Here is a 72,089-nt window from a genome sequence, read left to right on the forward strand (position 1 = left end):
CTTCGGAAAGGTTCGCCAAGATGTACGCTTGGGCCTTCTCGTTTGTCCGTGTCTAATGCTTGTATGCTTCTCGAACATTTCGAGTAGCATCAAGAGCTGGAATGGGAGGACAGTCCTCCATAAGGAAAAAAAAGAGGTCATTGATGATAAGTATTGTGTTGGTCCTATTTTTCTATGAAGTGTACTTTTCGCCCGTTATTTTGTCAGCGACGAGTAGATTTAAGGTAGCATAAGTCATATTGATAAAATATTGCTGAAACCATAGACATTATTTATTATTAGTTTATTTGTATTAAACCAATAAGACAACCAATCAGTTTTTAGCAAAATAGTCTAATGTACCCTAAGTGACATCTATTTTGTAATGATGTTTCAGTGAGGTAGGACAAAAGTCACCGTAGGGTGATCAAGTGCCCATTCACTGAAATGAGACATTTTCAATCAATAGACAAAACAACACATTTTACTGTAACTATCAATCACCACTGTTCGATCCAGAATTTGTTAAACTTGCTTAACAACTATTGTAAGTGTAACCCTTCATTTTAGGTCATAGGGTTCCGCCCCAATGAGCCAACTATAGGGGAAAAACCGATTGATACATGAAACTAAAGGAACCCTATCCATTGCTGGAGTTTGAATAAAGCGTCATGCAAAAATAGCATCATTTAGAGGGACACCCACTGTGCCATGAGGCCATGTATAAAATTTTACTTCAAACTAATGAGAGAGATCGAGGGATGTGTTGTCACATGTCCCGCTCCCACTTACTAAAACCATTCTCTCCATTCACCTCGATATTGATCTATACAAATGCCACCCATTGGGGGCACCTATGGTGCCTCGAGGTCGAGTATAGATCTCACGGTGTGAACTTTAAGAATAAATGTGAAGAGGATGAAATGAAGTAACATCTACCCCATTTTCCTCCCACTGAGCGTTTTACCTAGGGTAATTAACTTCAGAGAATTTGGCTATTGATTTTATCTAAGTGATTATTTAATTTGCCAAAAAACAACACTTGCCTTTGGATGGTTTAAACAATTTTGATTAAGGTCCATTAAACTCTTTAACAAACTTTAATCGAACTTGTATGCATGTAATAGATCTATTTAATTCACCTTTTCGGGTAAGTTCCCAGGTAGGGGTATTATGCTTCCGTCAACTTAAATACCCCAATCTAGACAAAACTAACCTTAGACAAAAGGTCCCTTATAGATACATTTGTTACAATATTTAATTTTTTAATTAAGATCAATTTAATCCTATCAAATTGATTAAAATATTAAACTTAAATTTATAATCTCATTAGAAAAGTGATCTTAGGTCTATGTGAATCATGTTTTAAAATAATTTTAAAATATGATTATAACCTAAGGTTTGCATGCAACTCTAAATTATTGATTTTAATTTCTAATTTCATTTTATTATCATAGTCATAAACAAAAGAAATAAATTAAAACCATACATTGCATGCTTTGACATACTTTAGTAAATTATAACTTTTATAAATTATCTAAGGTAGTGTCATGCTTCATGCAATTTCATTTCATTACTATTATATATACATTTATATAATAAAGTAATGAAACATACTATAGCATACATCATACATTCATTGAACCATATATTATAACAATTATAAGATAAATAATGCATGAATATTCTATTAATGCATGCATGCATATATTATAACATTTATATTATATGATGCATGTGCATGCTATATTAATTAAATCATGCATATACATACATTATAACACTTATAATACAAATGATGAATGAAATTAAATGCATAACCTATTGTAGGATTTTATATTATATGACATACAATATGACATATATATAAGATTAACCATACATCACATGTATAATAATAAAAACAATTAACGGACAAGGATTGGACTTCTAAAAAACATAAATAAAAGGCTAACTATTATTTAAAAAAAAAAAGAAAAAAGAAAAATAAAGCCATCCAGTTCGACATAGGTGAACCAAGCCTTGAACCGCTCGAACCAGACCAAGAACCAATCCAGATGAACCTAAACAACTCGAACCAGAGAACCCACAAACCGAACTAGATCGATAGACCACGAACCAAGTGTGAACCAGAGCAGAACCGAGTGAAATCTCCGTTTCAGAGCGTCGTGACATCGTGCCCAGCATCGCAAAGCTACGAAAATTGTTCTCGATCCTCGCATCGCAGCGTCGCGATGCTAGGGCACAGCGTCGGGACACATTTGTACAGTCGCCATTGTACAGTTTCAAACTGCTTCGAAACTTCATCATTTTTCCATCTTTAATTCTCCAGTAACAAGTCAGAAACAACCACGGACGACTCAACATGTGAATTTAGAAACTCTAAAAAAAAATTATGCCCCAAAAGATGGGCCTTTACGAAACCAAATTCACAATAGAAAGCCATAAACTATACATTACAATCATGAAATTATCCATTAATGCAAACTATTAACATAAACATTCATTATATGAACAGAATGCATAAAAAAAATCCCACTAGTGTACTGTAAAAAAAATCTAAAAATTAAGAAAAAAAATTGGGATCAAACCTAAAGGCTCTGATACCAATTATAGGATCACTTTGAAGGGTTCTTGAGCAGAAGCAATGGATCTTCCCAATCTTCCCCTATTTTACAGAACATAAATTTTTATAGAGATAAAAAGAACATATGCATTTAAATCAGAAATACAACATACATAATATAGAAATTGCTGAAAATTAAAATTGATTAGAAAGCTCTTACCTTTTGAAGAACGTTTCTTCAATTGGAAAAAACCCTCGATCTCCAAATTGGACAACACCATGATGGATATCTCGATATTCTCAGGTGAGAACCCAGAAGTTTGTGGGGTTCTGACTATTTTGGTGAGGGAAGGGAGATTGAGAGGAGAGGAGAGGATAAAAAAAGATTGTTTTGAAAAAAAAAGGATGGAAGGGAGTTATTTCAGAAAATAATTAAATTAATAAAATAATTTATTTATGTATAAATAATATAATATATATTAATATGATAACTATCTTATTATATAATATACATTAAACTATATGTTATATCAAACATAACATATAACCTATAGTTTTAATATTATCATATCCAATATCACCTATAGTTTCTTTTCTCTCACTACATTTAATATAAATCACATTCCCGCTCACATGTCTCCATATGAATGATTAGGATCAAATCATTTGTAGCACTTTACAATAGTTGTAACATCTACAAAGCGGGTTATACTCGTAGTGTCACCAGGATAAGGTATCCAGCCTTATCCATCTACTATAAACCATTTAGGTTATCATTTAAACATGATCTACCCGTATGTCTCTGCATACAAATTTAAGCTAAAAGATGACATGAGATGTTAGTTTATTGGTTTGTGGTTAATGCAACTAATTTTGAAATAAAACATCACATATTTTATTACATAAATAAAACGTTTTTATATTAGAATTACAAACTATAGGACCCTACGAGATTTAGAGCATCAATCCTAATAAATAGAAGTGAGAGATTGGTTAAGAATGGACTTCTAAGTGAGTTATAACAAAATTCTTTACCTGTATGTGAGTTATGTCTTGAAGACAAAATGATTAAGAGATCTGTTATCGAAAAAGGTCACAGAGCTAAAGAGCCCTTAGAACTTGTACATTCAGACTTTTGTGGTCTTATGAATGTTAAGGCAAGAGAAGGGTTTGAATATTTCATCACCTTCACTAATGATTATTTAAGATATGGGTATGTTAATTTAATGCAACATAAGTCAGGAGCACATAAAAAGTTCAAGGAGTACAAAGCTGAAGTTGAAAATGCATTAAGTAAAACGATTAAAACATTCCGATTTGATTGAGGTGAAGAGTATATGAATTTGAATTTTTAAAACGATTTGATAGAACATGGAATTGTATCCCAATTCTCAGTACTTGGTACACAACAATATTATATGTCAGAAAGGAGAAATCAAACCCTGTTGGATATGGTTCAATCTATGATGAGTTACCCTTTCTTACTTGACTCGTTTTGCGGTTATGTAGTATGGACTGCAACCTATATTTTGAACCGTATTCTATCCAAAAGTATTACTGGAACACCTTTAGAGTTATGGAATGATCATAAAGGTAGTTCTCGCCATTTCAGGGTCTAGGCTTGCCAGACGCATGTGTTTGAGGCTAATCCTAAGAAGTTGGAACTTTGTTCGAAATTGTACATATTTGTAAGTTACCTCAAAGGAACAAGAGGTAGCTACTTCTACGATCCTAAAGTTAATAAAGTGCTTGTGTCGATAAATGCTACATTTTTATAAGGAAACCACATTAGAGAGCATAAACCTCGTAATAGGATAGTGTTAACTGAAATTTCCATTGAAAGTATTGAACCTTCAACAAGAGTTGTTGAAGAGCCAAGTACATCGACAAGAGTTGTTGATGTTTTTTCATCTAATAGTGCACATCCACCTCAATCATTGAGGGAGCCTCGATGTAGTGGAAGAGTTGCAAACTTGCCTATATGTTATATGGGTTTAATAGAAACCTTAGCTATCATATATGATGCTCACGTTGAGGATCCATTGTCTTACAAGAAAGGAATGAAGGATGTTGACAGAGATGAATGGATCAAAACTATGGATCTCGAAATAGAGTCTATGTACTTTATTTCGATTTGGGGTCTTATAGATTAATCTAACGGGGTTATAGGTTGTAAATGGATTTACAAGGGGAAACAAGATGGTGATGGGAAGGTGCAAACCTTCAAGGCTAGGCTTGTGGTAAAGAGTTATACCTAAGTTAAGGGAGTCGACTATGAGGAGACCTTCTCACTTGTTACCATGTTGAAGTCTATCTGGATACTCCTATCCATTGCCTCATATTATGACAATGAGATTTGAGACATAGACGTTAGGACTGCTTTTCTAAGTGGCAATCTTGAGAAGACTATCTATATGTAGTAACCTGATGGATTCATAACCAAGTCAAGAACAAAAGGTTTGCAAGCTTAATCAATTTATTTATGGATTGAAACAAGGTTTTTGATCTTAGAATATAAGATTCGATATTGTGATTAAGTCTTATAGTTTTGATCAAAATGTTGATAATCCTTGTGTTTACAAAAAAAATCATCAACAGTTTGGTAGCTTTTCTAGTATTGTACGTAGATGATATCATACTCGTTGGGAATGATGTAGGTCTATTGACTGAAATTAAACATTGGCTGAAAACCTAATTCCAAACGAAAGAGTTGGGAGAGGTGTAGTTTGTTTTGGGTATTCAGATCTTTAGGGATCGAAAGAACAAAACGTTGGCCTTGTATTAAACGTCTTACATTGACAAGATGCTTGTCAAATATTCGATACAAAACTCCAAGAGAGGTTTGTTACCTTTCATACATGGATTTTCTTTATCTAAGGAATAATGTCCTAAGACACCTCAAGAACTTGAGAAGATGAGATGAATCCCCTACGCATCAGTTTTTGATAGCTTGTTGTATGCAATGTTATGTACTAGACTTAACATCTGCTGATATCAGTAAAATTAAGGATTAGATCACTGGGCTACCGTTAATACAATCCTAAAGTATCTTTGGAGAACAAGGGACTACATGCTCGTATATGGGTCTAAAGATTTGATCCTTACAGGATACACAACCTCTAATTTTCAGATCGATAAGGATTATAGGAAATCCACTTCAGGATCAATGGTTACTCTTAACGGAGGGTCTGTAGTCTGAAGAAGTACCAAGAAAGGATGCATTGCTGACTTCACTATGGAGGTAGAGTATGTAATAGCTTATGAAGCTGCCAAGGAGGCTGTCTGGCTCAAGAAAATTCTTGAGTGAGCTGAAAGTAGTTCCAGACATGTCGAGGCCCATCACCCTTTATTGTGATAATAGTGGTACTGTGGCTATTTCCAGGGAACCCAAAAGTCACAAGCGCAGGAAGCACATAGAGGGGAAGTATCACATAATACGAGATATTATGCATCAAAGGGGCATGATTGTCATACATATAGCTTCGACGCACAACATTGCTGATCTATTTACAAAGTGCCTCACAGCTAAGGTGTTTAAGGGTCACTTGCAAAGTATGGGTCTACGAAACATGGCACATTTAGTCTAAGGAAAGCGAGAGATTTTGTATTGGGCGTATATGATATGCCCTAGTTTCTTCTTTTATGTGTACTTTTGTAATAGTTTGACTTTTATGATGTACACCTCACTAGCTTTAAGACAAGTGGGGGATTGTTGGACTTGATGCTCTAAATCCCATGGATCATGTAGTTTGTAATTGTAATGTATAAACACTTTATTTATTTAATAAAATAAATAGTAATTTATTTGACATTTAGTAGCATGAACTCACAAAACCAATAAACTAAGATCCATGGTTGCCTTCTGTAACTTAAATATGTATGTGGAGATATACAGGTGGATAATGTTTAAGAGACAACCTAAACGGTCTGTAATAAATGGATAAGGTTGGGTACCTTATCTTGTGACGATATAAATATGGCCCACTTTGTAGATGTTACGATTGTTGTAAAGTGGTACAAATGATTTGATCCTGATCATTCATGTGGAGACATGTGAGCGAGGATGTTATATAAAAAGCAATTGTATAAGACCAGACCATGAATAACTAGTCTCACTGTATGACATCGTTGATAGAAGAGACTTACATTTCACCGAGATGACCATAGGTGACTTGACCTAAATCCCAAGTGAGTTGTGAACTCTTGCCTATAAAGGTGACCCTTTGATATGTATGGATGAGAGTGGCCAGTATTGTCAACTCAATATGCTCACCATTTTAGAGATTCATCTGATTGGGGAGCTAGAAAAACAACTACACAAGGAGAAATTTACTTCTTCTCTATAGTTAGAGAAAGTAGAGAAATTGCTCCCTCGAGAGCTGGTCCTAAGGCTTAAACAATGTGGTGCCACACTCTCTCCTGGGACGAGAGGGGTTGGATCATAGTTGGACTATGACTTATTGCTTATTAGAGGGATCAATGGTACTTCAGGAGTTAGATGTAACTACAGGGGAAAAACGGTAATTTTGGCCCAGCTGTACTTACGAGCAATTTGTGAAGGTCAACGCATCGTTGATTAATTATATTCAATGGACACATGAATATATCTATAGTTTGAAGATTGCAACTGCCGGTCTTTAGTGGAGTGACCTGTAGTTAATGGAAGTTGGGTAAATAGAGTTTAATTAATTGTTCAAGTATCATTGGAGCTTCAATCTATAAGTCCATAAGGTCCCCTCGGTAGCTCAACTAGGATTATTGAGAATTAAATTAATTTTGGGTTAATTTGAATTATTCAAACTAATCGAGGACATTAATTATATATGATATAATTAATTAATTATATGTGATATAATATCATGTATTTGATGCATTATAATATATAAAGTTTATTATGAGGGGAATAATCATATGAATTTGATTCATATAAAAACTATTGGTTAAATTTAAAATGAATTTGATTTATATCAAATACTAGGTTTAATGAGAAAATATCGAACTATAGGTTATATTATATTTTATATAATATAAACTATAGATTATATGTTATATTAGATATAACATATAGTATAATATATATTATATAGTAAGTTAGTTATTATATAAATTNTTGTTAACAAATTCTGGACCGAACAATGGTGACTGTTAGAGTCAGTTACAAGGAGTTGTTTCTGTCTAATGGTTGAGAATGTCTCATCCCAGTGAAGGGATACTTTATCACGCCAATGGTGACTTTTATCCTGCCTCGCTGGGGCATCATTGCAAAATAGATGTCACTTAGGGTACAATAGAACTATTTTGCTAAAACCTAAAATTGGTCTTAAAAGTGGTAATGCAAGTAGACTTATTAAGTTTGTACTACAAATGGTCTGATCCTGACCATTGATGTATTAGACATGCGAGCGGGATGCTTTATATAAAGGAGTTTGTATAATACCAGACCATAAAATATTTAGTCTTGTTATACAACGCCGTTCATAACAGAGATTTTCATTTCATTAGGATGACCATAGGTAATATGACCTTAATCATTAGTGAGTTGTGAACTCCTGCCTATGAAGGCGGTCCTTTGATTTGTATGGGTGCGAGTGGCCAGATTGCCGACTCAAATCTACCACTTTGGGGATTAGTCGGATTGGGGAGCTGGCAACTCAGCTACATAAGACGAAATTCACTCCTTCCCCAAAGCTGGGGTAAGTAGAGAAATTGCTCCCATAAGGGCTCATTTTGGGGCTTGAACAATGTAATGCTACACCTTCTCTTAGGCCAAAAGGGGTTGGATCATAGTTTGACTATGACTTATTGTTCATTAGAGGGATTAATGGTACTTAAGAAGATAGATTAACTACAAGGGAAAACGATAAATTTTGCCCAACTGTACTTACAAGCAATTTGTGAAGGGCCACACACCGTTGATTGGTTATATCCAATGGACACATAAATATATCTGTAGTGCGAATGTCTTTAGTGGAATGACCGACAATTAATGGAAGTAGGGCAATTTCTTTAAAAGTTTAATTAATTATCCATGTACAATTAGAGCTTCAATCTATAGGTCCAAAAGGTCCCCATCGGTAGCTCAACTGGAATTATTAAGAATTAAATTAATTTTGGGTTAATTTGAATTGTTCAAATTAATTGATAGAATTAATTATATATGATATAATTAATTAATTTTATGTGATACAGTATAATGTATTTGATGCATTATAATATATAAAGTTTATTTTGAGAGGAATAAATATTTGAATATGATTCAAATATTAACTATATAAATTTGATTCATATAAAACTATAGGTTAAATTTAATATGAATTTGATTTATATTAAATACTATAGGATTACTGAGAGAATATCGAACTGTAGGTTATATTATATTTGATATAATATAAATTATAGATTATATGTTATATCAGATATAACATATAGTATAATATATATTATATAGTAAGTTAATTATTATAAAAAATATATATTAATTAAATTTAAAAAATTATTAGTTTTTAATTTAATTTTAAATTTGAATTAAAGGGATGAAGTTATGAAAATAACTTCCCTATGCTTTTTTCTCTAAAAAATGTGGGATAAGGGGGTATATTGTAGAGGATCGTCTTCTTCATTCGATTTTTGACAGAAGAGTTCTATCCCAAGATTTTTTCTCTATGCGTTTTTTTTTTTTTTACATCTTTTAAAAAATCTCTCTTCCTCCCTTCCAAAATTGAAAAAAAAGCCCACACCTCTTGCTGATTCTCACCCTTTAGAGAATACAGAGGTTACACTGTTGGTGGTATCCAACTGGTCATTTGTGCGTTCATGGAAGAGATTTTGTTCGTGATTGTTCGAGCAGTAGATCAGAGAGGAAGCGAGAAGATTTTGTGACTTCAAGGGTATGTAATGCAAATCCTAAATTCGTCTCTTTTCTACAATTAAAGCATGTTGTAATTGATTACGAGTATTGTTTTTGTCATCTGAATTAATATGTTTCTATAAAATAATTAAATTGGGATCCAGTCTCGCTTTCGCACGGTTTTCACAAACCTTCAATTAGGGCATCAACCTCAACACATATATTCCTAACCTTCTTTGAGAACCCATCTTAATACATTGTGGTCGAGCAATTGGAATATATATTGCACATCCATAAATTTCTCATATGGGAAATATTTTGCTCATAACCATAAGCTAATTATAATGGCGAGTACTTATGATAAGCTACTGGCCTAATACATACAAGTGACACAGCATGCAAAATAGCATGACTCCAGACAGATGTAGGAAGCTTAGCTCTCATAAGCAATGGTCAAGCAGTTAATTGTAAACTTATAAATAATTTTACTAAACCATTTTGTGTATGAACATGAGCTACAAGATGTTCAACACTTATCCCAATTCACATATAATAATTATCAAAAACTTAGGATGTAAATACACCTGCATTATGAAAACGAATGGTCTTAAGTGTATAATCAGGAAAACGAATGGTCTTAAGTGTATAATTATGAAAACGAATGGTCTTAAGTGTATAATCAGGAAATTGTGCTATTAACTTAATTATTTGAGCAAGTAATCTTGCAAATGTAAGATTTCGACTGTTGGGGTTGATGCCCTAAATCTTATAGGATCTTATAGTTTGTAAACACCTATATGAACAAACGCTTGTGATGTAATAATATGAGATGTTTTCTTCACTGTTGTCTTTTATTTGAATTAACCCCAAACCAATAAACTAAGATCCTTGGTTATCGTTGTAACTTAAGCATGTATGTGGAGACATATAAGTGGATCATGCCTTAAAGTGATAACTTAAATGGTCTGTAGTATATGGATAAAGGAGGGAAACCTTATCCTAGTGATACTACGAATATGACCCGCTTTGTAGATGTTACAAATGTTGTAAAGTGCTACAGATGGTCTGATCCTGATAATTCATGTGGAGACATGCGAACAGGGGTGTCCTATACAAAGGAGTTTGTATAAGACCAGACCACGAAATGTTTAGTCTCGTTATATCTTAGGACGCCTTGTTTACAATAAAGTTGACCTGACAGAGACTTTTCATTTCACTAAGGATGTTGACCATAGATAACTTATGAACTTTTTTTCCTTCTTGAGTGAGTTGGGTATCTGCCCTATTGAGGGTGGTCCTTTGATTTACATGGGCCTGCTATTGGCGATTGCTAAGGGACCCTCTCAACGCTACCACGTTGAGGAGTTTCCGTATAATTAGGCGAGTTTGTGTGTTTAACTCAGCTATAACAAGATGGACATTCACTCCTTCCCCCGAAATAGGGGGGTAAGTAGATTAGGAGGATTGCTCCAATTAACGGGCTGAGAATTCTAGGGCTTGGATACGATGTGTGCTCACTGAGGGTTGTTAAACTCATAGTAGGTCAACTGTGATGTAGATATATTGTTCATTGATAGAGGAATCAGGGTTACTTAAGGATTTAATATGTAACTACGGGGGTAAAACGGTAATGACCACAGGTTTTGTACTTAGCTAGGCGATCTGTGAAAAGGGTTATCGTACATGTTGATTGGTTATTCTAATGGATGCAGAATATATCTATGTGGGAGAAATAGTGGCAGCTGTTGATATTTATGGAGTATCTGGTAGGTTTAACGGATGGGTGGAGTTTCGTTGATTTTTAAAGGAGTTATATGTCGCTATCACATTACGCGTGTGGAGTTTTAAGCTAGTACAAGTTCAAGGTCCTTTTGGGTTTTGCCTCAATGGATTCAAGTTGAGATCAGTTTTTAGGTTACGCTCTTGAAGTGTTCATACCTTTAATAAGCAGCGGAATTTGATTATATAATTGATATAATTAAATTGGTTCAATTATATGTGATATAATTGATATGATGTATGAGGTACATTAATTGGAGGAATTGATATAAATATGATTTATATTAAATAAAGGAGAAAAGAACTATGGTTTAAATATTACATATGATGTGATATTAAAACTATAAGTTATAAATATAATATGATGAGTTAATTATTATATTTATTTATAATTAAAACAATTATGTGATAATTGATGTTGGTTATTTTCTCCATTAGCCGTGAAGGTGGGAGGTTATTTTCAGTTTTGGATAACTAAAAGATAAAATGAAAAGTGTTTTCATTTTGTTGAGAGATCGGTTCAAGAGTTGCATTACTAATCGTTTTGCTCACGAGAGACTACATGATAGCTTTCAAGCGAGAGACTAAACGATCGTGTAAAGCGACTTTTACTAAACGATCGTGTAAGCGATCAAGCGATAGAGCGTAATTACTAAACGATCGTGTAAATGATCCAGCGTGTTTTGCTAAACGATTGTGTACTAGTGAGATTTACTAAACAATCAAGCACTCTCAGTCTATACGATAGATAAAACCTTCTCCCACTTGCTTGATCGTGTACTACGATCGTTTCCTTCCTTCATCCCTCTACCAAATTCACGCAAAACCCATACCTTCTTGATTCTCACTCCAAGAATACCAAGGTTGCCGAGTGGTGGTGTTGACGGGTGCTTGTTCAAGGAGAAGACTGTTCATGATTACTAGACGATTGGCTAGGCAATCTAAATGATAGCGAGAGGTTGCTATCCATTTTATCATGAGAGCGAGAGATTCACAGAAGAAGTGTTCTTCAAAGGTATGTCTCTCATACTCTCTTGTATTTGATTACTAAAGCATCTTGTAATTTGTTCTAAGATGCATAACCGTTATGTATGTTTGTGAATGCATTTAATTCTTTCACAATGGACTTGGAAAGATCTTGCTTTCGCTCCATGGTTCTCTTGAATAAGAGTTCCTTCATCGACTTGATAGTAAGTACACGTGTGACTATCTACTGGATGTATCTATTAATATCATAAAATATCTAAATGGTCCATTTGATGGGTTAATAGATCCACATATACCACCATGAATTCGTTCTAGAAATGTAGGTGATTCAGTCCCCATTTTAATTGGTGATGGTCTAATTATTAATTTGCTTTGAGAGCAAGCATCACATGATAATTCATTAAATTGAAGAATCTTCTGGTTTTACAATGGATGTCCATGTGAATTCTTAATAATTATTCTCATCATTATAGATTCTAGATTACCCAATTGGTCGTGACAATTTGAAAATATGTCTAGATTGATGAACTTCAGGTTCATTGTTGTTTATATTTTAATTATTCGTGTATGAGTATAATATAATTCAAATGATAAAGTAAGCAACTTTTCTAGTATACATTTTTCATATTAGACAATAAGTATAATATAAAGATATTCTATCTTAGTTTTTCTATTAGTCTCAAGATGATAATATTTGCTTTTCCAAACCATTCTATTAAATTTGTAGAACATGATATCGTATGGACTTTTGCAATATTGTCAATTTGAAAAAAAATATTTTTTACTTGTAAATATTGTGTGTGTTGTTGCACAGTCTACCAGACATAGATCTTGTTTGCTCATTTTTTAATCACCCAATATATGAAAATGATCAATGTTTCTTCATTAAAAGAAAATAATTACAATAAGAAAAAAACACTTGAAATATACAAAAGTTAACATAACTAAGAATAAAAGTATGAAGATAGGAAAAAAAAAAAAACAGATAGCATTAATACTAAATATTCTCAAAATCAAAAGAAGCACTTGCTACGCCATCACTATTGCTAATTTTCTGTTCAGGAGAATTCAAAGAAGTCCACCACATCCAAATTTATCATATGGGATGAGTAAAATATATCAATATCCCGGTATGCAAAATTTACTTCCACATTTTCTCATTTTTCCTTTAGGGGAAGCTTTATATAAATCAACTAAGTGTATTAATGAAAGACAAATATGTGACTTTGTACGATAAATACGTGATCAATGCCCAGTCATACCACATCGGTAGCATTTTTATTTATCACCTTTTGGATTCTTATCTTGTAAAGTCTTTCTTTTATGATCATCATTTCAAGTAGTTTTTTTTTAAAAAAAATTGGATGATTAAAACGACCACCATGAAAATAATAGTTATTTCTTCCTCTGTCGCAATCACGACTCCAACCCAACCTCGACCACGATTATTAAAATTCACATCATTCACATGAAGGAATGGTGTTATTCCAGTTGGTTGAGATTCGCGTTTTTCATTAATAACTCATTGTTTTGTTTGGTCACGAGAAGACATGAAATTTGTTCAAAATACTATTTAAAATTTTTCTCTCGATATTGCTATTGTAGGAGCATATTCGTGACTTGAAATGTAGAAAATATCTTCTCTAACATATCAACATAAGTAATTTTCTCTCCGCATAATAATAATTTTGAACTGACTTTAAATAATGTGAAATTGTAATCACTTACTGATTTAAAATCTTGTAGCTCATGTGTATTCATTCATAACGAGGTTTAGGAAGAATAACTGTTTTTTTTTATGATCATACCTCTCTTTCAAATTTTTTCATAAGATGCAGAGTTTTTTTTTATTGTAAGATACTTCATTTTCAATCTCACGTGGAGATGATGACGAAAGAAAATCATAGCTTTTGCTTTGTTCTGATTGAATGTCGTATTTATTTCTTTAATTGTTTTTCCAAGGTTCATAACATTCAGGTGGATTTCGGCATCAAGCACCCATGACAAATAAATATTGTCGTTATTGTCAAGGGTTGCGAATTCTAATTTCGTAAAGTTTGTCATGGTAACACTATCACAAAACGTTGTATTTATATTAGAAATTTAATATATTCAAAATAACATTTAATTTATTAATTATTATAAATAGGAGAAAAACAACATATCTTTAAAACCTACCTTTAAGACCTAACTTCAACGGGGAATCGATAGAAGCTCGTGCTGATAATGTGTTGTAAAATTAAGTAGAAAACGAGACCCAATGGGAACAGGGATATCGAAAAATATAATATACTATAAATATTTAAATATATAAAATAAATAACTAAAATTAGAAAATAAAAAATAGGATATGAAAAGAATAAATTGGCCCCAAATTATTTGGATTTCTCACCAATATACCCCTTTTACAAAATCCACAAAATGTCACTATTTATAGTCAATTTGGCAAGAGAAAGATGAATTACATGAACATTAATATTGTACAATCTGAAAATATATGGACAACACATGGAATAATGGACAAATGCTACTTGGTTCTTTGATTCTAAGGATAGGTATTTACTTTACATATTTATAATAAGTTTTTAATTTACATTGGCACTCTTAAAATTTCAGAAACTATACAATATCAAAAGTTTTGAATCTAAACTTGCAGCTTGAGATTTTGGTTTTTAAAAAATTTCTCATTCATCCGCTCTAATTATAAACTAGGATTATATGTTAATTAATGACCCGTTTGAATTGATTTAAGAAAAAAGTAATTAAAAAAAAAAAATTTTATTTAAACATTTTTGATAAAAATTGATTAAAATACATTTGAAAAACTATTTTTAGTGATTGCTAAATACTCCAATTTATCCTAAAATGACTTATTTTTTAAATCAAACACTTGAAAATGTATTCCAAACACACCTTAATCATAAATTGAGTAGTTTAAATTTTGTGTATATAACCAGAAATTTTCAACTTTTGACACTCTAAAATGTTTGATATCTCTTATTCAACCATAAATCTAGGCATAGAAACATAAATTAAAAACGTTTATTAAATACAAAATTATAAATAATATATTTGGAACAACTTTCTATATACTTAAAAAAAAATTTGCAAGCATTTAAAAAATCACTTCAAATAAGTCGAAAGTGTCAAAGAGGACCACTATATCAAATATATATATATATTTCATAAAATTATAAGTCTCATATCATAATTATCCATTTTTTATTAAAAAGAAACCTAATAAAAGAACTCTGACTCGAGGGGCAACTGAAACTAAGGTTGATCAAGGCGGAAAATCTCCAATTTCACTGGGATAGGGTCAAATCGGGGACCTCTTTAAGGTCCCCGACCCCGACCACGCCCTGATTAGATTTATATATATATATATATTAGGTATTTAACACTTTATATTTAACCTAGTTTTTAATTTAGCTCTATATAAACCCAACTAAAGTGTCTAAGCGCAAACCAAAGAGACTTTTAGAATTTGTGTGTGTGTGTGTTTTTTTAAAAGGTCTCCATGGGAAAACAGGGAACGGAGCCCCGTGGGGGCCTGTTTCCCCAACAGGGCCTGCCTTCAAATGACGGGGACGGGATCAGGGATGGGGGTAAATTCCCCCATCTGGGACAGGGGTGGGGAAGCCCTCCCTCCCTCAGCCCATTGTCAACACTAACTGAAACAAAAAGTTACTTATAATAATATAACCTATCCAACTAGGAAAATTAGCAACTCAACTTCTCCTTAACCTCTGACATTGAGGTTAATAGTATATATTTGATGCCAGTTGAGCTTTGCTTTTTTTTTTTTTTTTTTTTTTTTGCTAACATAATGTATAAATTGACCATAAAAGCTGAATGTTTAAAGGCTAAATTATACAAAATTCATTGGACTTTGTAATTTGTATAAAAAATATCCTTGAATTTTCAAAAGTTTCAAAATTATACTTAACTTTAAAAAAAGGTTTAAAATACCGTTACTTTTGAATAAAAACTATTAATTTTTTGTTTAAAAAATACTCTTAAACTTTAATAAGTTTAAAAAATACCCTTAAACTAAAAGGAAAGTTCGAAAATACCCTTATTGTTTATATATAAATAGAAACCGTTAGTACCCGTTGCATAAATACCTCTAAACTTTCAAAAGTTATATTAGTACCCTTGCTTAAAGATTACAAATAAAAATAAAAATAAAAATTAAAAATTAAAAATTAAAAATCCTCTTAGCGTTGATCTACCTTTATAGTTAGATTCGTTAGGTTATTCATTAGTAGTTGAACGTACGTTAATAGCAAAATATTTTCTTTTTGTATTTGACTATTTATAGTCTTTTGGAAAGTTTTAAAGGGGAGATTTTTACTTGTGGAGCTTTGTGAGATTTTATGATTTAATTTAAAGTTATGGTTTATATTTTATTGTGAAAAATTTGGTGTAAGAATTAAACATATGAAAGCAAAATAAGAGTATCGGTATGAAAAAAGATGATATCCATTTAATTTGTTTTAAACTTGGTTCTTTTCGAACTCAATAAAGCTTCAAACAAAGTAATCACTATACTAACAATAGGATATGCACTTTTTTTTTTTTTTGGGCAAGGTTAAATGCATGTTTAGGAGTTACTTTAAAATTATTAAAATCATTTTTTCATATTCAAAATCACTACATAACACATTTTAGTCATTAAAAAATATAAATTAGTTAATTCTTACTTTTGATTGCAAATTTCATATAATCTATATTGATTTTTTGAATGATTAAAAACAAGTTTTAGAGTTATTTTAAAAACACAAAAGTAATCTTAACTATTTTAAAATCACTTAGAGGTTGTTTAGATTGAGGTTTTCTTAATGCTCAGGAATTAAGGATGTCTGGAAATTATATGTCTAGGAATAAAATTACTGGAAATCAAGGATAACTATGTTTGGTTGTGCATGGGAAAACAATGTCTAAGAATAGTATGTGGAAATTAAAAAAACAATTGAGATTGTGAAAACAAGTCCATGAGGGTTTATGCCCAAAGTGGACAATATCATACCATTGTGGAGATAGTTTGAGGGTCTTGTTCCTATCAAGCATTTGTTGAAATGCCTTATCTGTTTGTTGGTGCTTCGAACAACCAAGTAGGGTTTAGAGTAGTGCGCTATATAAACTCTCTAACCCTAGAGGCATCGTTATGATGTAATTTTCTGAAAACATTCTTTCTAACAATACTATTCTCCTTCTACTCGTGGACATAGCTAACATAGTTAGTGAACCACGTATATCTGTGTGTCGATCTTCTCGTTCCTCTTTTTTGTGTTCTTTAATTGTTGATTTCGTAACAATACGATCGCTTAAATTATCTACACGATCGCTGAGTAATAAAACGTTATACGATCGCCTACCCAATGCTATATGATCGCCTACCAAATGCTATACGATCGCTTACCAAATGCTACACGATTGCTGAGCTCGGTTACACGATTGCTGAGTAACAAAATGCTATACGATCGCCTACCCAATGTTATACATCGTTTACCAAATGCTACACGATCGCTGAGCTCGGCTACACGATCGCTGAGCTCTGCTAGATGATCGTTGAGCTCTGCTAGACGATCGCTGAGTAACAAAATGTTATACGATCGCCTACCCAATGCTATACGATCGCCTACCAAATGCTACACGATCGCTTATTAAATGCTACACGATCGCTGAGTAACAAAATGATATACGATTTCACGGCTGGAAGGAAGGAAAATCGTGGTAGGAAGCGGAAGAAGAAATGAAAACCCACACTTCTCAATGGGTATGCAATTCCTTCATTTGTGTGGGAAAAAGATACCTAGGAATTGCCTTTTTCAAGATAAACAAACAAATCCCACCAACCAAACATGGGCTTCGTAAACTCATTCCCATTCCCATCCTCTTTTCCCTCCAACCAAACGGCCGGCATCCCGCAAAAATATTAATGAAACTTTTAAAAGTTCAATGATATTTGAAACGAGTACTGACAACTTGTGTTCATATACTGACAATAAGAGTATATTTGAAACTTTTTTTAAAGTTCAAAGATATTTTTGAAACCAAATACTTTTCCATCCCAAACTAACGACAATGATATTTTTAAATTGTTATTGAAAGTTTAAGGGTGTTTTCGAAACTTTTGAAAATTTAGAAGTATTTTTAATACAAATAAAAAATTTAGGAATATTTGTATAATTTATAATTTAAATAGATAAAATAATTATTAATTTAGAGGTTTAATTAATACAAAATTCAAAGTTTTAAGAATATAATAATAAGTGACTCGGCCGGCAGCGAGACAAGGAGATACAAAGGGCCAGTGGTACTGAGATGAAGCGGTCGGCAGAGCCAACAACTCACAATGTGCCTCATTTCACAACACTCAAAAATCTCATCCACCAACCATTCATCTTTGTCTTCATTTTCAGTCCCATCATCCCTTAAAATCAAACCAAATTAAAACAAATCCAACCCTCCTCCCCTAAAAAGGAACCCTAGAAACTACTTGCCCTTTCCTCGTGCACGAAAAACCGTGTAACAACGTAAATGATAAGTGCAGTTCAAGATGTATATAAGTTTTTTTCCCCTACAATATTACGGTCTACCACCATACGTTATTGGTTAGGAAATAAGCATTTAAGAATATTGTAAAACTCGTGAAATTAAAAAAAAAAAAAAAAAGTTTAAATGTTTGGTTCTTACTTTGAAATTTATTCAACTTTAATACTATTCATTTAAATGTCTAACTTTAATCACTATATTTTCAATACATCTTGAATTTAATTCTTCTACGTTATTATTATTATTATTTTTATCGAAATTGATAAATAATAATAATAATAATAATAATAATTTTTAGAATTATTTTAAAAAATAGTAAAATGAATCAAATATTTATAAAGATTACAAAATATCACTGCTTATCCGTGATAGACATTGATAGATTACTATTATCTATTACTAATAAGTATTGATAGATATCTACATTGATAGACATTGATTTATCTATATCTATCATTGATATACTGTGACATTGTACTATATTTGAAAATATTTTCAATAATATTACTATTTAAAAATTAAAGTGATATGTAAAAGTATATGACTAAAAATTTTCTTGGAACAACAATCTTGTGAAATTTTGGGGTCCTTGAGGAATGGGAGAACCTTAACCTTTTGCACTCATTTTTCTTTTCTCATTTCAATTTTTTATTCCAAAAGCGCTTTTAAACAAGTCCCCTTTCTCCTTTCTGCCATCGCCGCTCTTCTTTGCTTCTTTTATCTCCATTCCCTCTCTCGCAATTTTCCACTTTCGATCAGGCAGCTTTTCTCCGAGGTAAGCCATTGATTATATGTAAATTTGAAGGGCTACGATCAAAAAAACTTAGGGCTTCCACTCAAAATTAGTTTATTTTTTAATTATCGTGACACTCTTTAGGTTCACTAAATGTTTTAATTGAATAGTCGTTTGGGCTTCATGGACTTTAATACTATATTAGATAGGGGCACTTACAAATATAGCAACCATGCCCAAAGTATTAGGAGATACAATACAATACAAAATAATTTGTAGATAAAACAAAATTTAGATAGAGGCAATTACAAATTACTAATAAGAAAATTTATCGATTACAAAATCTATCACTAATCGATTTTGCTATATTTACAATAAAATGTTATTATGCACTTAACTACTAGACTTAAAAGTAATATTTGCTGCAATTATCCTATTAGATAATAGGAAATTTCAATTCAAAATCAGTTGTCTATGAATAAAGTAATTCGCGTATGTTAGAATTATTGTGAGATTCTAGATTTTATATTTGGCATTTTTGTCAATTATCCATCAATTTTCTAGCTGTCAAATTCAATTTTCCTATGTCATATCAATATAGATTCTAGTTTTATCTGTCCAACCATGAGAGCAAACACAAGGAACTGAGGGCAAAAATTCAGAACCACAGAGCTGTGTGGGTTAGCTGTAATTGGCAAATGATATTTCTGACATTTCTTTTTCTTGTCTTTTTGTACGTTTATTCATTTTTTAATTCTAAAAGATCATACCATAGAAACTGAAATTTCTGGATTTATTATGTTTTCATAGAATTATTAATACACCTTTTCATATTCAAAGTAATAATTATTATGCTTAACATTATGACTATTAATTATTAAAGTTTAGTTTGAGATCTTTACATTATGACTTTAGTTATTAAAGTTTAGTTTGAGCTTTGATGTATGTTTAAAAAAACTACTCTGACAACTATGATTCCTAAAAAAGAAGAAGAAGAAGAAGAAAGCTTTGTCCTTAAAAAAAAAAAGTTTTAGTTTGAAGTAAATTAAATCCTCTTAATTTGAGATCTTTTTGTATGAATTATAATAAAAATCGTGCGAATTAATATATGATTTAAAAATAATATAACCTATGATTTAGAGTTTGTTTGAATTGATTTATGGTACTTTAAAGACGTTTTTTATACTTAAAAAATCAATATACAAACGTATTTATGATCGTTTTGTTGAAAGGTTTTCTGCATGAAAATTGATTTAGATGCATACAAAATTCAGGTTTGTTTCATGCTTTTCAACACTTTGCCTTGGAATAAATTATTCCCAAGTGTTCTCATTTTTCACATACAAAGGTTTTTTATTCCATTTCCAAAACCGTGGATTTCTTTCCTTTCTCCGTCTCTTTTTAATTTTATATATAATTTCATTTTGAACATAGTTAATTACTTACTTAATTAATATTAATTTAACAAAATTAAAACAAATATTTATTTTAATAAATCAATAATAATTTATTAAAATATTTACTAACTTATTTTTATAATAAAATTTATTAAATGAATGCCTTTAATTTTTTTTCTACATAAACAATTAATTAATTAGTTAATGATATTTTAAATATATTTAATTAGTAAACTATAATTAGTTAAATTTAGCAAATACAAAAAATTATTTTCAATAACAATGATTAATTATTTTTTTTAATAATCAAAAAATTATTTATTGAGATTAATTGCAATTTGACATTTTTAATTAAACATATAAAACTTTTTAGTATTTATTTTACTAATATTCTTTATTTACATATCATATATTTTTTTTATCTATTTTTTACTTTTTATAATATATTGTTTATTAAAATATATTTTCTTATATCATGTAATTAAATAAAAATTACTATTATCAAACTTAATTAATTATAAAAATTATTAAGAATTAGATTATAATTAATATGACGTTGATTTAATATATTGCTTGTTTAATTGTAATTTTTATAATTAAAACTATTATTAATTATCAATTAATTAACTTTTATCAATATATTAAATGATATTTATTTTTTTAATTAATTGACCTATTACAATTATATGAAATCCTCTTACTTAATTTCATAAATTAAATATAACATAATTTTTGTTCATGAAGTTTGTATAGATTTCTCATGCACAACCAAATACAAGTCATTTTTTTATTCTCATACATCATATTCCCGATCTTCCTATTGCCAGACATCTATAAAATCCCAAACCAAACAACTCCTTAGGGTCTGTTTGGTAAGCAGTTAGATTCAATGAAAACATTATTGTATTTCATGTTTTTAGATATGTGTTTGGTAGTAGATTCATAAATTAAATTCAAATTTAAAATTTTTTCAAAATGTGTTTGATAATATATTTATAGACCACAAAACTAACTACAATTACACACTAAATATTAGGTTGACTACAAACTATTACTAATTAGTTTATGAACTTGTTTCATGTAAAAATGTTTGTTTAAAATATTATTTTGTAATATTATATAATATATAATATATTATATACTACATACTTTAATTTTAACAAAAACAAATTCTATATTTATTATTGTTTTTTTTAATATTTTCTAATATAAATATGCATTTGAAATTTTCAAATTCAAAATTTAATACACTCAAAACAGAAAATTTTTATTCTAAAATTTGCACCATTTGAATAAGAAATTTAGAAGCTTTTTTGAAAACATAATTTAGATAACCTCCCAAACACATATCCGATGAGTTCAATCTGTAAATTAATTATTATAATTCTCTTGTAATCAATTTCAAACCACCCCAAATCAAATGTGACATTTCTTTATTCATTTTTACAATAATACCCTCCAAGATACGAGGAGCTCTAGGTCGGTTAAGGTGTTCCGTCCGGCAACTACCACAAAGACAGTTTAGGCAAATGACTTGAAATGACGTTAGTACCCTCCAAGTATCATTTAATTTACATAATTTTTTATTATTATCTATCAAATCAACAAGACGTCGTCGTCTCATCTCTGCCCTACCGTTTCATGACTAGTCCACATGGACTCACCACGTAAGAACAATAATATCAAAATTGGGCCTCAAGAAATCTTGATTTATCTTTATGAATCATCAATATCTGTCAATTTCACTGCACTTTTGTAATTATATATTAATAATTAGGCAATTAAAAAATTTTCCAATTAAGAATTTAAAAATGATAATTGAGTTTTACAGGGGATATTTATTTATTTTTCTTAAAAGTGATTTATATTTTTGGCCAACCTAGTATAATTAATTAATGTTTCAAAGTAAAGTGGATAAAGTTTGAAGGTAAGAAAAATTACGATAGATATATATATATATATATGTAATTGCACATTTTGATATTGTAATGTTCATGCAGAGTCCCAATGGAACCGTTGGATAAACCAGCGCCGAAGGCCTCGCCACTCGCGCCATTTCCTCGGGACTCTCGAGGATCCTTAGAGGTTTTCAATCCCTCGTCCACTTACTCGTCCCGATCGATCAATTCCATTTCTCGGCCGAACCCAACGTGGCCCAATTGGGTCGAGCCACGTAGCAGTGCAGAATCGGACTCAACCAAACTCGCCGCTAAACCGGCGAGTAAAACCGGCGAGGAAATTACGTCATGGATGGCTTTCAAAGACTCAAACCCTTCACCACAACCCTCATCCCCACTCGCTCAGAAAACCATCTCGTCGATTTTCAGCGACAAATCGCCGTCGGGGAAGGCGAAATCGGCGGACGAAGTGGGTTCCGCCGCCCTACGCGCTGCCGAGTGGGGATTGGTACTGAAAACCGATACGGAAACTGGGAAGCCACAAGGCGTTGGAGTACGAACTTCCGGCGGCGATGAACCGAATACGAAACAGGAAACCTCGAGGAGGACTTCGAATAACACGGTGCGGAGTTCGGGCGACATGTCGGAAGAAGGGGGAAGAGAAAGGGGGATTCCGAGAGTGTCTGAAGATTTGAAAGACGCTCTGTCGACATTTCAACAAACATTTGTGGTTTCTGATGCTACGAAACCTGATTATCCGATTATGTATGCTAGTGCTGGATTTTTCAAGATGACTGGCTATACTTCCAAGGAAGTTATTGGAAGAAATTGGTGAGTTTTCTCTTTAACCCATTTTCAATTCCCACAATTTTTGCTGTTTCTGAGATTTTTGTTCGGTTTCAGATTGCTGGTTTTGAAACTAATACATGTTTATAGGAAAATCTCTATTGAATTCATCATTGTGCTTGTAGAATGAGGTGAATAATTATTTAATTGCAGAAGAATCAACCAATTTCTACTCGTTCTAATTGAAGTAAAGAATTGACAGTGGGAGGATTTGAAATACTAAGCCTCTTTCCTAACCATTTCGTTTGTGAAAATTGTCAGTTTCTTGTTTTTTAAAATTAAGCTTAAAGACTTTATCTCTAAATTTTTCCTTTCTGTTACCTACTTTTTATTGATAACTTAAAAAAATCAAGCTATATTTTAAAAATAAAAAATGTAAGCTTTATTTAATAACTATTTTGTTTTTTATCTTTGTTTTTTAAAATTAAACCTATGAACACCATTTCTATCTTCAAATTTCTTCATTTGTTATCTACTTTTCACCCATGGTTTAAAAAACCAAGCCAAATTTTGAGAAGTAAAATAAGTAGCTTTCAAAAGATTGTTTTTGTTTTAGAATTTGACTAAGAATTCAAGGTACTTAATAAATATGCAAATCATCATAAGAAATGTCAATGAAATAGATTTAATTTTCAAAAAAGAAAAAAATAAATGATTACCAAACGGGTCGGTAGTTTTTTGTTTTTAAAATTTGGCTAAGTAAAGATGACAATCATTTTAAGAAATGAAGTGAAAATAGATTTGAATTTCGAAAATAAAAAACAAAAAACAAAATAGTTACTAAACGGGAGTTATGGTCTCATTTGATACCAATCTGTTTATTTATTTATTTTTTTTTTAAAAAAATTATGCTTGTTTCTATCCGTTTTCCAATTATGTTTTTTACTCATGTATGAAAGAAATATTCCACTTTCTAGTTAAATTCTAAAAATGAAAGTCAAACATGTTTTTTAAAACTATTTTTTTTTTTAAGTTTCAAACTTGCAGTAAAAGTGGATATCAAAACTCAGTAATTCCTTTATAAATTTAGTTTTCAAAAATAAAAAAGATGGAACGGTTATCAAAGAGAAGTAGATGCTAAAATTATAAAAGGGTTATTTTGTTGGGTAACTTTTAAATCATTTCCTTTCCTTTAAAGAGGAATCATTCTTACTTGGACTTGAAATCAGATGAGTATATATCTTAAATATTTCCTTAGGTATTTTGTTCTTCAAGAATGTGTCGGTGATAGAAGAAACTGCTTAAATTAAACAAAAAAAAAACAAGCCTTAGAAGTTTGAATGTATTAAGATTTTAGTTTTGAAATGTGAGGATTAAATTAAATGAAATTAAATGGGAGCTGGGATTTGCAGTCGATTTTTACAGGGTGCAGATACAGACCCTGAAGATGTGGCTAAGATACGAGAAGCTTTACAAGCTGGGACAAGTTACTGTGGGAGGTTGTTGAATTACAAGAAAGACGGGACCCCTTTTTGGAACCTTCTTACTATTTCACCAATCAAAGATGATGATGGCAAAGTTCTTAAATTTATTGGGTCAGTTTCACATCTCCCTCTTTATATATGCTCCTCTTATCATTTTACCTTTTCCTTTTTCCTTCTGTCTTTGCCCTTCAATTCACTGCATTTTCTCCCTGTCTCATCTTTGATTTCGTACATTCATCGAGTGTCTAGATTAGCTTACGGGCACCTCGAGTAATCTCACGGGATAACTTATCTGACTCTACAACATTTGGGTGTCAAAGAAACTTGTAGGTTTTTAAATCATAGTTAGGTAGCCACCATGAATTGAACTCATTCCCTCTTGGCCTTTTATCAAACTCATTATGATATAAAATATTTTATTAGTAGTCTGAAGAAGTGGGTGTAATAATTCTATTTAAAGCGACTAATGTAAATTAAATATGAAAAATCATTACCTTGTCGGAATGAGTTAGTTTAAGAGTATGTTTGGAATGTTTGTCCAATCATTTAATCACTTAAAATCATCCTTTTTACGCTTAGAAGCACTTTTGGTTAACTTATAAGTTTAATTTTTGAACTTTAGAATTTGTATCTATTGATCATGTCAATTTTATGCCTAATAGGTCTTCCACAAATTTGAATTTAAAATTTATGTCTAATGGAACCTTAAACTTTCAATTGTGTGTTTACAAAGTTAGTGAATTTTAAAAAAAAATTGTATTTCTAAATTTGTAATTTTGAAAGGGTTAGGGACCAAACAAGCACAAAGCTCAAAGATGAGGGACTAAATTTGTAAGTACTTAGAGCGTCATTCCAAATAAGTTCTAATACTTTTTTAGACAAAGGGCATATCCAAATAGAGAGACAAAAATTTACGCATTGTTTCAATTGAGGACTAATTGGTAATTTTCATAGGGTTTTGAAGTGATATAGCTATAAAAGGTTGGGACAAGATATGGACATGAATTCACGAGAGTGTACTTTAGAGTTTTAGAGAGTGAGAAATGAACTCAATTATGGAAAAAATAATTCCAAAGCCATGAAATAAGGAAGCACTAGTGAGTAGGATATGATCTATGTCTGATGAAGGGGAAGATTTTGGCATATGGGCAATAGCCAAAATCCAAGGTAGCTTTTGATGAAAGAGTGTGATCTGTGTTAAAACTTTAAAAGAAATAAAAATAAAAAATAATAATAATAAAAGAAACATATCACATGATGAACTAGAAGTAGGTATTTTCCCAAGTCCCTCTAATAATTAATTATCAACCAACTTTTTCATTTAATTTGTATATTGTCCATTTGGGGTGCCTGTCTTTGTCCATCTTGGTTACTGATTCAATGCTTGATTTTGATGGAATGTGGGCCTCTCTTTTTTCTCTCCTCTCATGTTAAATCTTCACCCTCTGATCTTTTCTGGACTGTGATTGATAATGGAACAGAATGTTGGGTAAGTGAATTTATGTGCAGATAATGAGATGCTTATCTTTTTTTACATTTTCTTCAGTTAGAAAACCTCATTTGATGTTGATGGTGTTTTTTTAGGTCATGTTCGATAATTATTTTAACTTTATTTTTTCATTTTTTAAATTTATGATGATTTTCTCTCAATTTTTTTTCGTGGGTTTTATTTTTGTTAAAGAAACGTTTGGATTCTTAGATGAAGTTTAAAAACAAAAATGAGTTTTTAAAAACTGTTTTTTTAGTTTTTAAAACTGAGATTGGTTTTTTAAAACATTGATAGAAAATAGACAATGTAATGTAGGAATTTAAAGGTGAAAGTAGAGTTTATAGGCTTTATTTTTAAAAACAAAAAATAAAAAGTTATCAAATGGAGGGTTTTAGTTTTTTTTTTTTTTTTTATAAAAAAAATTAATACTTGTTTTCTCTCCATTTTTTTACCATCATTTTCTTTTCATTTTTCTTGAAGAAATATTCAAGTTCCTAGCCAAATTTGAAAAATAACACTAAGTTCTTTAAACTAACATTTTTTTATATAGAAAATATCAAATCTATCCGAGAAAACTTAAAAGTTAAAAGGACTACATTTGTAATTTGAAAATTTCTATTTTTTTTTAGGGAAATTATTTTAAATGATCTGTTGAAAATATTTACAAATAATAACAAAATATCACAATTTATCTGCGACTATCTATCGTACACAGATAGACACAAATAGTGATATATCATTTTGCTATATTTGTAAATATTTTGATTTATTTTTCTATATTTGAAAACGTCATCATTTTCATGTATATGGTGATGTGGCAGAATGCAAGTGGAGGTGAGCAAACACACAGAGGGATTCAAAGATAAGATGGTCCGTCCCAATGGGTTGCCAGAATCCTTGATTCGTTATGATGGTATGCCATTCTTATTGCTCTTCTTTTTCTCCTCTCTTCCCTTCATTATTTCTTTTGGGTCCCCATTATTTTAATTCTTCCAACCCATCTTATTTAATTTGATGTTTATAGGTAGCTCATTTCGTAAATATATCTCAAAATTAATAATAATGATAATAAAATTTTGACAACTTTTTTTTTTTTTTTTTTTTTTTTTTTGCCTTTTGAATTAGCTACTTATTCCCTCATTAATTATGGCTTTTAAATCTTTTGATTCTATCCCAATTGAGAGAGAATATGAACCAATGGCGGAACCTTCCAATTCCGGTGTGATATTTTTACATGAATGTCTTTGGAACTTCAATATGGACAGAATGTGTCACGCTCATTTTCAGTAATATTTGGCTGTTATTTTTATTGATATTTTCACCCAATTGTTTAAAAAAAAAAAAAAAAAAAATTTGACGGTAGGGGTGTAGATGGGTTGGGTTGAAGGTGTTTGTTGAACCAACCCAAAATTCGGGTTGGTTGGGTTGGCAACCCAAAAAACTCAAATAAAATCTCCAATCCAATCCAACCTGGGTTAGGTTGGGTTGTTGGATTATAATTTATTTTTTTTATTCTTAATTAAAAATATTTAAATTTATCTACCTAATTACTAAAATCTCATAGAAATCAAATATTAAATACCAAATATCTATAATATTTATTACAAACTTTAAACAAAGACAAATATCATAATAAATTTAAAAGAAAAATGTTAAAAATCCACAAACTAGCCAATACAAAATAATTAAACTTTAAACAAAGAGAAACATATATATATATATAATTCGGGTTGAGTTGGGTGAACTCAAATTCTTTCTAGACATGCCCTACCCAATTCAACCCAACAAAAATAGAAAAAGTTTAATCCAATTCAACTTAACCTTTACATCTTGGATTGGATAGTTTGAGTTCTCGGATCATTTGAATACTCCTAATTGATGGTAGATTTAGTTTTTTTTATTTTTTATTTTTTTTTTATTTTTTATTTTTTAAATACAGTGAAACTGTCCTAAATTTTTTGTTAATATTAGGATGAAATGTTTAATGAAAAATACTTATCAAAGTACTCAAAAAATAAAACAAAAGAATATTTGTCGAATTATATAGTAAAATAATTCTATATTATCGAACGTAGCACAACTGAGATAATATATGTAATTTTGTAAAATATTGGAAGTTTGAATGCCCTACCCTACTTATTATTGAATTCATGGAGTTATTTTAGTAGTTCTAAAATATTTGTAACCATTTATCTTATTATTAAATAAATGTAAATACTCCTCTTAAAGCAACTCCTTAAAATTTCTACTAGTGGTTAAGACTATAGTCATTCATCATCTTAGATAATAATACTATTTTCTTTTATAGTTTCATTCAATTTTCGTGTTAAATAACTATTTCATTTTTTTATTTTTGATTGTTTAATATTTATCTTATTTTTCTTAATTTCTTACATCGATTTGTTTATTTTTAAGTAAAAGAGTTGAATTCGTAGTTAAATTTTAAATGCAAAATTACTTTTTAGAAACTATTTGTTTTAATGTGTTGTTTGGTAACTATTTAATTTTTTATTTTTGCTTTTGAAGATAAAGCCTATATAGACACTACTTCCACCTCCAATTTTTTTATTTTGTTATTTACTTTTTACCAATGACTTTAAAAACCAAGCAAAAATTTGAAAACTAAAAAAATATCTTTTAAAAATTCGATTTTATTTTTGGAATTTGGATAAGAAGCCAATCATTGTAGTTAAGATATATGCAAATCATTGTAAAAAATTGGGGAGAAATAAGCTTAATTTTCAAAAATCGAAAACAAAAAACGTAATGGTTACCAGTCGGAGCCTTAGTTTTTAAAATTTGGCTTGGTTTTTGAAAATTGGTCAAAGGTAGTTTATAAATTAAGAAATTTAGAGGTGTAACATGTGTTTATGGGCTTAATTTTCAAAAACAAAAACAAAAAACCAAATTGATACCAAATAGGTTTAATTTGTTTGAACTAAAAAATAGAGAGACTTGCAAATACAATAATCAAGTCCCTAGTATTTGTAGATATAGTAAAATGCAAAAAATTGTAATTACAACAAAATTTAAATTTAGCTTTCAAAATCTATTATTGATATATTATATTATTAATAGGAGTCTATTAATAATAGCGTCACTAATAGATAGGTATTACTTTATTTGTCATATTTTAAAATTGTTACTATAAACTTAATGATTGTCCTAAAAGTGCATTACGATCGCCCTAACAAAATATTCGAAGTTGGATTTACATTTGGGTAATTATGTTACAGCCCGTCAAAAGGAGATGGCTACCAGTTCGGTAACGGAGCTTGTGCAAGCGGTGAAAAGGCCTCGGGCTCTAAGTGAATCTATGAACCGCCGGTTGTTTAGAAAATCAGGCGGTGGTGGTGGCGGCGACAACGATGACGACAGATATGAAACCACTATGGTTAGGCGAAAGTCGGAGAGTGCAGCACCTGCAGCTGGTCGAAAATCACAGGGAGGAAGTAGAAGGTCGATGCAGCGTATCAATGAGCTGCCGGAGAAAAAACCCAAAAAGTCTAGCCGTCGTTCATTTATGGGGTACGGTTTATACATTTATTTTTATTTTTGTTTTTCCATAAAATAATATATGTTTTCTATTCATTTGGTAGGTCATATAACTTATAATCCCATAATCACCATTATTTTAGAAAAACTTATAATTACCATTTTCTAAGTGTAATTATTTTAAATGGTAAAATTGTTTGAAAATATTTTCAAATATAGCAAAATGACATTGTTTATTAATGTAACTATAGATTGCAATAAACATCTATTACTAACACTCATAGATGTTGATAAACATTGATAGACGCGATCTATCACTGATACACAGTGACATTTTACTAAATTTATAAATAAGTTAACTCATTTTCTTTTATTTGAAAATAACTATTTTTTTAATAATAAAAGTTGTACTATTTTTTAAAAAAAATATATAATACTTAATTAATAAAAGGTATCCGACAATAAGTGAGCATAACTCAACTAACATATTAATGTGTTAATGACAATAAATTTGTGGTTCGAACCAATATTCAAAATTAGTCTTGCACTTCAAATAAATCTTAAAATAGTCCCTCTCCTCTTATTGTTTACTCTTTTTTTTCTTTTTTAAAAAATCTCTACTATAGTTCCTCTATCATTTTTGACAACTTACAAACAAGTGTCATGTATTGTAGCAAAATTATTATTATTATTATTGGGTCAGTTTTGATAAAATTTAATTTCAAATGACTAATTTTAAGATTTATTAAAAGTATAGGAATTAAATTTGAACATTTTTTTAACGTTCAAGGAGCTAAAATAGAATAAAATGTAAAATTCAGGGGTCTAAATGTTATTTTAGCCAATAAAAATATAAATAAAAAGCAAAGGCATTAATAATATGTTAATGGTGTAGTCCATCATTACTTGTACTTAGGAGTGATCATTGAAACTACTAAAATTGAACCGAAACCGAATTAATGTGGTTCGATTCGGTTTGATATATTTTCAAATTGAATTATTGCGGTTCGATATGATTTAAATCTGAAAACCAATTTAAAATCGAACCAAACCGATTTTTAAATAAATATATTAAAAAACTATATATATATAATTTCAAAAATATGAAAAAGCAAAAAAATTTAAAAAAACAAAAAAACCATGAAACCAAATCAAACATGCGGTTCAGTTTGGTTTCAGAAAATACATTTTTTAAAATTCACGATTCGGTTCGATTGGAACCCAAACCGTATCGTGAACACCATACTTGTACTATTTGAAATTGAAATGATCAAATGAGTTTGTGTACTTGAGGCCAGATTATAAGTGCTTATTAATTAAATTTATAAGTACCATCTAGCAACTATTGGGATTTTTTAAAAATAAATAAATAAATAAGAATAATGATTTTTTTTACTATTTTTTTTTTGACATTAAATGTTTTTTTTTTCCATAAGAGGAGTGAAATCTGTAGTAAAGAAATTTGGGAAGAAACAAACCCAAGTTTTAAAAACAAAAAATAAAAAACTACAACTATATCAAACGGAATAGTAGATACTTAAATTAGTAAATTGTTAACTGTTATTTTATCTTTATGTGTAAGTATACATTGTGTGTATAGACTAAAATTTCCTAAATTTTATATTTGAAGTAATTTGTTATATATTTTAGGGTAAGTATCAGTTTCTAACCCTTGAACTTTGGGGTTTATATCAATTTAAACTTTAAACTAATAATTGTATCAATTTAAACCTTGAATAAGGTTGTATCAATTTAAACTATGTATCAATTTAAATCTCAAACTAATAATTGTATCCATTTAAACCCTGAACTTTCATAAATATATCAATTTAAACCCCGAATTTTTATAAGTGTATTTTAATAAAACATAATGAAGGGTTTAAATTGATGCAATTAAGAAAGTTCAGGGTTTAAATTGATACAATTATTAGTTTGACATTTAAATTGATACAATTTCCAGAGTTCAAAGTTTAAATTGATATAATTATAAGTTTAGGGTTTAAAATGATACACCTTCCAAAGTTTAGGAGTATAAATTGATATCCATCCTAAATTTTAATAAAACATATTATTTGTTCATTTCAAGAATTTTGAAGAAAGTTGATGTTGATGAAACCCTGGACAGTCATTATGGGATGGAAACCCTGGACAGTCTTGATATCTGTGGGCCTTGGTCTTGTTGGGCTTTATTTTATCTCATGAATTTCCTTTAATTTTTTTAAATATATATATATATTGAAAAAGAGTCGTGTAATACGAAAATCAATAGTTTTTGCGGGCCTTTTATTATTATTATTTTTTATCAAGTCATTCATTTTTATAATAGTTATTAAGTCATCTATCATTACCTTAGATTTAATGATAACAATAACAATAATAATAATAATAATAATAAATACACATATATTTGATTTCTTTAGTTGGTTTAGAAATAATTGAAGGAAATGTTTGAGATTTAAGTTTTTGTTTTTAATTAAAATAATTATCATAAGTAAATAATAACGGGGGGGATTTTATAAAAATCTAGTAACAGACAGATTTGGTTTAATGGTTTACAAACTAACTAATAATAAGTTTCATACCATTCATTTTATTTATCACACCTCAAAAATTGTCTACATAATTTTAAACTTTTACTAAATCAAAGATAATTTAAGTAATAGTAATATTAAATAAATTACTTTATGGGGAATTAATCATCCAAAACTGATTCTGAATTCAAGTCTTTTACCTTATTAAAGATAACTTGTTCATAATTAAAATGGTATGTTAGTGAGTTTAATTGGCCTGCACAGATATCTCTCATTAAATACAAATCTAGACTTGAAAGTTTCTCAGATGATCTCTTCTTATGATTAAGGATTATGAGGAAAAGTCAATCAAATGTTGAAAGCTTCGACATTGAAGAGGGTTCCGATGATGATAACGAGACCGATGACGATGTTAGACCAGATAGTGTCGACGACAAAGTAAGGCAAAGGGAAATGAGGAAGGGTATTGATTTAGCTACTACTCTTGAACGTATAGAGAAAAACTTTGTCATTACTGATCCTAGATTGCCTGACAATCCCATTGTAAGATTCTTACTTCAACTCTTAACATGTTGGTTTTAAGTAACATATGAGGAATGAAAAGTATTATGGAAGTTAATTGTTTATTATCCATATTCAGATATTTGCATCCGATAGCTTCCTGGAGCTAACCGAGTACAGTAGAGAAGAAATCTTGGGAAGAAACTGCAGGCATGCTCAAACTTCTTCTTCACTTTAGATTGCTTCTCAAATGATTTGAATCATATAGCTATGCAAATTATAGTTGAATGAGCCTTACAATATCTGTTATTATTCTGGATGTTGTAGATTTCTGCAAGGTCCTGAAACCGATCGAGCAACTGTCAAGAAAATAAGAGATGCAATCGACAACCAAACAGAAGTTACAGTGCAGCTTATTAACTACACAAAAAGCGGTATGCTTATTCTTTCTGTGAATTCGATAATTACTGTGATGTTTGTTTGAAGGTCATGTATGACTTTTCTTTGTCTTATTGAATCTCAATTCAGGCAAGAAGTTTTGGAACCTGTTTCATCTACAACCTATGCGTGACCAGAAGGTACCCTTCTCTTAAGATGAGATTCTAAATGATGCTGACTCGTTAACTTTTGATATATATCTCGTATCGTATGGATTTCAAGAGGCTATTTTATGAATAAAATGGCTGTAGTTTTGAGCTGAAATAGATAAGTTATTGCTTTTGCAAACAGGGTGAAGTCCAGTATTTTATTGGAGTACAACTTGACGGTAGTCAACATGTGGAACCGCTAAGCAATTGCATATCGGAAAATACTGCAAAGGAGGGCGAAAAATTGGTCGGTTGTTTCTAATATGAACCTCATCTTGGTTTATGATTCTCGGCATTTTATATATAGTTTTGCACATGAAAATACTCTATGTTGAAGAATGGCATGTATTTCATTGAACTAAAGAGCCATTTTATGTTGTTGCTCAATGTCCACTGCCAGATAAAAGAAACTGCAGAAAATGTTGATATGGCAGCCAGAGAACTTCCTGATGCCAATTTGGTATGATGAATCCTTTATCCATCTCTTGCAACAATTTGAAGTTTCTTTTTCTCACGAAGAAATCTCTGCAACCTACAGACACCAGAAGATTTATGGGCAAATCATTCTAAGATGGTTCAACCAAAACCTCACAGAAAGGATAGTCCTTCTTGGAAAGCCATCCAGAAGGTATATTCATTTTACTTTGTTCTCTTTGCCTGAATTATTTTACCTTCAAACCTTAAATACTTTCAAAAAGTCCTTGGAGCCGAGCCCTCTTGCAACCAGATTCGTATGTCCTCCCAGTCCTAGATTTTTACACATAAATTCAATATGCTTATACTTGATGCTCTAGTTTTTTACATAAAATATATATAAGGAACCAAGAAAGATGAATAGCCGGTGGCAATCTGTTTGCGGTGTTTTTAATGCGGCTCATTGCATAATCTGTTGAATTTGCACTATCGTCAGTTTTGTTATTCTCTTCTGCTACAGATTTTAGACGGTGGAGAACAGATAGGACTGAAACATTTCAGGCCAGTGAAGCCTTTGGGATCTGGTGATACTGGCAGGTTTGTGTTGTTTCTTTCCCATTTTTATCGGTTGTGTTCAGAATGGATCGCTGTTATTTTGTCCGAGTGGTTTAGTCTATAATATCGAACAAAGCCGTGTATCAATAGCAAGCACAAATCACTATTTTATTTGTTTACAATGTTGGCTGCAGCGTGCACTTGGTAGAACTGTGTGGGACTGATCAATATTTTGCAATGAAGGCAATGGATAAGGGTGTCATGCTCAACCGCAACAAGGTTTTGAAATATTTTGATTTATTCATCAATGTTTTCCCTTGGTTCATATTAGAAGTTCCGTTACATTTCACTTTACACAGTGTGCATTCGGAAGTGTCATAATATGTTATAGAAGAACTTGAAAGAAATCTAGGATTTGGAAGTGGTCGGGGTGATGTTGAGGAAAATGTTCTCTTTTAATGCTTCACTTGATAAGCAAAGTATTTAGAATTTTAGCTATGGATTTCTTCTACTTTGTTTAGGAACATTTTTCTGTTTTGCTGGGCAGGTGCATAGAGCTTGCGCCGAGAGAGAAATACTTGACATGTTGGATCATCCTTTTCTTCCTGCACTATACGCTTCGTTTCAGGTTAGGAAGTTATATATATGCAGAAAAATTAATATATATTGGCTTTTCTTATTTACCGAAATGTTCGAAAACATCAACAGTGGATAGAACAGCTTCTTTTAGCTGTTAAAACTAAACAGACTGTTGACAAACTAAACAGACTGTTGACTGACTTCTTTATTTACCTTCTCATGTGTTATTTATGGTCTACTAAATTAGATTCTAAAATTTGAGCTACTTTGCAGACAAAAACACATGTTTGTCTTATAACTGATTACTGTCCTGGTGGAGAACTCTTTCTGCTTTTGGACAGACAACCCACAAAGGTCATAAAGGAAGATGCTGTCAGGTAAATTAACCAAAGCTTGGCATTCTATAACATTTCATTTATGAACCAAAAGTTGGGATTTAAATTTATATTTATTTCCTCACTATTTATATTTGGCTAAGAATTTAAATGTAAAGATGAAAATTATTGTAAAAAAAAAGTGAGAAAACAAGCACGTTATTTTTCAAAAACAAAAAACAAAAAACGAGGCCTTAGAAATTTGCTGACAAAAAAATTACGTTGCATCTTCGATAGGTTTTATGCTGCTGAAGTTGTTGTTGCATTGGAGTATCTCCATTGTCAAGGTAACGTCATGTTTGTGATCGAGAAGGCGATAAAGTGAACCTTCAAGTTTCTTGCTCTGAATTAATCTATGTCCTTTCAGGGATAATTTACCGGGATCTAAAGCCTGAGAATGTTCTACTCCAAAGCAACGGACACGTTGCCTTGACGGATTTTGACTTGTCATGTTTGACTTCTTGTAAACCTCAGGTATCCCAAATGTTTTAGACATAAGTTATCAAGCATCTAACATTATCAATAATCTTTGAAGGATATAAAGTTTTCATTTACAAGTTATAGGACTTCTCTTGATGTGAATTCTGCAACTCTTCAGCTTTTGCTTCCAACAGCAAATGAGAAGAAAAAGCAATCAAGAGCTCAACAGGCTCCGATCTTTATGGCTGAACCTATGCGAGCATCGAACTCCTTCGTCGGAACTGAAGAGTACATAGCACCGGTTTGTACTTGCAGACGCTTTTCCATTAATAAGATAAGATGATAACTATTTAATTCACAAACTTCGACTCGAAACAACAAATACTATACCTTTTTTTTTTTTTTCTTTTGTAGGAAATCATTACTGGGGCTGGCCATACTAGTGCAGTGGACTGGTGGGCTTTGGGTAATTTTCATTATTGTCTTTTCTGATTGAAAATATTTGAGGATTATATTTTTGTTTTTATTTTCTTAATCATGTTTCTTTATTTTTCATAATTCAGGTATCCTTCTATATGAAATGCTTTATGGATACACACCCTTTAGAGGGAAGACAAGGCAAAAGACATTTGCCAACATTCTCCACAAGGATCTTAAATTTCCTAGAAGTATATCGGTAAATAAATAATCTCCTTTTACGAAGAAAATTTTGTTATTTACTCACAATTAATACATTTAGTTTAAAAATCTTTTATGTTCTTATGTATATACAAATCTAAGATATGAAAACTTTCAAATGCTGTGTTTCAGGCTAGTCTCAATGCAAAGCAGTTAATCTTTAGGTTATTGCATAGAGACCCCAAAAACCGATTAGGTTCTCGAGAAGGAGCTAGTGAAATCAAACGACATCCTTTCTTCCGAGGCGTCAATTGGGCGCTCGTTCGTTGCATGGTAAACTAGAAACTCAATCTCAAAAGACCTCTTACTTTCTGCTGATGAATCTTGGATCTCTTATCCATGTTCATAGAGATGCTTTATTTCCTAACATATCTGATTATTTTTCAGAATCCTCCCGAGCTTGAAGCACCTCTTTTCCAGGCTACCGATGCCGAAAAAGATGCTAATAAAGCATCAGATTTTGATATAAAAGAACTTGAACTCAGTGTTTTCTGATCATAAGTTTGTTTGTTGGTTCTGGCTTGCATTCACAAAGAAATGGCTGTCTTCAAATAATTCTTTTATGGTTCATTTGTTTTGATCAAAATCACCTTCCTAGTTCTGCAGCATTGTGGAGCGTTCCAAGCTTGTGAAATTTTTTTAGGATTCAAAGCTTTATTATTATTATTTTTTTTAGTGTTTATTTAATCTTTCCCAATGTAATAAGAATGTTGTAATGTAATGGTGGTTGGTGAAATAGTCTCTTAGCTCTGCTTGTTTTTTAAAATTTTGTTCTGTCGTGGGTTATTATTATTATTATTTTAGTTTTTAATTGTCATATGTTGGCATTTTTTTTTGTGTGTGTATTTTTTTAATGTTATTTTGCCCCTCCAAAATACAAAATAATTAATAAAAATCTTTTTCTTTTGTTTTTTTTTATACAATATGAGATATGGATACATGAACTTTACATATCAACATTTACTAGTTATTTTAGTAGTTTGTAATATATATATTTGACAACATGAGAGGTGGGAGTGAGAAATTGAACCCCTAAACTTTAAGTTGATAGTGGAGGTTAGTTAATATAATATTAAATTTATTTTTATCCATAAACTTTAGCTTTTGTGTTAATTGGTGATTTAACATAATATTAGAGGAGGTGGTTCAAGAGGTCAAGTGTTCCAATTTCTACGATGTTATTTTCTCCCTATTAATATTGATTTTTATTTGTTAGGTCTTTTACATATTTCAAGTCTACAAGTGAGAATGTTATATGATATAATCTTAAATTTACCTTCACTCAGTTTAAGCTTTTGGGTAAATAGGTGATTTATTCGTAAAAGTTGTATGTTAGTTGAATTATGTTTATTTTGGCAGTTTGTAAGATAACTTTTATTCTTCATTGCTTTTTACAAATTTCTTGTTTTTTCCGCAATCTCCACCACACATACAAATGGTCAAAATTGACGGGAGGTTTGTCAAATCCCTCCACCCTTATTGTACAAAAAAAAAAAAAAAAAAAATCTATTGAAGTGGTTTAGTGGGAATCGTAGACAAAAGTGTTGTTGATTCAGATGGAAAAAGTTCTAGAGGAGATTTGAAAAACCTATGAACTCGAAGGACCGTTGATGTCAAATGAGCTTATTGTCGATGATGGCTCTTGAGAGAGTGTTTATTTTTTATTTTTTATTTTTTTAATGTTTTTCCTCACTTCGTCTCTGGTTGGTTGTTCTATGGTTCCTTTAAAAAAAAAAACGTGGTCAAAATCTAAACAAAGTCAATGTCTAATGTTGCTACCTTAGTATTTGCAATTTAATTCACACAAAACCCACAATTATTTCGAATCCAATACTCGATGCAAGTTAGACAAAATGTACAAAACATAGACAAATTTAACATTCCTAAAAATACTCCCCTTAAATCTAGCAATATTTTTTTCGCCTATTTATCACATAAAACACAATAGAATTGAGGAAAACCCAACCACAAGAAAATATGAGAATAACTTTTTTATATATAAAACCTAAATTACTTGATTGGTAAAGTTGGCTAAGATCAGAATTCACTCATGATTGTCAATTCAAGTATATTTTTATTGATAAAACATCAACTATCATTTCATAAACGTAATAAATTATGAACACAAATTTTTCTAGATAAATATGCTAATCCTATAAACTTGCGTTTGGGATTCATTGAAAAATAATGCACCCAATGAAACTTGAACTAGATATTTATGAGCCCAAAATTTCGAGTAGAATTTATGATTTCGGTAATATCTTATTTGTTTTTAGTCTTTTCATGAAAACGAAATAAAACATTATCTGAAATAATTTTTTAAATGAAATTCTTATCCATTTCTCATTTCTAGTTTTAATCACTTTTTTTTTTTTTTTTTATTAAAAAAACTTATCAAATAATTGTATCAACAAAAAATGTGGACAAAAGTTTTGTTTTGGAATATTAATTCCATTGTGATAGAATTTGACAACTTTTTTTTTTTTTTTTTTTTTGAGTAGGCCCTAATAGGGGTATTCGTGACTTTTCAGCTACAAATAGTCCCAAAAACAATACTTTTTAAAAAGAGCCATTTTTCGAATTGAAAATTAGAAGGGTGCAATGCAAAATTTTCAATTTCTCCAAAAATTTAGGGAGTTGGGAATTAGGGTTCAGTTTAATAAAGGGTAATAAAGTCTTTTCGTCGATAAAAAAAGGTCCTATAAATTAAATTGTTGTCATAAAACTATTTCCCCCCCTTCAAATTTGTGTAATTTTATTTGTTGGCAAATTTTCTCCTTTTCTCTTAAACCCTAACAACGACAGTGGGGGGCGATGAAGACCGTCACCGGAAGTGTCGTTTCTTCGAAGCCGATCTCTATCTCCAAAGCGGCGTCCACCCTCTCCTCCTTCCTCTCCGTCGACAATGGCGCTTCACAAGCGCTATGTGCCTACCTGAGGCGCGCCTCCGCCTCTTTCAACGAGTTAAAGCAGCTCCACAAGGAGCTGAAGTCTTCGCGTTCCGTTCGGAAGCACCTGCATCACGGATCCGAGGTCTCAAACGAGTTAGAGGCTGCCTTAGATAATTCTTATCGGGTTGAAGACGGCGAGAAGAAAAAATCTTCAGTCTCTGAGAGGAAGAAGCGGCCAGAGAGTAGGAATAAGCCGAGTGCTAGAGTTCAATCTGAGGATGAGCGGATATGGAAAACAACAATGGAAAACGGTGGGAATGGTAAACTCGAGGATGTTTTAGGTGAAGATGGAAAGAGAAAGGGTGGCGAATTGAAGATTGAAATTGAAGATAAACCTAACCGAAAAGTTGAGATGGATGTGGAATCAAGTGATAGAGATAAGGGAGTAGTAGCAGTTGAGAAAAAGAGAAAAAAGCACAAGAAAAAGAACGAGGATAAGCATGGTAACATTGAAGACGATGAACGTGATTCTGGAGCCAGGCTAAGTCATAATAAATCGCAAAATAGTGATAATAATGGCAACATTGAAGCTTCTGGGGAGTTCGTTGAGAACAACGTAGCAAGGGAAAAAGTTGAAAAGAAACATGAGGACAAGAAGAGTTTGGGTGATGAGAAGGATCAAGTAAAGACTGAAGTTCAGAGAAGAAGAGACATCGAGGAGGAAAAGGGGATAAATAAGGATAATGATGATGGAACAGATATTGTTGATCTGTCGACCAAGAAGAAGAAGAAGAAGAAGAAGAAGAAAAGGGAAGAAGATGTTGATGATTTTCAAAATAACAGTGGAGGAGCTATGGTGAACGATGAAATGCCAGTTTCAAATAGCAAAGAGTTGAAAAGGAAAGATAGGAAAAAGAGGAAGAATCGAGAGTTAGGAGAAGAAGGGGGTGATGATGTGTCGGAAGAGAAACAGGGTACGAAGAGAAGAAAAGGAAATTTATGAGAGAAGAAAGGATGAACTCTTAACTATTCTTCTGGATGATTATTCATCAGAAGAAGTATTTGTATTGAAAGATTCCATAGGCTCACAGTTTTATGAAAAGTCTGTTAAATCCAAAGCTTCTGTTTACTAATTGCGATCAACGGAAATTGTTTGATGGTTCATATCATCCTTCTATTTTGATTCTTTTATACCAAAGCATTATCCACTGTTTGGGAAGCTAAATTTGTGTTCATTCTTGAGAAAATTTGAAATTAGGACTATTTGATTAATGAAATCTTCTTGTGTTCTTGATTATTTTGCCAATCTGTTTGAATGAGTAAGCCTATTGATCTCTGATGTTTATAGGGAAGAAGAACTGTGTGACAGGCATATATATTCAAAGATAATATCAAAGGTACATGATTTGATGTCATTAGTATTCTCTTTGATGCTTATTTATAACGATGGTAATCAGGTAAAACTCAGCTGTCTGTCTTTTCTTTTGAGTCAATAATAAAAGCTAAGCAATTTGATCAAGAGATGGATCATTTTGCATTCGCCAAAAGGTTTTGTGCCTGTATTTCATTATGAAAATCGTTCTTCTTCGAGTCATCTGCTGACCAAACAAATATACCATGAAGATTGCCCCTACTTTGAAGGGTGCTGCATGCCTTAAAGAACCCTTTTTCTGGTGTTAAACCTCCACTTCCATCTGTTGCAAAGCTTGCTAGAACTTTACCACCTTCATAATTAGAGCTTTGAGTCTCAAAATGATTCAAAAACTGAGAAACTGTTGTCCCTTTTCCATAGGCATAGAATTGGAAGTTGACATAGTCTATTAGATCTCCATACTTCCTCCACAAAGCCATGTAATGTGACTGGACAGTGTCATCCTCAAACGGTGCAATGGATGCGAATGAAATGAGATTATGTTGTTTTAGACGGAGGAGGAGTTGCCCTATGCACTCGGTAAATATATCAGGGTGTGCTTTGAAGTGTTCATAATCGATGTCAACCCCATCTAGATCATACTTCTTCACTATACGAGATATGGACTTAAAAGCATTGTTAACCCAAGATGTAATGGATTTGGGTTTAAAGAATGCAAATTCTTTACCTACTGTATCACCCCCAAGGCTGAGTGCGAACTTGACGTTCGAATGCTTGGCTTTGATGGAAGAAACAGAAGAAGGTGAGAGGTTTTCTTCGTCCCAAAAGACTCTGAATTTGCCATTTGTTGCAGAAGGAGAAGATGAACCCGTGTAATCGATGGCAAAGGAGAGAATGAAGTGGAATTCAACATCAGAATGAATAGGTACGTCTGAAAATCTAATATTTATGCCTTCAGCTCCTATGTATTCTCTGAATAGGGGGGCTGCCTTTAGTGATGGAAGTATGGCGAATACCGATAGGAATTGTAGAAATGAATATAGGAAGAATATCCGAGAACCCATAATGATTGGTTGAAGCTTATGATATTTCTTCCATTTCTAAAACTTTGATGCATTTATTTAGGCGAATTTGCACGTTAAGGCCAGGAGAATCATGAGAATCTTCACCGGCAATGGGACACCAACTAGGCTACCAATTTGTCTGTTATGAATTGCATAATTTACCTTCGAGATTTATTAGAACCTTGTCTTATCTCAAGAACATTTATCATTATTTTGTAGAAAACAAAGATTCCTAGGCTTTAACCATCGGCCCATGGTTTGAAGAAAGCATTTCTTAGCTGTTTGGGGGAAATACACATCATTATATATAATATACAATGATGTCTAGTTCTTTGCCTTTGTTAATTCAGGTATTTTGGAAAAGTCTCATTGTTGGTCTCTATCAATACTTTATGTATATCTGATTTGGCGATATTAGTGAATTGACCACCAAAACGAACACATATTGGTTGGTTCTTGGCACATGCTTTAGCCTGTTGAGCTATGGTTAGAGTTGGACACTAATTTCTCATAGTATATAATGTATTATCCCTATTTAGTTCAATAATATATTAAAAAAAGTTGAATTATAGACATAATCGTTGAGTGTAAAAATTACCATCTCTATTCAGTATTAAATTTCATGAACTTTGAATTCTAAGATTCATTTGATCTTTTTTTCTCCAGGTTCATACATTCAAATACTATTTTGGAGTAAATTGTAGGATTTCAAAACCTATGCACCTTATCTAATTATGATTTATGGGCTAGAAAAAGCAATAATTTCAAGAATTTATTAAATATGACATGTCTAGTAAATAAGTTGTATTTACACAATATAAACATTGCAGATGCATAGACATAGAACAATGTTTATTAGAAGGAACAGGGTTGTAAATCGTGGTTTCAAAGGTTCAAGTAAAAATTAAAAAGTTCTAACACTTGGGAAGATCGGATGGTGGAGGGCGCAACTTCTGATCGGGGAACTTCCCATCTGAGACGACCCACACCATCTCCAAGCCCCAGCCTACGTGCACCTCCAAGTGGCAATGCATTAGCCATACGCCTGTTCATTCTAATATTAGATACTTTTAAAAGTTAAAGAATGAGACAGATACAAAACTTAAAAAGGTTTGGTTTTATCTACCTGGATTATTAGCAAGAAAGCGAATAACCACCCATCCTCCTGAAGGAACACCGAACGTATTCCTTCGCATTGGGTCAACAAGATTGAAGTTTTGAGGATCCTTTTTTGGGTCAAAGTTGCCAAAACCTTGACCAACCACAAAAACATCGTGCCCATGCAAATGAAAAGGATGATTCTCAGCATTAACGAGACTAGTACCCTGCAATATCAATTCCACACTTGTATTAAAATCCAACCATACCGCCCTCGTTCCATTTCTCACCATCGTGTTGTTCAACGGTGGGCCCGTGAAGTTGAAAAAATATTCTGGGCCGTTAGGGAAGTCGTCCGTATAAATCCCATTGGCCCGGCCCAAATAATGGGCCTGCAAAAGGGCCGTATTAGGCAAAGAAAAAGAAACGTTGTTTATAGAGGCCGCAAACCTCGACCCATTGGGCCCTTGACAGGCCCGATTTGGGCCACGCTTACATGGGCTTGTCCCAAGGCCCACTGTGAAAAAGAATCGCTTGTCAACTTTCTTGGGGAAACTAAAGCTAGTCAAGCTGCGGATTTTGTTGGTGAAGTTTGCAGCAAATGCTGTGTCGTTTATAGCCGGAAGCGTTGGCTTGTAAACAAAACCTGTTGTGGATTGTTGTTGTTGGTGGTGATACTCTAAAATTCCGCCAACGGTGGAATTGTCGAATGTGGCTGGTTGCGCGGTGGAGAAAGGGCGAGCGAGCATGTAGAACGTGTCGTTGTTTTGGGGGTTGGGTTTTGTATGAAGAAGAACGTTTGTGGTTTGCCCAGGGGCTATAAGAATGATATTGGTTTGGAATGGCTTGACATAATTAGCGTCGGCTTCTACGACTGTTAGAGTGTGATTAGCGATCGTGAAGAACAAATCGTCATTGAGTGCAGCGTTGATTATTCGTAAAAGATATGTCTTTCCTGCTTCTACTTTCAGCTTGTAAGTATCTGCAACCATCACCCAAATTTTCAATTATAGAAATTAAGTACTCAAACTTATACAAGTATTAAAATTGGATCCTAAAACTTATAATAGTGGTAGAAATTGGATCCCCAAATATATACAATTGTAGAGATAAATTTATATGGATATGGATAGTGTCTTTCCTTTGATTAAAATTATTATTATTGTTTAACCAATTTTGATAAAAAAAAATTAATTTAACTAAATAAATTAAATATTTATTGGAAATACAATAACTAAATTTGAAATTTATTGAAAATACGTGTATTGCAATTGAATAATTGAAAGTACAATGAACTATTTGACAACCATTCAAAATACTAAAAATAGATTTTGAAACATTCTTAAAATGTATTTTGAACAAGAGATTAAATAAAAATGATTTTTTGAAAAACATTTTTTTTCCTTCTCATCCCTCTAAATAGACCCTAAAATGTAATAAAACCCAAAATATAGAGACTAAAATATCGAAAACCTAATATATACTAAAATATCTAAAACCTAATATATACCATCTCATTATTTGTGAATATGATTTGACCAAAACTTTTAAATCTATAAAGACCAAGCTAAAACTAAACTTTAATTTTGAAGATTATGTTTAGTAACTATTTGTTTTTTGAAAATTAAACTCATTTCATCCACATTTTTTACAATAATTTGTATATTTCTTAAATACAATGGCTGAAATATTAATCAAATTTAAAAAACAAAAACAACTTTTTGAACACTACCTTTTTCAGTTCTCAAAATTTGACTTAGCTTTTTAAACTATAGGTGAAAAGTAGATAAGAAATGAAGGAATTCGGAAGTGGAAGTAGTGTTCATAGGCTTAATTTTAAAAAACAAAAACAAAAAAATAAAATAATTACCAAATGAGACCGAAATTATCAAAACAATGTAAGGTAAGTTGTTGTAAAGTTGCATACCATGAGCAGAGCAATTATAGAATGGCCCAGGAAGGCCATTTATAGTGAAGGCATCTGAGATATTAGGGTTCCCACCATTTTGAAGAGCTCGAGTAATCACTGCCTGTGTATCATCATTCCACCACTCTCCTTAAAAAAAAAAACAAATCACAAATATATATAGTTTAGCAAATATGTGTTTAATAGACCACGTGAATTTTGTTTTTTGTTTTTGGATTATGTCACCTAAATAATATAAATTATGAAAACAATATTTTTATATTTTTAATATATCTAAATTTTGAATTTTAAATTTTAAAATGTAAAGTTATATTAAATAAAAATAAAATCTAGAAATACAATATTTTAGGTTATAAATTCAATTCAGACTATTTACTATGTAATATATTTAAATTAGAGACGTTTTCAAATAAAGAAAAAATGAATCAACTTATTTATAAATATAGGAAAATGTCATTACTTATCAGTGATAGACCACTATAGACAACGATAAACATCTATTAATATTTGATAGATGTCTTTATACGGTCTATCGTCCACTTATAAATGTCCATTGTGGTCTATCGCGGTCCATCACTGATAGACAGTGATATTTTATTATACTTGAAAATATTTTCAACAATTTTATTATTTAAAATAATTACTTTATATTATATAATTTTCATACGTTTCTTTTAATATAAAACATATTCATAAATTAATTGAAAATAGTTTACAGGCAACCAAATATGTAGTGTGGAACTACAATTAGTTTTATGGTTTATAAATATAATATCAACGACATGTAAGATAATTATTTAAATTAAAATCCAATCTCTAAATTTTCTACTAAAAACATATTTGAAAACACAAAATACGATTCTATTATCACTGAACCCCTTGTTTTCAAATTTATGTTTTTAGATTTTAAAATTCTTTCTATCCATAAATTTGAAAATACAACTCTATTATAACTGAATCCATTATTTTTAAATTTTTGTTTTTAAGATTTGAAAGCCTTTTCTACCTATAGAATTGAAACAAAGTAGTAAGAATTTCCATAAGAAACTAACAATAAGGGCATAGTACAAAGTTGAAGGATATGGTAATTTGTATAATTCAACCTTACCAAACATTAAGGGATGAACTTCCTTGAATGGGTTAGGAAATGGATAAGCAAGGGGAAGGTTATTGGGAAGAATGATAAGAGGACCATAAACTGTTGCTCTAAGCCAAGAAATGTGACCATGCCACCATAGAGTTCCTCTTTGCCCAATAATGGTGAACTTATAGTTGTAACTTTGGCCAGGTTGAATTGGACATTGTGTTATATATGCTGGTCCATCTGCCCAACCTGTTCTGAATTGTCTAATTCCATGCCTGTAATTATTTTTTGTTAACGTCTAATTAACTTCTAAAAGAGTGAAAATGTGAACGTTGAAAGATACCAATATTTGGGTACATTTTTTGCTGCATCTTGCACTCATTTTTTTTCAACTTACTTCAATCAAGTAACAAAAAATAAGAGCTTATCAAATGACCAATTTACATGAACTGCACAAAGATAGATGAACCTGATGATCCATCCAAATTTCTTTATAAAGAATAAAAAGTAATAATCTAACTTAAATTGATGAATTCTAACGTGACCCCTAAAATTAGGTAAACGGAAGGAACAAAATTGAACTTTTTTCTTTTGTTTTTAAAAATATTATTATTCTTTCCGAAGTTGTAATATTACTTTAAGTCTTTTATAAACCTTTTTAGAATCCTTTAAAATTTCTAAAGGAAGTTGGGATGGGTAGTGATTTAAATTTTCATTCTTAGATTAATGCCACACAATTTTAGATAGGTTTCGGTTTCTCTTCAAAATTCTAAAGTTTTTTTTTTTTTTTAAACAAATAAAGTTAAGACCACTACCATACAATCAACAGTTTTGCATTATCAGATGCACGAGAGACTATCTAACAATAAAAAAATTCTGAAATTTGTGTCACAATGCTCAATAGAAGGTCATGCATAATTATAAAAATGGATAATCAAATCTCCTACCTCTTGAATGGAAGATCATGCTAATTAGCATTGAGATAAGCTCACTCTAATCATTAATTCTATCTCATTCTTTGCATATTATTATTAAACAAATAAACAAAATATAGAAGCAAAAAAAGATCACCTAAGAGTTAATATCTTTGGGATAGTGATTAGATGCAGTTCATGTATCCCATTTTTGTTAGTAAAAAAAATTGTTAAATGACATATTTTTATTGGTGTGCAATTGATTGTACTCAAGTTTTTTTGTTTTTCATATTTTTCGTAACATAATCTTCTCACCAGTGAATGGTAACATTGTTTTGGATACGGTTAACAACTTTGACGACGAGCTCGTCTCCTTCGGTAACTATAATAGAAGGCCCAGGGAACTTCCCATTCACTGTCGCAATGTTTTTGGAATGGCATAATCTTGTTACACTTTGCATTTGGATCTGCATTAATATACATCAAAAAATTAGAAAATAAACATTATAATATAATAAAATGCATAAATTCAAGGCCTTCAATTTTAATCTGCATGAGAAATAAACATTATTACATTAAATTGATAATGCCTGGTTATTGCAAGTGCATGTTTAGAGATGAGAGATACAAGAAATGTTAGAAAAAAGAATCTCATAAAATCATGCTGTGATGTAAGAGAAACACCCATTTTTCCTCTCTCTCTTTCTTTTGGTTGTGAGCATGAAATTGTGTATTTATAGTTTGAAAGTAGTATGTGTTTGGTTTATTTCAGCTTTATTAGTGTGTTATAAATTTAGTCCTTTTTATTTTCATAAAAATTTCAATTTAGTCCTTTTATTTTGATAAAATTTCAGTTTTGTCCCTTAACATCGGTTTCTTTCCTAGGTTTTGTCATGAGTTTTCAGACAAGCATTTAATATGTTTATTTGTTCAACTCATGTGACATAGTTTTCTAATACCCTTCATATAAGTAGGATTTTTATATCCATTATGAACTATATAAAATATAACCTAATTAATTACTAAATTAATATAATTAATCATTATCATTAATTTTAATTAAATTTGAAATATAGTTATATTATTTAGACTTAATAAATTTCAACTTGACATTAATATTTAAGTTGTTCTCAAATATAAGAAAATGAACAAATTTATTTACAAATATAGCAAAATGTCACTGTCTATCAATGATAAACAGTGATAGATATCTATCAATTTCAGATCACTGACATTGATAAATGTCTGTTAGTATTCTATCATTGACATACAGTGACATTTTGCTATATTTAAAAATATTTTTAACAGTTTTATCATTTAAAACAATTACTCTTAATAATTTCATCTTATCTTAACCTTTTAATATAAAATTTTATTATTAATTATTAATATTATAATTAATTTATATTTATTTGATTATTTTTAGCAATTAAATTAAATAATTTAATTAAATCTAGCCAATGTTTAATATAAAAATTATACTTTTTTTTTTATTTTGATTAAACAATAAATTATTTTAGCAATGTATTAAATAATACCAACCTTATTTTGGATATAATAATTGTTCTCTTATATTTAATTAAGTAATTATTTAATCAAATAGATGCATATATTTAACTTTAGATATTAATTATCTTGTATATTCAAATAGATATTAATTATCTTAGATATTTAAAATTTAGACATTTAGATTTTCCTATACAATGAAACAATATTTAAGATCCAAATAGGCGGTTATGATTTGGTTTAATTGCAATTTGGTCCTCATATTATAGGATTTTGCTTTTTCTTTTTCAAATTTTACAAATGCGGTTCTGTTGTTATTATCTTGACATTTGTTTTTTACCCAACAATTTTCCAGATTTGGAAAATTGTGTTAATGGAGCAAATATAAGAGTTTAGAATTGAGGGAAAAAGAAAAAATAGGGGAGTTTTCAATGGGTAAAACATAACTTAAGAATGAAAGATTGAACAAAATCATTTAGAAACCAAATTAAAACTTAAAGCCCAAATAATAAAAAGTAAATATTAATGTCAATTCTAAATCATGAGAACAAAATTGAATAAATATTGAAGTTTTACTGAAATTCTAATCAATTTAGAATCTTTACTCTTTCTTGCAATTTCCATTTATGGCATAGTTGGCTTGGTTGCAATAGAAATGGAATTTTTAGTCAATTAATCATGCATGACATTAATTGATAATCTTCTTGGTGGGTTATGTTAACAGGTAAATAATTAGAGTAAAATAACAGGAAGTTTTGGTGAAAATTATAAGCAAATATTTTACCCAAATAAGTCACCCACCCCCCAAAAGAAAAGAAAAAGAAGAAAAAAAAAGGGACTAATTAACCACTAATTCTTAGAGAGAAAGCAAAATTTAAATCTCAGTAAAGTAGTCATTGTTGTGGTAGATGGGGTAAGAGTAATTTTTTTTCCTGTTTTTTTTTAGGTAAGAGGTGGGTAAAAGGTTAAATACTCGTGAATTTATAGTGTGGTGTTGATTTGAAATTTTTTGATCATCTAATTGGAGATGGAGAGCTTCAACTAAGTCGAGCAAGAATTGTTGGAATGACTTGGACTTTTGGCCCATAATAAAAGCAAAAAGCATTTTGAGGGAAAAAGTAGCATGTTGTCGTCCCACATTAGAAGATTTTGATTTGCCATATACAAAGGCTTGCATAGGAGCTTCAAATTTTGGTTGTGTTATAGAAGTAGAAACTTTCCCTACACGCTTGCATCACCGTCGCCTGGGCAGACTGATTCAGGTAATTGTGCTCGTGCTTAAAAAAAAAAAAAAACTTTTTCACTACTTTTCTCTTTATTCTTTATCAAAATGTTAATGTTTTATTAACATTATAGAAACATTTTCAAAACCAATTTATCAAAACATTTTATTATTTAATCCGATTGTGTGGATCTGAAATTAATTTTCAAATCTAAACCGGTTCTTCCTTCTTCATTATATGCTTAGCTGTTCGATGAGTAGACGTTAAAGATAGGATATTGTATTGACTTTAGAGAGTAACTGACTTACAGTGATTTAATACCGAAGTTGTTTCGTGTTTTGCTTTCAAAGAAGTGGATCTTTCACGTATAACATAACTACATCAATCTAAATTAAGTCCTCACTAAAATATAGTAAATCGAGACCTTGGAAGGTTCTCAAAGACGGTATGATTTTAGAAATATACGAATTGCTGTGTTAATATATTACTTTGGTGTGTTTTTATATGAGTTGTACAAATTCGTTGTTTGTTTTCGTATGTTTCTCACAAAGTCGCATACGTGTTTATTGAAGTGTTATTATTATTATTATTAATTTTTCAAAAAAGAATGGTCTAATTTTACCTATTCAAGGAGAGGCAAAAATCTTGTAAAGCCAATCTGGCAATCTAAATGAATAGTCAAGGCCTAATTTAAATAATGATAATAATAATAATAATAATGATGATTTTAAGTTTTGGTAAATTTTACTTTTTATTTTCTCTCTCTCTTTTTTTTTTTTTTCAAAGAAGGGAAGGTAATTATCCTACCTCCATTGGTTGGGGTGTTTCAATGGTAATAATTTTTTTTTAAAAAATAAAATGATCTCTCTTTATCCATATTTAATTGGGTTGTTTTTAAATATAAAAAAATAATCAAAATATTTACAAAAACATAACAAAATTTTAGAACTATCAATAAAAGATGCGGTCTGCTAGACTACTATAAATGTCTCTTAGTGATATTGTTAGTTTCGAAATTTTGCTATATTTTGTTAATATTTTCAATACTTTTACCATTTGAAATAATTTTTCTATTTAATTTTTATTTTTTTTAATATAATAACCCTGGTATAGAGAATTGAATTAGAATTTTCAATCTCAAGAGAAAGAAAAACATACCAATAACTATTATCCCGTTTGGTAATCATTTAGGTTTTTGTTACTGTTTTTTGAAAATTAAGTCTATTTCCTCTTCATTTTTTATAATGATTTGCACTTTTATCACAGATAAAAAGTAGATAACAAATGAAAAAAATTTAGGGGTGAAAGTAATATTTATAAGCTTAATTTTCAAAAAATAAAAACAAAAAACTAAATGGTTACCCAGGGGACCTATACTCTTTAATTTTATCCTTAAATTTTCAATTATTATAAAGTTTATTTCTCATCTCTTGTCTCTCAAATTAGAGTGCAAACAAAATCTTACATTAATTAGGGAAGGGAATGATCATGAATATATAAGTGTGGACAATTATCTTTATTGGTATAAGACCTTTTGGGCAGTTCCAAAAGACAAAACCATAACTACAAGAAATTTGTTTTTTTCCGACAAAAAAAATCGTCGGGAAAGGTTTTTTCTGACGGGTTTTCAACCTCGGCATGATCGTTAGGAAAACCTTCCGCTGACGAAAAAAACCTTTTTGTCAAGAAACAAAGGTTTCGCAACGAAACAAGGATGAAAGATTTTTGCCGACGCTAAACGAAACCGTCGGCATAAAGTATTTCTCCTGACGCTTGGAATGGTTCTTAACCATCGGGAAAAGGTCTTTCTGACGGTTCTTTTTAGCGTCGGCAAAAGTTGACTTCTTCCAATGCCAAATAGACCTTTTTACCGTTAGGAAAGATTACTTTTCCTAACGGTACCCTATTTTAGGGTCGTGAAAGTAGGTTTTCTGCAAACGACTACCTATTCTAGCGTTGGGAAAAAAGTTAAGAAATTCATAGATTTACCGACGGTTACATATTTTTTGACGTCGAGAATATACTTTTTACCTTATTTATTAAATACTAAATGTTTTCTTTTACAATATCAAACATGTTTGAATGTTATAAATCTCAAATAATCTAAAAATGATCAAATTAATTAGTTCTATAAAACATTAAATAATATTCACAAAACATGTTTGAGTCTTACAAATTTTGTCAAATAAACAACCACTATTAATATTCACAAATTCTTCATCTTGAAACAACATTACATAATATCCACAAAACATAAAACCACAAAGTACATATACAATAGAAATCTACAACCTAACTTAGCTCGTTCGGAGATGCATCTTCAACATAAATCTCGAGGTACCTATAAAATACAAATTTAAATATTTTCAATGCTCAATATACCATATACCAATCTCAAAATTAATATAAAACTTAAAACTCAACTTAAGAACATTAACAAATTGAAATAACCAGCCTATATTTACACATTTTAATCTCAAACTCAATATACTATATATCAATCTCAAACTCAATATAGAACTTCAAACTCAACTTAAACTTAAACAAATTATGCATTAACAACTTAAACTTAAATATAATATATCATATATCAATCTCAAACTGGATAATAATTTCTCTTTTCTTGTTAAGATTTGTAGAGGTAATTAATTTGTTCATGCATAAAAATCATTATAGAACAAATTAATTCATACTGTGATAAATAAAATTGATACAACTAAATAAGCATATTGTTTTATTACTGATGACAATGGCTATTTCACAACCTTTGGATTTAAAACCGAATCCATTCAAAAATTCCTCCTTCAAATCATGAGCAAAGAAAGTTGGGGCTTCCATCTAATGACAATAAAAGCAGAACACAATCCAAAAACTATACGGTCTTTATTTTTCACAATCCACATAATTAATCAAAGTTTAAGCTTATTTCCTCTAAGGAATGAAAAATGCTACATTATAAGAAAACAAGAAAAAGTTGAAAAATATTAAAAGTTCACCATGGAGAAATTAATCTCCAAGTTCTTTAACAAAACTCTAGATTTACCCCTACACCAACTTTAAATCCAACATAATAACATTAACAAATTCAAATAAACTCTAGCAATCTTCCCTCCTCTCCTCCCAAATCCACAAACTCAATTTGGCATACATCTATCTCAAGCTCAATATAAAACTTAAAACTCAACATAAGAACATCAACAAATTCAAATGAACTCAAACTAGTATAACATTTTGCTATATTTGAAAATGTTTTCAACAATTTTATCATTCAAAATAGTTATCCTATTTAACAAAATATAGGGAGAGAGATTCCAACGTAAATAATACTCTAGATACCTAACCGTGTTCATGAAGGGAGAGAGATTACATAATGACATGGTGAATAGTCAAATGATAGATATTCTAAGGATGGCATTAGTGGAAATTGGTTTTTCAGGGTTTCAATTTTCTTTATCATCACTCCATTACTTGAATAGATGTCATAGAACTATAATTTGTTATGGTTCACATACTGGTATGAAAATAATAAACATATCTAAACAAAAACGGTGAGTAAGCAACAATGAGAGATACGTTTCACTTACAATGAAAGCAGAACGAATCAACCTCAACATAATCAATAGTTGCTCCTTTTACAAAATCGTATGAGATATTATCAACTATCAATTTAACTCCCTCCTTCTCATACACCATGCAAACATGAAAAGAGTAAGGAATTTTTTTTTTAAGAAGTAAAAGTAAATATCAGTAACAATCTTTATGGGGAAAACCCGAATAAGAAGTAATTGTTGAGTTGATATTTGTCAAACCTATCATCAGAATTGATTTTGCCATCCAAATCGAAAACATATTGAAATCCAGAATACCCCCTAGTTTCTACGCTCAAGCAAAGTATATTTTCTTCCTTTGGGATTTGTTGGGGTTGATGTCCTAAATCTCGTAGGGTCCTATAATTTATAATTGTAATGTATAAACGTTTTATTTATGTAATAAAATATTTGTTGTTTTATTTCAAAATTAGTTGCATTAACCACAAACCAATAAACTAACATCTAAGATTATCTTGTAGCTTAAACATGTACGTAGAGACATATAGGTGGATCAATGTTTTAAGTGATAACGATCTGTAGTAGATGGATAAGGCTGGATACTTTATTCGGGTGACACTACGAGTATGACCCGCTTTATAGGTGTTACAATTGTTGTAAAGTGCTACAAATAATTTGATCCTGACCATTTAAGTGAGGATATGTGAGTGAGGATATTCTATATAAAGGCGTTTGTATAAGACTGAACCACAAAATATTTAGTCCATTAAATAACGCCATTCATGATAAAGTCTTACATTTCACCAGAATGACCATAGGTAACATGACTTGAATCCTGGATAAGTTGTGAACTCCTGCCTATGAAGGCGATCCTTTGATTTGTATGGGTGAGAGTGGTTAGATCGTTGACTCAACAATCGGGGATCAGTAGTACTTAAGGAGTTAGATGTAACTATAGGGGCAAAACGGTAATTTTGGCATAGCTGTACTTACGAGCAATTTGTGAATGGTCATTGTACTGTTGATTGGTTATATCCAATAGACACAAAAATATATCTATAGTGTGAAGAGTGCAGCTATCTGTCTGTAGTGGAGTGCTTGAAAGTTAATGAATGATGAATAATTTAATTTAATTAAAGAATTTAATTAATTATTCACGTACCGTGGAGCTTCAAGCTACAGGTCCATGAGGTCCCCTCTGTAGTTCAACGAGATTTAATGAGAATCAGTTTTTAGATTAATTTGAATTGTTCAAATTAATTGAGGGAATTAATTATATATGATATAATTGTTATAATATATTTGATACATTATAATATAAAGTTTATTTGAGAGGAAATAAATATTTGAATATGATTAAGATATTAATTATGTGAATTGGATTCATATTATTAAATTTAATATAAATGTGATTTATATTAAATGTCATTAGTGAGAGAAAAGAAACGATAGATTATATTGTATATGATACAATATTAAAACTATAGGTGTAACACCTCAAAATTTTGTTGTAGTGTAATTTCATTAATTTATATTAATTGAATTTTTTTTTGGAATTTTGGACATTTAAGAGTAATTACTAGAATTTGATTATTGAAGTTGGAAATTGATGACAGGAATTAATTCCAAATTGGAAAATGAGGAAATTTAAGAAAATAATGGTATTAAAAGAATAAAATAAATATTAATAAAATATATTATTTTATTTAATCCTTCCATTTTCCTTCTTTTTTTTTTCTCTTTTCTCTTCTCCCCCCCTTTCTTCTAGCAGCCACCGAGACCCCCCTCCCCGACCTCCATTGCTCCACCGCCGCTCCAGTCACCCAGCTCGTCAGCACACAGTCTGAGTCGAAACTCTCAACACCGACCCTCTGCACCGCTTGCCTCTCCGCCGCTCGCCCTCATTCGCACTGCTCGTCGCGCTGGCGCTTCCTCCCAGCCGTTGAAGTCGACACCGAGTCATAGATTTGAGGTGCACGTTCTAGCTGTCTTAGTCCAAATCCAGCCAACTTTTCCTCTACTTCGTATCGACTCCGCCGGAAAATCCAGATCTGAAGCGCCGCCTGTTCGTTCGCGACCGGCACCGCCTTTCTCAGTCGACTGGATCGACTCCACCAGCGATGCACACGCTCGACGGCGAGCTTCAAACGCCCGCCTTCTCTCTCTGACCCACGAAATCTGTAGCTTGCCGCCTCTGGTTGCGATTCGCTACTGCCTAGGTTGTGCGACTCCACTCCGACACCACCAGTCAAGCAGGATGTCGTATCTCGCTGGATCTACTAGTTTGGGTGATTTTTTGGAATTTGAGGATCTGTGGTTCAGGTTTTGAATAACCAACCAATTATGGGCCTAATTACTGGATTAATTGTGATTTTGGATTTTAGATATAAAATTTGGAGCATTTTAAAGTCTTTTGGTGCTACCGACAAGATATTGAGTTCCATATTTTGGTAAGTTTTGGGTGAGTAGTTGTTTGGTTCCTTTTTTTATTAAGGGTAATCGTTGAAAATTTAGTTATTATACTTTGTGTTTGATTTAGGTTCAGTTTGGACAAATAATAGAACTTTGGAACTGCCTCGAACCAAGCCGCGACTTCGGTAAGTTAAATTTTTGGTCATTTATTTAATTTGGAAGATTTAGACCCAAAGATGAGTTTAAAAATTGGATTTATTATTTTTTGGACTGGGGTGTTAAATTAATATTGTATATGTATGTTATAGGGTGGATTCAAAGTCTTCCAAGAGTTGTAAGAAGGTTAATTACTTGGTTAATTTGGGACCAAATTTGAGGTAAGTAATCTTACCACTGGAACTGCCACGGGCCAGGCTTTAGTTGTATGCTAGCATGATAAGTGTATGTTATGGTAAATGTTAGATGTTGATTGACAGTATGACTGAATCAAAGTATGTTCTGGCACGAATTCTGATTTGTTTACATACACACCTAAGTACTTGATCGTTAGTATGTGATAGTATGTGTTTTCATATGTCGATGTCTGATCTGCTGTGTGAGGCATACTTGCATGTTGTGATTTATGATGTAAGTTATACATGGATGATGTATAATATGTTATTAAGAATTATGTGTATGTGATGAAGCCATAGAATCAAGGATTTTATGTATTGTTTTAGAACTGTACAATGTTGAATCTTAGCCAGTTAAGACTATGTGAATATCTTCATTGATTAGTTAGATGCTCACCAGTTTGTGTTTTCTTCGGGATTCACCAATTTGTGTTCCTTCAGGGATTCACCAATTTGTGTTTCTTCGGGATTCACCAATTTGTGTTTCCTTCGAGATTCACCAGTTTGTGTTTCCTTCGGGATTCACCAGTTTTTGGTTCCTTCGGATTCACCAGTTTGTGGTTCCTTCGGAATTCACTAATTTTGTGTTTCCTTCGGGATTACCAGTTTTGTGTTTCCTTCGGGATTCACCAGTTTATGGGCATACTTAATTACAATAGAATAGACTCAGTCTCTTGTTTATTACATTATTTATGTGCCATATGCGGGTATCTAGAGGACATAGATGCCTAGCTTGACCCCAATGGTGAGGCTACTTATTGAGTATTTCATACTCATTCTTTCTTATGTTGATGTTTCAAGTAAGGATAGAGATGCACAGTGATGGCACAGCGGAAATTCATATCGAGCCACTGGGACTAGTTTTTACGCTTCCGCATCATGAAATTAGAATCCTTATTTTACCTCAATTTCTAGTTTTACTGTTTGAAACTTATTATGAAGGATTGTTACTTTTATATTTTAATAGTCTTATGAATTATGGGTGCCCTATATTTGTTTTAAAAATTGCATTTAATAAATTCTTTTGAACTTCTCTTGTCTATTTAGCATTTATTTCAAAATTACTGAGGTCGTTTCAAATCCTATGCATGTATTTATTTAGTAACGACCTAACCTAAGTCCAAAGGGTCGGTTTGTTACAGTTGGTATCAGAGCCCATGTTTTGGGTTCTGTTAGACTGACTTACTATGTAAGTCTAGATGTCCCTGTGGCCCATGAACGGATTCCTCGTTATCGCCAGGTATGTCCTATCACATACAAGTTTTATGATAGTTATGCATAAAATATTTGTTTAGCTTAAGTGCACCATGTTCTAATGCTAGGTCAGTGACTTGTTAGAAGTTATTATAAGAGGACTATCAGGTATGACACTACAAAAGAGAAAAATAAATAAAATAAATTATGAGGTCACTTGGCACTAGTTTATCTCATGAAATTATGTTAGAAACGAATAAATACATATACCTCAGTTCAGAGATCTTAAAGTTTGATGAAACTAAGTAGAGTTATGACAGTTTAGAAAATAAAGGTATGTATATGTTTAAGCCTAGAATAAAATTGTCTTGACAAGAATTCATTAAGGACTAGTGTTATGTTTTTGTGGTGCAATTGGAGACAGTATAATAAATTCCTTCACATGGCACCTTCTCGAAAATAAGGTTAAAAATTGTTTTATGGATATGAAGGACAAGAAGAAGAGACGATGGATTTATTAAAGGTTTTAAGATATTAAAAACCCAGCATTTTGAGAAGAAATTTAGAAAGGATTCATAAGTCATAATCACTTGGATAATACTACGACTTTATGGAGTAGATAATGTATATGTGATGATATTTTGGAATATTTAGCTAAGTTGATCTCATTAAAGGAAGCTAAAATAGTTGGACATGACCTTGGACTTAAAGGGGATAAAGTAAGGTGTTATTTGTTTAGGTTGAAGGATTATTCTAGTATACCTAGACAAAAACCAGAGCCTTATTGTGATGAGGAGATCTAAGTTAGGAAAATTTGAAGAAACAAAAGTCTTTTGGAGTTTAAAAATATACAAATTTGCAAAGAAGAATTCTACAAGATGGAAATTCTTAGTGAGAGAGATAAGATTTATGGAGGAGTTAAGTAAAATATAATTTAGTAAAGAGATCATGTTCCACATGGAAAGTGAAAAAAAAAAAAAAAAGTTGTCTTGAATTTAGTGGTTTTATCAGAGATAAGTGTGAATGAGAGAAAAGTATCCAAGAAAGTTTACTCTTTTGGAAAGAGAAAGAAATTTAATGTGTTCAAAACTCCTAGTTAAGTATGGTTTGAAGGCTTATAAGAGGGGTTACAAGGTATTTGTTTTGGTGTAAAAGAAAAAATATCTAATGATCATGTGAAACTTTGAGACAATATGTATTAGATGGAAAGAGCTAGCTTACATAGATGATTTGGTATGGAACTTTGTTTTAACACAAGAATCTGTTGTCGAAATAGAAGGTCGAGAAGGGATAAACTAAATGGAGTCACTAGTAACAGTAAATGATCAAGAACTATTGATATGGTATGTTGAGGCTTCATTAGTTAAGAGATAAATCATTGAGGGCATTAGTAGGATTTAAGGGATTTTGACTTTATGTGCAAGTTGGAAACATGAACTAGCAAGACCATTAACTTGATTGAAAAAGGAAATTAATCCAGCTCAAGATAGGCAAAAGTGGTATATGCAGAAAAGGAAGTAAGTTAGATCTTCCAATATCACCGTTGACATAAGGGATAGACTGGTAATAAAGTTGAGTTGATAGCAAGAAGTTGCTATAGGTGGGTTTGGAGCAGTACCAGATAATATGTTTTCCCTTACATTGACAATGAGTTAACTAGCTCTGGGGAGTATGAGTAATTCAAGCTACGACTTATGAGTCAAGAAGGTTTTATCGTTAAAAAAAAAACGAACTTCAGGGGACAATTTCGGCTATTACGAGGTTATAGAATTTTTTTTTTTTTTTATCAATTGACTAATGCTTTAGCATCCAGGGACTTTAAAACCTCGTTTTCAGAGGGAATTTTAGACTCATCTGCAGCAGGGTCTAAGCAATGATATATGATTGTTTTAAGACTGAGGAATAATATGAGGATTGGCTAAAGTAAGTTTTATAGCCCATGGCAGTATAGAGCCTCATGATGAGTTTTTGCTGAATGTGAGACTTAATTAGACATAGTTATTCTCAGACATGTAGATCCTAAGAAAGACATCACAGTCGGCGCTTCTAGAGTAGAAGCAGTTTTCATTTGACTAGATTTGTACTGGTACATATCTTCAGATGACACATTATATAGCATGACCAGTTTCTTCACTGCTCGTATGAAGTTTTCCCTGTGACATGGTAGGCTCAAATATATGTTTTTAGTATATAAGACTTTCTTAACTTCATGACCGTTTTCACAGTTCTCAACTCGGACGTGTAGAAATGTTGCTGATTTTCAACATCTCAAGTTTCATAGTTATTTATGGAAGGGGTTGTTACACCACTTTTGGTACTAGTTTTAGCTATGTCAAACGATGACCCTCGTTTTGCATCTAGTTTTTTTTATGAGTCTCCATTTAGCATTGGGTACTCGATTGGATTTTGGTAAAATTTTCACCCATAGACTGATGGCCGAATAGAATGTCTGAACCAGATATTGGGAGATATGTTCGTGCGCTTGAGCACTAGAGTTTTCAGGGAGTTGGGACTCTCACTTACATTTAATGGAATTCGCATATAATAATAGCTATCAGACTGCCACTAGCACTTCGCCATTGAGGCCCTATATGGAAGTGCAGGTCTTCAGTATGCTGGGATGAGGTTGGCAAGAGGAAGTTGCTAGGACATGAGCTAGTACAAACCACGAAGAGGGCAATGTAGAAGATCAGGGCTCGTATGCAAACAACTCAAAGCAGACAGAAGAGCTATGCTGATTTGAGACGTAAGGACTTGGGATTTGTGACTGATGATAAACTGTTCTTAAAGGTGACACCTATGAAAGGTATTCTGAGGTTTGGCAGGAAAGGGAAGTTGAGTCCGAGGTTCATTAGGCCTTTCGAGGTCTTAGAGCAAATTGGCCCCGTAGCTTATCGATTAGCATTACCTCCAGCACTGTCTTCATTTCATAATGTCTTCCATGCTTCGATGCTGAGAAAGTATGTGACAGATCCGTTCTATATAGTGAATTTTGAGCCTTTTCAGTTGAATGACAACTTGAGCTACGAGAAGAAGCCTGTAGAAATTCTTGCCATCAAGGTAAAGACATTGCACCATAGGGAGATAACTTTTGTAAAAGTGTTATGGCAGAGTCGTCAGTTCAAGGAAGCCACCTGGGAGCGAGAGGATGAGATGAGAACTTAGTACCCAGAGCTGTTCCAGTAGTAACTTTTGAGGACGAAATTTCTGTAAGTGGGGAAAAATGTAACACCTCAAAATTTTGTTGTAGTGTAATTTCATTAATTTATATTAATTGGGAAAATTTTTGGAATTTTGGACATTTAAGAGTAATTACTGGAATTTGATTATTGAAGTTGGAAATTTATGTTGGAAATTGATGGCAGGAATTAATTCCAAATTAGAAAATGAGGGAATTTAAGAAAATAATGGGGATTAGGAGAAGAATAAAATAAATAAAATAAAATATATTATTTTATTTTATTTTTTATTCAATCCTTCCCTTTTGTTTCTTTTTTTTTCTTTTTTTTCTTCTCATTTTCTTTCCCTTTCTCCCCCTTTCTTTCTAACAGCCCACCGGACCCCCCTTCCCCAACCTCCATCGCTCCACCGCCACCTCAGTCACCCAGCCTCGTCAGTCGCCAGATCTGAGTCGAAACTCTTCCCAGTCACACCATCGACCCAGCCTCCGCACCTGCTTTGCCTTTGGCGCCGTTCGCCCTTCTTCGCACTGCTCGTCGCACCGGCGTTCCTCCCAGCCGCTAAAGTCGACATCGCGAGTCATAGATCTGTAGGTGCACGTCCTAGCTGTCTCAGTCCAGATCCAGCCACTTGCCCTCTACCTTCGTGTCGGGACTCCGCCTGGAAAATCCAGATCTGAAGCGTCGCCTCTCCGTTTGCGACCCGGCGATCGCCTTTCTCAGTCGTGGATCCGACTCCCACCAACGATGCGCCACTCGACGACGAGCTTCAAACGCCCGCCTCTCTCCTCTCTGATGACCCACGGAATCTGTAGCTTGCCCGCTCTAGTTGCGAGTTGCTGCTTGCCTAGGTTGTGCGACTCCACTCTGACACCACCGTCAACCAGGATGTCGTCGCCACTCGCTGGATCTACTAGTTTGGGTGAGTTTTGTTGGGAATTTGAGGATTTTTGGTTCAAGTTTTGAATAACCAACCAATTATGGGCCTAATTACTGGATTAATTGTGATTTTGGATTTTAGAAACAAAGTTTGGAGGCATTTTAAAGTCTTTTGGGTGCTACCGACAAGATTATGAGTTCCGTCAATTTTGGTAAGTTTTGGGTGAGTCGTTGGTTTGGTTCCCTTTTTGATTAAGGGTAATTGTTGAAAATTTAGTTATTATACTTTGGTTTTGATTTAAGTTCAGTTTGGACAAATAAATAGAACTTTGGAACTGGCCTCGAACCAAGCCGCGACTTCGGTAAGTTAAATTTGTGGTCATTTGATTTAATTTGGTTAATTGGATTTAGACCCCAAGGATGAGTTTAAAACTTTAGATTTATTATTTTTGGACTAAGGGTGCTAAATTAATATTTGTAATGTATGTTATAGGGTGGATTCAAAGTCTTCCAAGAGTTGTAAGAAAGTTAATTACTTGGGTTAAATCCAGAATCCTGATTTGTTTACATACACACCTAAGTACTTGTTTTCATATGTCGATGTCTGACCTTGAGGTTAATAATACAAGCACTATGTCAGTTGAGCTATGCTCATGTTGGCAATTAAACATATTTATTAATATTTAATTATTCTAAATTAATTAAGGAAGGGAGTTGTAACTCTCTTCTCTTTTCTCTCTCCTAATTGTGGAAGTGGGAAAACTGGTTGGTAACTCCTTCTTCTTGTGTACTAATTAATTTCTATAATACATATTTTAAGTTAGTATATATAATACGTATCTTCAACCTATCTATGTTTTAGTTTTTTAGAAATTAGCATATCGCTGTATCGTATCCTATCTGTATCATGTATCCATATCTGTGTCTGTGCTTCTTAGATACCAAGGTTTCCTTGCGGTGGTGCCCAATTGGCCAATTTTATTTTGGTTCGTAAATTTCACAGAGGAGGAATTCGTGAAGATTGTCTTCAAAAGTGAGGTTTATTATAACCCTAATTTATTTTTAGCATGCTATATGTTTGTTTAAATTTAAATGCATAATTTTTTCTTTTTCTCTGTAAAATTTTTTCAATTTTGAATAATTGGGATTTGGGAGATCCGCTTCCGCTCAAAGGTCGTAGATCTTTTAGGATCTAAGGCATGTCAAAACTAAGCAAAAATGTAAATCAAGACCGTTCAATGAACCCCAATATAGGTTGAACCAAAATTCAAATTCTTTACTTGAACTTCAGAAACTAAAAGGACTAACCTATAAAATCAAGGTCTACATGGAGCACCATAAGAGAATCTATAGGTTCGAATGGTGCACCACAAGAGAATAATCCAGAAAATCAAGAACTAACCTAGAGGACAACAGTTAAACGGATGAAGAATTCTCATGCCAAATGTATGTCAAATTCAAAAGGAAAGTTATGGGCCTTTTTATTGTAAATCTCTTCCAGAAAAAAAAAAAAAAAGAAACAAAGACTTACCTGAATTGTGCAACAATGAAAGTGCAGCAATCCACCAGTCATGGGCTCGATAGCAGCATCGGACGACTGATGACATGGTGCCATGGGTGGATGGCGTGGTGTTGTGGGTGTTGTCGTGGGTGAAGTGAGGGATGGTGTGGTGCAAAGAGAAAAAAGAGAGAAAACAAGAGGGAGAAGAAAAGGGGGATGACATGGTACAAAGGAGAAAAAAAAGAAGAGGGAGAAGAAAAAGGTGAAGAAGAAGAGGGAGAAGAAAAAGGGGAAGAAGAAGAGGGAAAAGATAGGGTTTTAATTCACCATCTCTCGACGCTTTAAATAGTGTTGGAAAAACTAGTTCTCCTGACAGTAGTTTTAACTTTCGTCGGGAGATCCTTTAATTAATTTTTTTTTTCAATTTTTGTTTTAATCTCGACGTCTCATCTGTACCATCCGGATAAGTATTATCTCCCAACGTTGCAATCATAGCATCGAAAAAGGTCATCAAATTTTTTTGCCAACATTTTTTATATCGACGGTCCAAAAAAGGGCATTGGGAGAACATATTTTTCCCAACACTGTTAAAATTGTCATAAAAAAAAACTTTCGTCAGAAAAAGTCAAATTTCTTGTAGTGAATGAGAATTTATGCCCAAAGTGAATAATATCAAACCATTATGAAGATATGTGAAGGTCCGTAGTTCTTTACAAAATGTTACATCTTTTTTTAAGTACTATGTAACTGTTTCATAAAAAAAATTAAAACATATCAACCTGCCTTTTTCAAGATCCAATTAAATGGATTGGTTCATTAGTGCAACAATTTGCAGTTTCTTGATGAAAATCATCTTTTTTCTTCTGATTTCATCATCTTCCTGAGAGCCTTGTATTTTCTACTAGTTTTGACAAAAGTGATTCATAATTTTTATCGAAACCTATATTTAGCAGCCTAATATTAATTTATTCTTATCCTTCTAGGGAAAAGAAGTAAGAAAGAGTATTGAAGTATTGATATGATAAATTAAATTTACTATAAACTATCACCTTAAGTTTTTGGATTGATTGATATTTTAAGAAGAAATGACATCACTGACACTATTAAAGGTACAAAAGTTCCTATTTTTATAAAGATTGAGCTAAGAAATCTAAAATATAAGTCAGTACTTTTGAAATTGAAAAAGGAATTTGATAAATGAGTTTATCATAACAATGAAAAGAAAAAAAAATGTGAATGAGAAAGTTCAAAGTTCTACAGTAATATATATGATCGTTAACAAGAGCTTAGCTCAACTGATCTGTATATGCTTAGCACTAAGAGGTTTGTGGTTCAAATCCGGGAAAATTAAAAGGATATTGTACTTTTAGAAACTATTTAGGAAAATATTGTTGTTTTCAAACTATTTATAAAATATTGTTGTTTTAAATAAGTCAGGGTTGAAAATTCGACCTAGATAGGTCGAATTTTGAACCCTCGACCTTCCTTTTTTTTTTTTTTAGGAAAATGTTGTTGTTTTCAAACGGATTTTGTCATCTCAGCAAGTCTGACTAAATAACGAGCTAATGAATCCCCTTCTTTTTGCCACTGAACTTCCCAATCAAATTCGAGAGCGAGATTATGAGAGACAGCGAGAGCAGCGAGAGTTTGAGAGAGCGAGAGCGAGAGCGAGAGCAAGAGCGAGAGTTTGATAAAGAGCGAGAATACCGTACAAATTTCCTTTTTTTTTTCCTTTTTAATTATTACACATTCCACCTTCTTCTTTCTAACCCTTTTTTTTTAATTTTCCATTTTATAAAAAAAATTCTAAAAATATTTATTATTTTATTTAAACTCTAAAAAGAATAAATTAAAAAAATAATAACTCATAAAAATAAAAAAATATAAATTAAATATCTCATTTATATAAAAATAATTACAAAAATCAATGTGTCCCACAAGGCGGACGTCGTCGATTTCGAGCTGGTTGTCGTCGTCGACTTCGAACTTGAGGTTGCTCGGGTTCTTCTTGATGTTGCTCTGGTACCTCTGCAGGCGCTTCATAATATAAATATTCATTATGCTCTCCACGATCCCGACCATGTCCATGCACGTATGAAGACGAAGGACCAGCCTCTGAGTCATATTGTCTTGAACCAAATGTTGGCATCATCATCATCGGACTAACATAATCAGTTTGACTCTACGTCTGCGTCATAGGGGGCAACTCTTCCACATTATTTGCAACCTCATCAAACTGATCCTCTTCCCGAACAGGTCCTCTACGTCTACGAGCTGGTGGAGGAACAATAGGTATATCGTACATATAATGAATTTCCTCCATATAGCTTTGGTTGTCAGTACATATAGCAAGAACCTAGTTCGGATCATTCGTAACCTCACGGAGTCTACTGTTGTTCGATCTCTGTGAATTATAAAATAATTAGACAATATTTAAAATTAATTTAAATTAAAAAAATTAGATAATATTCATTCATTTACCAGATAACCCACAGCTGCTCCCGGACAAGTGACGTAGCACATTGTGATATTATTATACCAATGAATATATTCTAGAGTGACATCTGTGTCAAACTGTTCAAGAGAAACCCTCACTGCAATAAACCTTGCACGATAATGCCATCGCACTACCAAATGTGTAACTTTTTCGGACCAATCTCCAGTCCTTAGCTCAATATCATGCAGTACGGGTTCAGTATTACAAGGCGATGGGATATCCTGCTGAAAACCGAATTGTCTCATCACCCTTTCAGAAAGATGTCATTCACCAATGTGAAAACATATGAGAGGACTCATCGTCCGCCATATGTTTGACCATTAGTACAAAAATTAGGCAAAGTATGCACAATAATTTTGTACGGATCCCATATAACCTGAAACACAAAATATTATATTAGAGAATATTAAAGACAAATACAATAAAAATGTGAATAAAATAATCAATTAGGTTTAGTGTAATGTACCTGTTCAAGTTGAAACAGATCAAACATGTATCTATACTGGTTGACTACATGTGTGGTTGTCCTAGTCACACAAATTTTGTCTTTCCACCTAAATTTTTAAATTGATAATTTAGAATTTAAATTAACTAGATCAGTGATATAAAAATTGAATTGAATTAAAACAACATACCGAGAACCGTAGGCTCGTCCAACTAATTAAGTATCATTAACATGATGTAGTTGTGGAGCCATTGTTGGAAATCGCACCCAAGCCCATAGTTGCAAAAGTATGAGAGGCCCAGCTATCTCTCGAAATTTAGGTCTTGTTCTTTGCATAGTTGTCTATACAACCATGCCAAGCATGCTCCACCCCACGAATACCGCCCCGCATCATAGAGGTTAGTTAACAGTGGCAGGAACATCAAGTGAACAAAATGACTTGATTTATCTGAAAACAGACTTCCACCCATCATTTGTAGTATATATGCTCGCGCATATCTTATGACGGTTTTCTCGTCTGCATCATATGTGAGCTCATAAAATTGTGTTCCTAACCATATTAAACATAACCTCGATCCTTTAATCCTGTCGGCAGGTGGGGTCGCACCGAGGTACAGTTGAAAAACTTCTAACTAGTCATCGTACATCACTCTGGTGACCGGCTCACCGTCAACAGGTAACCCCAACAACACTTCTATGTCTTGTAGAGTGATACTGCTCTCTCTAATAGACATATGGAATGTATGCGTCTCGGGCCTCCATCTCTCGTCCAAGGTTGTGATCAGATGCCAGTCCAACGGAATAAATCCTGCCTCTCGACGTCTGCAAGATATTTCTCCAGTAGTACGATGTCGTCATACAACATATGATCGATGAATGGACTGGTCGTACAAAACATCGGGATCAACAGGTCCTGGGTTTATCTTGACACTCCAATGCATCCCTTACTTCTGCTCTTCTTTTCTCGAAATAGTTCACGCATTTGAAGAATGTTATCTGAGCAAGAGCATTTATAGGCAACATTCGAGCTCCTTTGAGGACTCCATTTATGCACTCTGATAGATTTATCGTCATCCACCCATATCTGAATCCTCCATCATGTGCAAGTCCACTGCTTTAAACTAATGTTGTCAAAAAAACTTAGACAGCTCTGTTTTATTCCTTTGATATCTTCAATCGCTTTTTTGAACTTTTGAATTTGAAACTGACACCCGAAAAGTTCACGTTATCACAACGAGGGATTGGACAGAACCAGCTACTCGACAACGATGTGGATTTTGTAACCAGTTAGGACATAATCGAAGGAAGTGTCCTTCGTTACTCAACGGCTCCAGATAGTTAGGGATTGAATAATAAATAATTTTTTTTATTATATATTCATTTTATTGTATATTCAATTTTTTAATTATAATTTATTGTATATTCAATTTTTTTATAATAATCTACTGTATATTTATTTTTTATTTTATTTTTGTAATCAAAAAGTTTTACATTATATATAATCTAATATATATTTAATTTATAGTATAACAATCTAATATATTCAATTTATTATCTAATGATTATTCAATTATAGTATAATAATCTCATATATTCAATTTTATTCAATTTTATTAGTTGTTATACTATAAATTGAATTCATTCAATTTATTATCTAATGGTTATTCAATTATAGTATAATAATCTAATATATTCAATTTGTTGTCTAATGATTATTCAATTATAGTATAATAATCTAATATATTCAATTTATTGTCTAATGATTATTCAATTATAGTATAATAATTTAATATATTCAATTATAGTCTAATGATTATTCAATTATAGCATGATTATTAGCTCTTTTTTCTCTTTTTTTTTTTATATATATATTTCTATGGAAAGTTCAAATAAAGTGAAGACTCTCGCTCTCTCTTAAGATCTTGCTCTCTCCTAAGATCTTGCTCTCTCACTCTTGCTCTCTCCTAAGATCTCGCGCTCTCAGTATCGTTCTCTCCTAAGATCTCACTCTCACTCTCTCTCAATATCTCGTTCTCTCTTGTTATTTTTTCATTAATGATTACTAGCTTTCATTTCTTCTGGAACAATCACAAACACTTTTTTGATTATGAATCTACTTTTTTGTTCGTAGACAAAGCTAATTCGGAATTGTCTTTCATTCCAAGGCATAACTTGTATCCATGCGCTTCATATTCGCCTGGAGTTCGCTCCCAGAAATATAGCCATCTCCACCCCTTCACGTCAATCCCACAAGCTTCCGTCTAATTTGAAATGATAACAAAATACATAAGTTGTTAGAAGAAGCTTGAGTACACAGATACATATAGTATACCATCTCATTACTTTGTTTCCTTTATGAGGGAAAAAGAAAAATAATAAACCTGCAATCTCGAGGGTGGATGTGTGTCGAAACTTCAACCTTCGACAACCTAAGCGAGATTCGCAAGATTTTCCTTGTCGAGGGTTGAAGTTTCTACTTATGTATTGTTTCCAAGTTTTTCTTTGTTCGTCGAGTTCTCAACGTTCGACCTCCACATTAGTCGAGTTCTCAACATTCGACCTCTAACCTCGAATTCCCAAAACAACAATATTTCTCTACTAAGCTTTGAAAACAACAATATTAATATTAAAGGTCCGTTCAAATCCCCCATCTCCAATTTATACTAAAAAAGAAGTAACAATGATCTTTTGATGATGGCTTAAGAGAATTTGTAACTTTCGATTCAATGAAATTCATGAATTATATATATATTTGTTTATTGAGTAATGTGGAGGAAATTAGGTTAGGTAGTGTTTTTTTATAAAACCCCTAATTTCCTTTTTTGTTATTGGGCCTCGCACGTTGACACACAAGTAACAACACAATTTTTTTAAAATGAAAATTAACAATTTTTCATACTACCTCCACTTAATGTGTGCCATATCAACAACTTTTAAAAATAGAGTGAGACTTAATGTAGCGTCCATAAATACTTATGAAGGTAAATTTTTAATGTAAACAAGAGAAATATAGTACTTTCACTAGTATTAAAAATAATTTCCAGAAGCTACATATAAAGTGGATCAACAAAAATCAATACAAAAATGTAAAAAATTGGGGTTTAAACTGGCGGTGGTTGTTGGAACCAAATGTTAATCGTGTTGGGTTTTATGCCCTAAAACTTGTAGATAGTAAATGTTATTAATTGACCGTCATCAATAAAGAGTTATAGATGTTAATTCAATAAATATTATTGTTTGTATTCTTGTCTATTTTTCTTAATAACCCTAGTCCCAATAAACTAACATCCAAGGTTGCCTTATGAGTCTTGAACTGTATTTGGAGACATACAGGGATCAAGGTTCAAGATACAGCCTAAAGAGTCTATAGTATAGGGATAACGGTGGGTACCTTATCCTGGTCTATGGATACGACCCACTTTGTATTTGATACAAACGTAATTATCCAACGCATTCGTATAGGTGACGTGCGAGTGGGAGTGTCCTATCTAATGAGTTTGCATAATACTTGACTAGAAAATAGTAACCACTTGATGTAACTGAAAGAACCCCTGTGAAGGGGACTGCAACAGAAGTGAATCTTCCCAATTCCCAATCGTTTTTTAAAAATGTTTTTACAGCACATGCATTAGGGAAAAATAAATTATACAACAGGCCCAAAAATAAACCAGAAGGTTTAGGAAACCTTACCCTTGAAGACCTTCTTCAATAGAATTAGTCGAACACTACCAAGAAGGAGTCCTTGGTATTCTTTGGTGAGAATCTAGGAGGTGTGGGCTCTAGAGTGTTGTGGGATTGAGGGAGAATGAAGAAATTTTTTAGAGGAAAAACCTTGGGAAGCCAAAAATAATTTTACAGAGAACAATGTTCTGTGTTTATTATCTCTGTCTTTTTGCAGGTATATCAAAGAGAGACCTCCACCCCTTCTCAATGGTGGAGAGAAAAATGTGGAAATCAAATAATTAGAAAATTATTTAATAATAAAATAATTAATAAATAATTTTAATTCACAATTAAAAGTATAACAAAAATATATAATAACCAACTTACTATATATTATGCAATCATATGTTATATCATATATAACATATAACATATAGTTTATTTTCTATCTCTTATGGTATTTAATATAAATCATATTTACATTAAATTCTAATTATATGAATCTAATTCATATAATTAACATTTGAATCATATTCAAACATTTAATTCCTCTCATAAATTCTTTATATTATAATGTATCAAATACATATATAATTACATAGAATTAATTATATTATATATAATTAATTCCCTAAATTAATTTGAAGAATTCAAATTAATCTAAAACTTGATTCTCATAAAATCCAATGAGTTATCGAAGGGACCTCATGGACCTGTAGCTTGAAGCGCCAATGGTTCGTAAATAATTAATTAAACTCTTTAATTAAATTATCCACCATCTGTTAACTGTCGGTCACTCCACTAAAGTCCGACAACTGCACTTTTCACACTATAGATATATTTCCGTGTCCATTGGATATAACCAATCCACTGTACGATGACCCTTCAAAAATTGTTCATAAGTACAGTTGGGCCAAAATATTGGTGTGCCCCTGTAGTTACATCTAACTCCTTAAGTCTCATTGATTCCTGTAATGAACAATAAATATAGTCTCACTATGACTAACCCCTCTCGGGCTAGGAGAAGGTGTGGCACCACAATGTTCAAGCCCCAGAAGTAGCCCTTAAGGGAGCAATTTATCTACTTTCCCAACATTGGGGAATGAGTGAATTCCTTCTTGTATAGCTTTGTTCCCAACTACTCAATCAGATGAATCCCCAAAATGGTAGGCATGTTGAGTCAACGATCTAACTACTTTCATCCATACAAATCAAAGGACCGCCTTCATAGGCAGGAGTTCACAACTCACTCAGGATTTAGGTTGTATTACCTATGGTCGTCCCGATGAAATGGAAATCTCTATTAAGAACGGTGTTATATAATAAGACTACTCATTTTGTGGTCCAGTTCCAAATGAAATATTTGGGAAATGCTCAATATGTTCTTGGGATTCAGATTTTTCGAAATTGAAAGAACAGAACCCTAACCTATCTCAGGCATCTTATATTGACAAAATGTTATTGAGATATAATATACAAAATTTCAAAAAGGGTATGTTACCTTTTAGACATGGAATTCATCTGTCAAAGGAACAGTATCCTAAGATACCTCAAGAAATTGAGGAAATGAAAAGAATTCCATATGCATTGGCAGTTGGGAGTCTGATGTATGCTATGTTGTGTACACGTCTTGACATATGCTTTGCAGTTGGAATTGTCAGCAGATTCCAATCTAACCCAAGACACAGCCATTGGACAATTGTAAAAAACATCCTCAAGTATCTCAGGAGAACGAGGAACTATATGCTTGTGTATGGACCTAAGGATTGGATCCTTACAGGATACATTAATTCGGATTTTCAGACTGACGTAGATTCTAGAAAATCTACTTCAAGATTAGTTTTCACTCTTAACGAAGGAGGTATAATATGGAGAAGCATTAAATAAAGTTGTATAGCTAACTCCATGATGGAAACAGAATACATAGCTGCATACGAAGCAACCAAAGAAGCACTGCGGTTGCGCAAGTTCCTAACAGATTTGGAAGTAGTTCCAAATATGCACCTGCCCATTACTCTGTATTGTGACAAGAGTGGTGCAGTTGCTAATTCCAAGGAAACAAGGAGTCACAAACATGGAAAACATATCAAAAGAAAACACCATCTCATCAGAGGGATCGTACACTGAGGAGACGTGATAGTCATGCAGATAGCCTCAGAAGACAACCTTGCTGATCCTTTTACAAAGGCCCTCTCGGCTAAAGTGTTCAAGGGCCACCTGATTGGACTAGGACTATGAGCATCATAATCTAGGGCAAGAGGGATCGTACACTGAGGAGACGTGATAGTCATGCAGATAGCCTCAGAAGACAACCTTGCTGATCCTTTTACAAAGGCCCTCTCAGCTAAAGTATTCAAGGGCCACTTGGTTGGACTAGGATTACGAGCATCATAATCTAAAGTAAGTAGGAGAATGTTAGAGGGTATTTTAGATTCCCTAATTTATTGTATTATTCTCTTTATTTCTCAACATTGTAAACGTTATATATTTATATGTTTTTCTCATTAGAGTGTTAGTCCAAGTGGAAGATTTTGGGAATTTCCTAAACTCGCAATTCGTAAATGTTGTTAACATATTCTATTTATCAATAAAAATGTTGTTGAGTATTTTATTTAATTATTATTGATATTGCATTCTTTTATGAAAATCCAATAAACAAA

The 72,089-nt window shown here is 31.9% G+C and overlaps 4 protein-coding genes across 4 annotated transcripts; 2 read left to right on the forward strand and 2 right to left on the reverse strand.

The window, feature by feature from the left end:
* The first annotated feature begins 22,849 nt into the window (after positions 1 to 22,849).
* On the forward strand, positions 22,850 to 37,406 carry LOC120088303 (phototropin-1). Its single transcript, XM_039045503.1, has 22 exons — positions 22,850 to 23,578; positions 24,946 to 25,128; positions 27,328 to 27,419; positions 29,743 to 30,034; positions 32,862 to 33,075; positions 33,173 to 33,243; positions 33,361 to 33,467; positions 33,562 to 33,611; positions 33,763 to 33,867; positions 34,021 to 34,080; positions 34,159 to 34,248; positions 34,555 to 34,631; positions 34,784 to 34,868; positions 35,137 to 35,217; positions 35,442 to 35,545; positions 35,780 to 35,829; positions 35,910 to 36,016; positions 36,141 to 36,263; positions 36,377 to 36,428; positions 36,526 to 36,638; positions 36,773 to 36,913; positions 37,028 to 37,406. The coding sequence occupies exons 1-22, from the start codon at positions 22,857 to 22,859 to the stop codon at positions 37,133 to 37,135; spliced, it is 3,027 nt and encodes a 1,008-aa protein (XP_038901431.1). The 5' UTR covers positions 22,850 to 22,856; the 3' UTR covers positions 37,136 to 37,406.
* A 1,960-nt stretch (positions 37,407 to 39,366) lies between these two features.
* LOC120089472 (probable xyloglucan galactosyltransferase GT11) lies at positions 39,367 to 40,695 on the forward strand. The gene has a single exon (XM_039046954.1). The coding sequence runs from the start codon at positions 39,455 to 39,457 to the stop codon at positions 40,532 to 40,534; it is 1,080 nt and encodes a 359-aa protein (XP_038902882.1). The 5' UTR covers positions 39,367 to 39,454; the 3' UTR covers positions 40,535 to 40,695.
* Positions 40,696 to 40,970: 275 nt separating this feature from the next.
* Positions 40,971 to 42,461, reverse strand: LOC120089473 (chitinase 2-like). Its single transcript, XM_039046955.1, has one exon. It carries the CDS (start codon positions 41,965 to 41,967, stop codon positions 41,059 to 41,061), a length of 909 nt encoding a protein of 302 aa, XP_038902883.1. The 5' UTR covers positions 41,968 to 42,461; the 3' UTR covers positions 40,971 to 41,058.
* Positions 42,462 to 42,678: 217 nt separating this feature from the next.
* LOC120088792 (laccase-17-like) lies at positions 42,679 to 47,685 on the reverse strand. Its single transcript, XM_039046232.1, has 6 exons — positions 47,565 to 47,685; positions 47,306 to 47,457; positions 46,101 to 46,351; positions 44,993 to 45,121; positions 43,094 to 44,047; positions 42,679 to 43,012 (listed from the first exon to the last, which is right to left on the reverse strand). The coding sequence occupies exons 1-6, from the start codon at positions 47,676 to 47,678 to the stop codon at positions 42,882 to 42,884; spliced, it is 1,731 nt and encodes a 576-aa protein (XP_038902160.1). The 5' UTR covers positions 47,679 to 47,685; the 3' UTR covers positions 42,679 to 42,881.
* Positions 47,686 to 72,089: the final 24,404 nt, after the last annotated feature.

The sequence above is a fragment of the Benincasa hispida genome, chromosome 10 (genome assembly GCF_009727055.1).
Source record: "Benincasa hispida cultivar B227 chromosome 10, ASM972705v1, whole genome shotgun sequence".
In the NCBI taxonomy this organism is placed as follows: domain Eukaryota; kingdom Viridiplantae; phylum Streptophyta; class Magnoliopsida; order Cucurbitales; family Cucurbitaceae; genus Benincasa; species Benincasa hispida.

Coding starts and splice junctions, on each gene's coding strand:
- LOC120089473 (XM_039046955.1), bottom strand. CDS start 41,967: ATGGGTTCTCGGATATTCTTCCTATATTCATTTCTACAATTCCTATCG.
- LOC120088303 (XM_039045503.1), top strand. CDS start 22,857: ATGGAACCGTTGGATAAACCAGCGCCGAAGGCCTCGCCACTCGCGCCA. Junction 33,468..33,561: donor TATTAACTACACAAAAAGCG/GTATGCTTATTC, acceptor ATCTCAATTCAG/GCAAGAAGTTTTGGAACCTG. Junction 35,546..35,779: donor ATAAAGGAAGATGCTGTCAG/GTAAATTAACCA, acceptor CATCTTCGATAG/GTTTTATGCTGCTGAAGTTG.
- LOC120088792 (XM_039046232.1), bottom strand. CDS start 47,678: ATGGGTGTTTCTCTTACATCACAGCATGATTTTATGAGATTCTTTTTT. Junction 47,458..47,564: donor CCAGGCATTATCAATTTAAT/GTAATAATGTTT, acceptor ATATTAATGCAG/ATCCAAATGCAAAGTGTAAC. Junction 44,048..44,992: donor CTATAATTGCTCTGCTCATG/GTATGCAACTTT, acceptor TGATGGTTGCAG/ATACTTACAAGCTGAAAGTA.
- LOC120089472 (XM_039046954.1), top strand. CDS start 39,455: ATGAAGACCGTCACCGGAAGTGTCGTTTCTTCGAAGCCGATCTCTATC.